The sequence below is a fragment of the Pteropus medius genome, unplaced genomic scaffold (genome assembly GCF_902729225.1).
Source record: "Pteropus medius unplaced genomic scaffold, Ma_sr-lr_union100, whole genome shotgun sequence".
Classification (NCBI taxonomy): Eukaryota; Metazoa; Chordata; class Mammalia; order Chiroptera; family Pteropodidae; genus Pteropus; species Pteropus medius.
Window position 1 is genome coordinate 46,795,989 of NW_024340849.1, and position 65,780 is coordinate 46,861,768.

General features: G+C 38.9%; 1 protein-coding gene and 2 pseudogenes across 1 annotated transcript in view; all 3 read left to right on the forward strand.

The window, feature by feature from the left end:
- Positions 1–23,448: 23,448 nt before the first annotated feature.
- Positions 23,449–23,567, forward strand: LOC120589989 (uncharacterized; annotated as a pseudogene).
- A 7,459-nt stretch (positions 23,568–31,026) lies between these two features.
- On the forward strand, positions 31,027–31,127 carry LOC120590972 (uncharacterized; annotated as a pseudogene).
- Positions 31,128–54,247: 23,120 nt separating this feature from the next.
- RAB12 (RAB12, member RAS oncogene family) overlaps positions 54,248–65,780 on the forward strand; it is a 24,305-nt gene continuing 12,772 nt past the window's right edge. The window contains 2 exon segments of the mRNA XM_039845848.1: positions 54,248–54,428; positions 54,431–54,754. Of these exon segments, the coding sequence (XP_039701782.1) occupies positions 54,263–54,428; positions 54,431–54,754 (490 nt within the window). The 5' untranslated portion in view covers positions 54,248–54,262.

The window sequence follows — 65,780 nt, forward strand, 5'->3', positions numbered from 1 at the left end:
ACAATGGAATATTACTCAGCCATAAGAAGAGATGAAATATCGCCATTTGCAACAACATGGATGGACCTTGAGATGATCATGCTAAGCGAAATAACCCAGACAGAAAAAGTTGAAAATCACATGACATCACTTATATGTGGGATATAAACCTAAAAGCAACAAATAAACATGACAAACAGAGACTCATGGACATGGACAATAGACTAGTGGTTACCAGAAGGTAGGAGGAAGGGGGATGAGGGAGATAGATGGGGTAAAAGGGTCAAATATGTGGTGACAGAAAGAAATCTAAATTACAGGAGGAATATACAGTGTAAACACACACACACACACACACACACACACACACACATATATATATGTTTTACTGTTAAAGTTGTTATCATTAAAACTTATTGGATTTCATTAACCAACGTCACATAAAAAAAAATGAAAAGCTGTGACACAAGTGATTCTGAGAAGGCAGAGCCCTAAATTACCCATTATCTCTTATTCAGAAAGACAGATAAGAAGGTTAGAAAGAATTCTCATGCAAGTTACCATAAAATATAATTTAATCTATATGGATTTTGCATCCTGTCCTCATAAAGTTGTTTTTATTTGTTTACTTAAAAGAGCAAAGAGCATTCCTGTGTCATCAAAAGATATGTTGAAATAGTTCCAAGGACTATTGGCATAGGACCTGAGACTATGGGTATTTGGCTTTAGGAAAGTACACCTGTTTTAAGCCTTTGATAAAGAGGGGTATGTTTGCTTACTGAAAGTTGAATATGCTTAATAGGTTGCAGCTACCCTGCCAGTGATGACCCTACAAATCTCATAATGAGAAGAATGATTGTGCAGATTCTCTTCAACTCAGGAACATATCTGATGCCCCCTCCAAAAAATAAAAAATTATCTTGCAAGTAAAATAAATATACAATTGGCTGTTTAAACTTTAAAAAGTAATCCAGAAATTAAATTTTCTATGACATACTGAATGTGAAAACGTTTTATAAAGTATAAAGTATATAAATGCATGCTGTTATCACTATTTAAAAAGAAACTAGAAAATCAGAATTTTTAAGTAGCAGTGACATATGTTAATGTAGAAAGGCAAATATTTTAAAGATGGCCTTGATGATTTTTACTTGCAACTTACAGCATACCAATATTAATAAACGTCGCTGTTATGTGAGGAGCTTTACTACTCTTAAGGTCCATTGGCCATTTTTCTTCTTATATCTACCTTGCATCTTTTCCCTCAATATCACCCTTTCTCTCTCTTGACTCTTCTCCATTTATCCTTTCTCCAAATACCAGAATCTCCTAACTCCACCCACTAGGAAGAAATTGAAATTTTCTGGTTCTTTATTGTGCAGAGTAATCTAACGCTTCTTTAACTCAATCATCCCCTTCTAGGCAAGATGGACACACATGCAAAAGGCAACCTGTTGTCAATGGGCCCATCTCCTCATAACTGGTGCTACTACAACCCAGCTGGCAGAAACAAGAAGGCACTGAGAAGTGTGTTTGGCCTTTGTGTCTTCTCTAAGCAAACCTTGGTGGCTCATGCTAATGGATAATCTACCAAGGTTTTGTAGGGGTTCAGAATGAGCCACCCCAAGATGTGCCTCAGTGGTATACAGATTATTTTGAGCTAAATGCAACTAAGACTCTGCAAGCTCAAGAGAAACTTCTCCCTACCTCCTTAACTATCAAGAAGAATTTAAATTAGGGGTCTGGCCCATGGTAAGAATTATCACCAGAAACGACTTTTTACCTATCTTTGTGGCAGGACAAATGAATAATTACTGAACATGTGTTCTCTCTACAATTACCTTCTGAAGCCCCAAGGTGCCTTACTCATCTCTTAGCTCAAACTGTCATTTTTACATCAATTTTCCTTTGTGTCTTTGAATTTCTCATGTAAATGGGGTCTCTGACTCTCTCATCTAGGCGGGGTTCCCATACATATGTATGTCATTAAATTTGGTCATTTTCTCTTGCTAATCTGTCTTAGGTCTATTTGATTATTATTAGACCAGATGGAAAAATCTTGAGGATTGAGGAAAGTTTCCTCATCCACCACAGTTTCTTATATTTTGGTCACCCAAATGGCCAGGCTTTGGGAACTGTGGGCGCCAGGACTGACTCACCCAAGGTCTGGCTGTGATCCAAGGTCTGACTGTTATCGAAGGCCTACCTGAATTCAAGACCTGACTGGCCCAAGGCCTGACTGGCCCAAGGTCTGGCTGGTCCAACATCTGGCTGGTCCAAGGTCTGGCTGTGATCCAGGGCCATGGCTAAGAATAAAGCCCCAGACTTAGAAAATATGTAAACATACTTCAGCTTATTGTATCACACATGTGTGGCTGAATGGCACTTTTGTACTCTGCTATGTGAGGAGACATGCAGTTTCCTGGAGAGCAGAGAAGGAGAGCAGAAGGGGAGCACAAGAAACGGGAGCAGAAGAAGTGTGCACAAGACTGCGTGCTCTGTGCAATAGACTGCACTTCCCAACAGAAGTGCGCTCTGCACAATAAAGTTGGTGCCTGCTGTTTCATCCTTGTGTCTGTGTCTTGTGCATTCTTCCAGCTGGGCCTCACACCATTGAACCCTCCTTTCTGGGTCAGCAATACCCCGGCCCTGACAGGAACCCTCCTTGGCTCAGAAATTGATATAGTGCTATACAGCATCTCATCACACGCAGAGGTAGAAGCGGGCAAAGTGCAGCCTGGTCTAAGTGCTATTATCAACTATGTGTCTTTTGATCTGAGTCACCTTAAGGAAAGGAGAAGGCCCTCTTACAATATTTCTTGGTATTGAAGTAGTGACCTTAACAACAGGTCTAACAGGTCTGAGAACTGGTCTCCAACACAACTCTCTCCAGGCTAGGCAGCATGGACATGAGTGAAAGTACAATAAGAATTTGTCTAATGATATCTAGGGCAGGCCCTTTGAGTGGGTATGTCCCAAATCATAGTGTACATCTGAGAACATGTTAGGATGGACCCTGATAGAAGGAATATCAGGGATGTTACATAAGGAAAACTCACACACATGCATACTGAATGCAAGGGCCAGGCCTATCTATAATATCTGATGGATTTGGGGCAAAAATACAAGTATATATCAATATACCATATATCTAAATAGTTGAAAGTTAAAAAATCAAGCTGATAGCTGGAAAATAAAAAATGTTCGATCCCCCTACTTTGACTAATGTTCTTTTCTAACGACCTGGAAGGCCAGTTTCATATTTAGAATGTTCAGCCTCCTCAGAAGGCTGCACCGGAACATGACAACACATGACCCATCCCTCCTTGTTCTACCTTTGGCTTTGTGGGCGCTCAATTGAGACATCCTGGCTGGCCTGTCCAGCCGGTATCCATCCTCTCCAAATAGCTGCCCCTTGTCCATTCTCTGGCTCCGGGGTTTATGCAGTGGAGATGCCATTCACTCTGAACTGCTGAAGAGGCTGGTACAGCCCCAGAGGCAGGCTCGGGGGCTATTTGCTTGGAGAAATACAGGGTCCCAGGCATTCAGAACATGGCAGAGGCGAGGGAAGTATAGGCCCCAAGTGGGCGCTTGCCCTTGGCCCCATGATTTCATCCCCTTATGACGTGGTTATGAGTGAGGAGTATCTTGAAGTGGGGGAGGCTCTGAATTTCAAGAGAAGGAAAATTGTTGCCTGAATCCATGGGCAATGCTGGCAAAGACAGACAGTATAAAGTTGTAATAAGATGAGCCAATTAATCATAGCGTTTTGAACCACAGGTGGTTTCTATTTCTACCAGATAATGTAAGCCATTTTAATTGTCCGATCAAAACTTTACCCTTAATGATCTGGAGTGATCTATAATGCAACAGAAGCAATAGAATTTGTTTCTAGACCATTTGTGGCCAAGTGGCAAGAGAGTTTACATTTTAAATGTACGTGGGGGTTCTTCCTCTTCTCTTCCTTCCCTTTGTGAACAATAAAGTCCAAAGCATATTAGGTCAACCAAGCAAGGTAGGTGTCTGTCTGAAGTGGGGGTGGGTTGCTTTTGTTTTACAGAACATTATTAGGACAACTGGTGAAATTTAAAATGAATTTGAGTATTAGATGATATTAATATATCATATTAATTTCCTGATTTGAATGGTTGGAGTGTGGTTATATAAGAGATATCCTTGTAACGAATACATCTGATGAATTTGGGGGAGATGAGATATCGCGTAGGCAAATTATTCTCAAATGGTTAAGGAAAAAATAGTTATCTACTGTAGTTACGACTTTCCTTTAAGTTTGAAATTGTTTCGAATTTTAAAAAACAGAAATACATTAAGAAAAAGCAATAGAGATATGGCCCATTTAGAACAATGGAATAAATAAGCCAGTAAAAGTTATCTAAGATGGTCAAAAGATAATTTTTCCAGATCCATCAGCTGGCATAGTTAAAAGGGTGTTTCCTTGTTGGAAAAACAATTGGGACAGTTAATATTTTACATAATTTAGAATGAAGAAGTATAAAAGTAGGGGGTAACCATATTTTTCTTATGATGTAGAATAACATAAGGGGAAACTAAAGTAATTATACAAAGGAAGTGAAACAAGGTGAAGAGACAAGGAAAAAATTTTAAATCAGTGGCTTTTCCGGGGGATAAAACCATTTAGAAAGGCACAGAAATATGCGGAGTAGATGTTAATAGGCAATATTGAGGGGAAGGGGGATCTACTGCTAAAGAAAGAAAAAAGTTCTCAGGACTGACAAGTAGAAACAAAAAGAGCTATCTCCCTATACTCAGGAAAGACTATATAGGTCAGCCAGAGGTGGGGGTTGGGGAGGAAGTAGTAGAGGGGAAGGGAAGGCAGGGAGAGTGGGCTGCCGACTGTGGAGTGGTTTTCATTTTTAGTGACCACAGAAGTGAGGTAAGCCAAAAGCAGACACACTGGAGTTTGACCCAATGAAACACAGTGAGTCAGACTCTAAACTGAACCTGTTCCACCCCTGGTTGCCTGGCTGCATATGAGACCCTCTCATGATGTTAGTAAACTATAATGAGGTGAGCCACAGAAATCGAAGTAAACAGTAATTACAGGCAGGGCCACATGGGCTCTGGTTGCTCTGCTGGCAGGGAACATCTGGGGAAGAGTTCAGTAGTAATTTGTCCCAGGCAAAGGAGGAAGGGAGAGACTTTAGCTTACTGAAACTATGTTTGAGAGAGCTACCGGATTCTGCTGATCTGTTCTTTGCAGACTGATGAACTACAGAGTTGAAAATGCATAAGGTCCCATCTGTTCTAATCCCTGGCCTCACCATCTCAGAGGAAGCCTGGTCTGGGATAAGATGGAGGTACACATGCCTGGGGCCCAGGTGACGTTATCCTGGGTTCAAAGCAATGCAGGCAGCCACTGCTAACTGTGGTTCCCTTCCCTGTCATCACCCCAGACAGGTGGGCCCCGCAGAGTGAGTTGGCCCTGGGACATCCCTTTAAACGGTGGAAGCACCTGCAAATTATTTTACTTTTTAAATTATATCCTTTTCTTTTCAGTTACTTGTATAACCTAATCCTTTTTTTTTTTTTTTGTAGCTCTAATTTGATATTCCAGAAATTCTCTGAACTCTGTGTTCTATTATGATGTTTTCAGTCAGGCATCCCAATTACTTTAAGAGTAGGTAAAACTGCTTTCCTCAAGCAGGAAAATTGTCTCATTGTTTTTCCTAAATTAGAAAACTATTTACACCTCATTTATGGTGTGATGGGAGAATCCACAAAGCGAAGCAATTTTCCGCTAAACATTTACCATCTTCTGTGAAATTTCTGACATGTTGGGATAAGCACAATTTAAATTTATTCAGAGATCACATTTTAACACTAAGTGAATCGAAAACATCTGAAAAAGATCTCTTAAATATTCCGCTCTTCTGTCAACATTTTCAACCTGAAATATCAACCATTTACACTTGATTTTTGTGTAACTGACAGATTCAAAGCACACTTGGCAATCATTGTGATCTGCTTTTTCTAACCATACCAACTACAGCACAGAATGGTCAAGGCTTTCTTCATATCTAAATCTGGTATTTGTCGGATGCAAAGAACATTCATGCACAGCCTCCTAACAGAAAGAGTATGATTTTGAAAGCATTCAAAAAGTTATATTTCATTACAAACACATACACACACTCACATGCACACACACACTGCACTCTGCTAGAGCTAGTAAACAAATTCAGCAAAGTTGCAGGTTATAAAATCGACACTCAAAAATCAGTTGCGTCTCTATACATTAGCAATGAACAATCTAAAAAGCAAATTAAGAAAACAATTCCATTTACAATAGCATCAAATAAGAACAAAATACTTAGGAATTAATTTAACCAAGGAGAAGAAAGACTTGTATACTGAAAACTACAAAACGTTGCTAAAAAAAAAAAAATCAAAGAAGATATAAATAAATGGAAAGATATCCTGTGTTCATGGATTGGAAGACTTGATATTGTTAAGATGTTAATACTACCTAAAGAGATTTACGTATTTAATACAATCCTCTCAAAATCCCAATGATGTTCTTTGCAGAAATAGGAAAATCCATCCTAAAATTTATATGGAATCTCAAAGGATTCTAAATAGCCAAAATAATCTTTAAAAAGAAAGAACAAAGCTGATGTCTCACACTACCTGATTTCAAAACTTACTACAAAGCTACAGTAATCAAGAGTGTGGTACTAGAGTAAAGACAGATATATAGACCAATAGAATAGGATAGAGAGTCCAGAAATAAGCCTTCACATAGGGTCAAATGATTTTTAACAAGGGAACCAAGACTATTCAACAGAAAAAAGACAGTCTTTTCAAGAACAGGGAATCCTGTACATCGTTGATGGGAATGTAAACTGATATAGCCACTATAGAAAACAGGTTGGAAGTTTCAGCAATATGATATTAACTACCATGTGATCCAGCAATTCCACTTTTGGGTACTTATCTAAAGAAATAAGATCATTATCCCAAAGAGCTATCTGTAATCCGTGTTCACTGAAGCATTATTCACAATAACCACGTTATAGAAACGACCTAAGTGTCTGTTGATGGATGAATGGATCAAGAAGATGTGAGATACACACACACACACACACACACACACACACACACACAGAAATATTATTCTGTCATAAAAAAAGAAGAAAATCCTATCATTCGCAACATGGATGAAATTGAAGGGCATTATGCTAAGTGAAATAAGCCAGACAGAGAAAGACAAATACTGTATGGTATTACTCATATGTGGAATCTTTAATAAAAAAAAAAAAGTCAGACTCTAGAAACATAATAAAATGGTGATTGCCAGGGGTTGGGTTAGGGGATGGGTGTAGAACTAGGGAGAGGTTGGTAAAAGTTACAAACATCCAGTTATAAGATAAATAAGGTCTGAGGATCTAATATAAAACATGATGGCTATAGTTTATAATACTGTAATGAAATTTGCTGAAAGTAGACTTAAGTATTCTCACCAAAAAAAAAAAAAAAGGTAAATACATGAGTTGAGGCAATGGATGTGTTAATTAACTCAATGGTGGGAATCCTTTTTATGATGTATACATATAACAGATCATCATTTGTACACTTCATATATCTTATAATTTCATTTGTCCATTATACTTCAATAAAGCTTAAAAATTAAAAATAAAAGGGAAAGAAATTCTGCAATATGCTACACCATGAATGAACCTCAAGGCCATTATGCTAAGTGAAATAAACCAGTCACGAAAGGACAAATATTGTGTTATTCCACTTATGTGAGGGGCCTAAAGTCAAATTCAGAGACAGGAAGTAGAATAGTTGTTGTGGGTTAGGGGAAGGAGGAATGGGAACTTGTTATTTAATGAATACAGAGTTGCAGTTTTACAGGAGCAAAGAGTTGTGTAGACGGGTGATGGTGATGGTTGCATAACAATGTGAATTTACTAAATGCCATTGAAATGTACACTTAAAAATGGTTAACTTTTATGTTATGTGCATTTTATCACAGTCAAAAATAAAATAAAAATTTTAAAGTTATATTCTTTCTAAACTAGAGTCCCTTAATGTGATTTTGTCTGTCGTCATGTTAATAATAAAACCAACAAACAATAATGCAACACAATATGCTCTTGTAACACTGTGGATTGAGGAGATCAAGGCCAAGTAACTGGTATTTCTGCTTTTCTACACATTAGAAGCTACAGGGAACTGGATTTTTGACTCAATGTTATCATTAATATGCCCCCCAAAAAAGTCAAAATCAAACACTTAAAGATTAATACTACGAAAGACAAGATATACCAAAATTAAGCACATAAATGAAGTCACTTTAAAATCATAAAATTAGAAAAGTTCAGGACCTGGGGGCTAGATATGGGAGTAAAGCTTGCTCGGGGATGCTGCCAAAGTTCCCATATCACCTGGCCTGTGTCTCCAGAAATTAAAGAAACCCAGATGAACTCCTGACCTAGGAGCATGTTTCTCTGTAGCCCTCAATATGAGACGCAGTGCCGTGCTTCCATCCAACCAAGACGCTAACTGAATACTCATAAAGATAATAGCCATGGGCATCATTTCTTGAACTTCACTGTATTAGGAGCCCTCACGTGTACTACTTATACAGTCCTCTCTACAGTTCAGTGCCTCACAGCATGACTGGCACAGAACAGCTACTCAAAAAATAGTTGTTAAATTGTTTAACAATGCTATGAGGTAAATGGCGTTATTATTATCACCAATTTATGGACAAGAATTCTGGGACTCAGAGTTTAACCTACATGTCAAGATCATCCAGCAGTAGAGCCACTGTTATAGCTCCCAGATCCAGCTTCATCTTTATAAGTTCCCCCCAAAGTCTTTCATATCCCATGTAAGAGTAAGAAAGATCCTGTAAGGATGTACATCAGATCAAGTTAGTCTCCTGCCCTCACTCTGCCAAGGCTTCCCATCCCACTGCCATAAATCAAATGGAAGGTCCTCTCCCTGGCTGGGAGGCCCTCATGTGATATGCTGGTGTCCAGCCTCCTCCCAGTTCCAGCCCTTGACCATCCCCATCACTGCCTGACTCCACACTTCAGCTTTACCCAGCAGTCACCTTCTTCAAGGCCTTTGCACTTCCTGCTCTCTGCCTGCAGTGCTCCTCCTTCAGAAATCCACATGGCTCATGCCTCCACTTAGTTCAAAATTCTTTCCAAACTTTACTTCCTCAGAGAGGCCTCTGCTGCCCATTTTATCTAAAGAGGCATCACAAACACTCTCTATTCCCTCATTCTGTTTTATGCACCTAAAATCATATTATATAATAACTTGTTTATTGTGTATTTCCCCCCCAAATTAGAAGTTCCATGAGTTCTGATAATATTCTTATTTTGGTCATGGCATCTCCAGAGCCCAGTATTCAGTAAATGCTTGCTGAGTGAATGAATGAATAAATGAATGAATAACAAGCCCACTTATTCCACCTTTTGATATTAAGGACAGTAGTTGACTTCAGCCCAGGTCAACTTCCTATAGACACAAAGCTTATACAACTTTTCTCTTGAGCACAGAAAATCGTATCAACAGAATTATTGAGTATGAAATTCCCTCCTCTGCACACATATATACTATACCGTACCATATACCATATACCACCTACCATATACCATACCATATGCCATGTACTGTATACCATATCATACTATAGACTACATCATGTTATACCATACCATATACATCTCATCTCATACACAGTGCTTGTTCTTCTACTTGTGCTGTGCCTATGTCCTTGGTCTTCCTTTCTCATCCTCCTTCACTCCCTAACATCCCAGATTCCTAGGCTTTACACCTTTGGATAGGTGCTAGCTGAGTCACTGAAGATCAGCTAACTGGGCCATCTAAAGAGAAGATCTCACGGTTCAGAAACCCAGCAAATGTCTTCAGGGCAGAGGACAGGATGGGGAAGGAGGAGCTCAAAGGAATGTGGGTCTCTCTTCCTCACCTCACATTTTCTCTGGACTCAGGATTACTCTAAAAATAAAAAAACCTTCCTCATCTGCAATGTTGTTGCTTTTGGCTAAATATATGAGTGTGTCAGTAATCAGAACTCTCTAAGTAGAATGGGTGACCAGGGAAAGCTGGGGTGTGGGGGAGTATCTCTGTCACTGGAAGTCATCAGGCAGCGCAGGACCGCTGAGCATGGTGTCAGAGGCGAGTTAGAGTACATGAGCTCTAGGGGCACTAACACTGCTAAAATTTTCTAATGTTTGCTCTGTTTAATTGGCTGCAGCTGCTTTTTCACAGTTAAGCACTATGCACCAAACATACATCACCATCTCATAACAACCTCACAAAGTACTGAATCTTCTTATTCTTGCCTATATTGGTTAGCTTTTGCTGCATAACAAACCATAACAAAACTTAGTAGCTTAAAATAACCACCGTTTATTTGTTTGCAATTCTGAGGATTAATATTTTGAGCTGAGCTCAGTTGAGACAGTTGGTCTCTGCTGTGCTTACATATGTGTTTGCAAAATTACGTTGCAAATGAGTTTTAACATAAATGGGAAGAATTTGTGGCAAAATTTGTAATCTACCATGCTGCCTCTCTTAGCACAATGCCATATCTACAAGAAACATGTCTAACTGCCAAAGAGAGACCAGCAGCAAAACGTTCTAGAAATCGTTCTTACCCACCCAAATCCCTTGAGTCCCAAACTTCAAAGCAACTTTCAGAGCTTTGTTTCTATCTTACCCCTAGAATTCCAGTTCATGCTGACTCTCTTCAATTCCCCATGTCTCCTCCCCACCTCCAACCTCCCTCCTGCTTTCCAGATCTTTTTTCTATCTTTCCCTTCTTCCCTGTTCATGGTTGCCTTCCACTCAGGAGCCTAATCAGTACCATAAATAACCATGGCAGAGACGTGCAAACACAAAATCCCTAAGAGTAGTCAGGAAAAGTGAATGACTGTACATGTTGGTTTGTCATGTGCAGATGAGAACACTGAGGCCTAGCAAGAACATCCTTTTTCATGATGCTGACTTTCAGGCTCAGAGTCATACTGAGACTGAAGGAAAATGAACCCACTTTGTAGAGCTCTGTGTTGAGTGCCTATGAGCCACTACTGTATCTCAAACCTTTATATAGTGTTACTGGAGACTGTTTAAATACTTCCTCTGCCCTCTCAGATTGCAATTACCAAACTTAAGTTTATTTACTGTGGTGCTTAAATATCTCAGCTTCTGATATCCAAATGCTATGGGGACATATTTTAAAAGATAAAAGATTACAACAACTAATTACCAAATCCTGCTATGTGCCAGTATCTATGTTAGGTACTTTGCATTTGTCATTTCAATTCATTTCTTCCTCCCAAAACTCCTAAAAGGGAGGCATTATTATCTCCATTTTATATGGAGATATGAGAGAATTGATGCTCGGAGAGTTCTAAGTCTCTGAGGGAGTGGAGTCCTCCTGGCTCAGAGTTCATTCTCTTGATCTGGCTGAGATATGGCTTCTTTTGAGAAAATATGTTCTTGCTGGTCAACTGATACTTGGGAGGACTTGTCAAAGCCTTTGAGTGCCTGCTGAAAAGTCTGAATGTGATGACCAAGGGAGCTCCAGGCTTCCCTGCAGAAAGGAATGGGGGAGTCTTAGTGCTGGACAGATTTGTACTTTGATATAGAGCAGCATCTCTCAGCATGTGGTCCTTTGATTGCTGTCAGCCCCAATTACTTCTGGGCAGCTTGACAGTTTTGGAGAACAAAATAGAAGGAATTTGTTTATACACATTGAAGTTTTGAATGTAAAATTAATTATAATTTTCAAAAAAATTCTACATATCCTAAAAACTTACTTGGCTACAAAGACTGTCATTTGGTCATCTCAGCTATCTGTTTATAGTTTGTCTTTGTTAATAGAGTCTGATGTTATTTTGGTCATTTCTGTTCATTAAATTGGCACTTTCTGCTACTTCAATTTTTTTATCTTACATCTATAATTCACAAATGTGAAGCAGTGGTCGAAGAGTGACTCATCAAACATAAAACTAGTATTGAAAACGGTAAAGCTAAAACAGCTCAGAATAATAACTCAAAACAAATTTAAAGTATGACTTCAGTGAGAAGATGAAATGTGAATCTGTATGTGCTAGAACTAAGAGAGTCTCCACCTGCAGTGATTTTGCTTCAGAAGACAACACTGCATGCACATGGGTAGAGCGCTGTCTATCCACTTTGCCAAAGGAAAGCATGAAACTCCTGAAGCTGTCACATCATTTTCAAGGCCCTGTGATCCCTTTGGTAAACTTAGAAAGTTCCCCTAGAAAAAGCTCAAAATAATGATTTTTTAGCAAAAATAAATTCTGGTGTTTATGTAGAGCAAAAAAGACTAAAACAACAGAAACCACATTTAAAGTTGCATCTCCCATAGCAAAAGCAAGTGTGAATCTCAGGACTCCTGAGAAGCTTGGGGAAGGTAGTGCTAAACTTAACGACAAATGTTAAAAAGGAGAAAGAAAAACTACTTGGAATCTCCTTTTGTCAAAGAATGCAGTAGAGGGTAACATGGTGTCAATGATGTATAACATAGAAAAGCAGCTGCTACTCCATGTCCCTGCTGGAAGATACTGTACTTGACAGTTGGACAAACCGTTCACAAGCAGTCTGTGAATCAGTGCTTGGCCATACAGACATGATACTTCTATGAGGAGCAATTTTTTAAAGGCATTTTATTCTGTTTACCATGGAAAACTCATGCAGCAAGATCAGATATCTTTGTTTAGGTAACTATTATAATGTGAGTCATGGTATAGAATGGAAAACATGCATCAAAATCTTAACTAATGCAACACTATCAGGCTATGTTCTGTGGGCAGCAGGCAGCGGGCAGAGCCCTCTGGTAGTCACCATTCCTCAGGGAACACGTTCAAATCTCAGGCATGAAACAGTGTCTACTCTCCCTTGCCTATCTAGCTATACTAGTATTTTAGCTGACCGTTGACAAAAATGAATGAGATTTTCAGAAAAGTTTCTTCATAAACTAACTATCCCAATGGCTAGTTCTATGATTTCAAGCAGTTTACTCAAGTGCTATAGTGCAGCTATATAGACAGAATCTTAAATATTCTGAATCTATCTCTCTAAGACTGGATAGAATGATTTCTAATGTGGAGGGTAAAAAAGAAGGCTCATTAAGACTACATTTAGTATAAATGGCTAGGTCAAAGACATTTTGATATGCCGATATTTAATGCTGTTCTTCAATTATAGGAGAAAAATATTGAAGGTTTATGACTGAGTGGATTTAAAAACCACATTCAAATACTGTAACTGTATGTAAAGAACTAGTTCCCAGAGAGAATCCACTGAATGCTAGTAAAACAAATGAGAAAAGACCCTACCCAACTGTGATGAGTTCAAGGATTTCAGGGCTGATCAAGAAAAAGAAGGAACCATGAGAGGCAGTGACACCAAAACTATAGTATAATTTCACCAAATTTGGTTAGAACATATTAATCAAAAAAAATGTGTGATAAAGAGAGGATGAGGAGAGGGGAAGTAAAGCAGAGAAGGTGTTAGAACACTGAACCCTCACTTCTGTGACTGAGACTTAATAAACAGACACTTGTCTACAGCAGATAAAGCCAGAAATGCTAAATAATAACTCAGTCTCTCTTCTCTCTTTCTGTCTCACTCTATCTTCTCACTTCTTCCTTCCATTTCTCCCTCTCTGAGTAATTAGTTGTCACTCTGAGAATTTGCACCATTAATTAAGAACAATTAAAAACATATTTTGAGTATTTGTTACAATGAATGTGTTACATTGATTAAAAATAATAAAAAGCTACTTAAATGAGAAAGGAAAGAAAGAGAGGTTGAATCCATCCAACTGTAGACCCTGACCTACAGGTGCAGCTGCCTGAGACCCTAAGACCTTGGGAGCTAACGGAGGTCATTGTGTAACAAATTTACCTCTCCTTTTCAAAGGTTTTGCTGGTTCATTTTTCTATTCGTTTGCCTGCTGATGAAGCCTGAAAATGTGCTTCTTAGGGAAAGTATGTCTCTGACCCTTTTATTGCTTTACTTCTAATTTATTTGGCATACTTTTGCTGAAGCCGGGTGCTGGGAACCACATTGGTTGCCATATGATTTGCAGGGTCTCAATTTCCGATGGATTTTATTCTTCCTTAGTCTTGGCACTGCACCAGCTCTGCATGTGGCTTGTGTCAACCACAGGTTCTTAAATGTGTGCAGGTCAGGAGCACAGCTGTCTAGCCACCCACGTATTTATGAAGCTCCTATCATTTTCCCAGCACTGCCTGGGAGGGCCTCAAGCTGGCATTCAAGGAACCATGAGACTTCCCCATCCAAAGCATTAGACCACCTCAAAAGAGTGGGATATTAATAGACTTAAACCTACCATTACAAATCTCTAGATTTTTTTTTTTTTACTGGAATCACCCTTTTAGTTTAGCATCTGTTCAGAAAATATCAGAGAACTCAGCAATTCATCCTGGCCTATAAATAAATCTAAAATATAAAAGCTTCAGGTCATGTTGTCAGTGGGTTGCAGAATTGGCACTGTCCATGTCAGTGCCACGACCAGAGGAAAAGGTTGAAGGAAGGTGGCAGCCCAAAAGCAGGGGGTGTAGTTAATGACTTAATTCTGGTTCAGGCGGAAGTTCATAAATTGGTTTGTAGGAATTGTTTTTACTTTCCCAGAGCATGGCTTCCTTTGGCTTAATTTCTTGTGGGCCTCAAGCCCGCTGCCTTCTGCTAATAAAGGCTGTAAACGGGTCTTCTGATGTCAGAGTGTTTCAATATGTCCTGCAGTATGCCGTTTCATGTTTTGATCATCAAACCACTAAAGATATCAATAGATCTTTCTCTTTTCAGAATTAAGAGGCATGTTGCCAAACTGTTCTTCACTGTATTTCCAAAAACTATTTTGTATTTCCAAAAACACATTCACCATAGAAATTGCTGAAAGCTAGAGGTGTTTGTTCATAATTTATAAGATGATAATTTTTTTATCTTATTTCTAATGTAGAAATAAAAACATTTAAGGATTTAGATCAGTTTATGCCCACGCTTAAAAAAATAAGAGGCTTGAAGTAGCAGGGCATGGGGAAAAGAAAAGAGTTTTCCATGAAAATGAATTAGCGTGTGCAAAGGCTCAGAAGCAAGAGTAGAAGAAAGATGAGGCCTGAGAAGTAAATAGGGGATCAATTCTAAAGGGCTTTAAAACCAAGGACATTAATCTGTAAAGCCACAGCAGAAATTAGTAAATCAATATATATGTAGAGTAGCCCAGGGTGAGGCTGTGGACAGGACAGATGAGTTCATGTGTTTACCAGTGAAAGGGTCAGCAGAGTCCTGCACACTTATGTTCCCTCCTGGGTGAAGCTCTGACTTTTGCAGGATCAGAAGCCTGATTTTATCTGAATACCAAGTTATAGATACACGCTCAAGGACAGGCTCAGATTACCCATGAATAAAACCAAATGCCAGACTGGAGTATAAAACTAAAATGCTATTTATTCACTAGCATGGGAATAATCCCAGGGACCTTATACCTGAAGCTGTTATGAGCAGATCAGCCTTTCCCTGAGGGCATACCCTGCACAGGAAATCTATTGAGGATGGGAAGGGACTGTGATCAGGGTTCCAGAATTGCTCCATGCACCCCAGCAGGAAGAGAATGGTGCAAGACACGTCCCCGTCTACCCCCCACAGACAGCATGCAGCCTTTCATTACACAGTTCTGCTCTTCTTGCTAATTTTACAAATTTCCTTCTAATTGACATAGTTGTGCTCTACAGCTGCACTGTCCAATACAGTAGCCACAGTCATATGCGGCTGCTGAGTCCTTGAAACATGCTTAGTTTGAATTGAGATGTGCAAGTGTAAAAGAATGGATTTCAAAGACTTGTCAGGAAAAATCAAATGTAAAATTGTCATTAATGTTTACATTGATGGCACATTGAAATATGCAACTTTGAATATACTGGGTCAAAGAAAATATATTATTAAAATAAATTCCACCTGTTTCTACTTTTATTTAAGCGGCTATTGGAAAATTGAAAGTTATGGTGCTGCTCAAAATGCGTTATAACTAGAGTTAGACAATAGTCAAGTTTTGTTCTCTAAGATGCATGTATTCGTCCTGGCTCTTTGTGTGTTGTTTTTAAAGGTTTCATTCAGAGGGTGTTCAAAGTGGAGTTCTGAAGCAGACCCTGAAAGACAGATTCATGACAAGCGATGTCTTAGGGACAGGCTTGGGGGACAGCATGCAGTCAGGAAGGCGTGAGCTCAGGCCAAGTACAGAGGGTCAGCCCCACCTGCAGGGAGTTACTCGCAGCCTTGCTCCCATCTGCTGGTCAATGGTCAAGGGCTGTGCAGGAAGAGGGGGTGTAAATTCCCAGGCTCTCTGGGTTCAACCCAAGGCAGTCTGCTGAGGAAAGCAAGGCACACTGGGGTTTAGGAGCAGAACCCTGTAAAAGAGGCAGGAGGTGGCATAAAAGAAACAGCTGGGGTCTGCATGGAGCACGAATGTCATCTCCATGACAGCAGGAACCACCAACCACCCTCTGTTTCTTGAGAAAAAGCCTGTCTGCAGTCCCAGAGTCTGAAAAACACACACTACAGACTGGAGTGGGTTATAGACTGTTATTTGGTGGTTCTCTTCCTTGTGTTTGTCAGGCTCTATGCCCACCATACTAGCATCTGATAGACGCACAAAGCATTTCATCATATCAATGCCTGCTTAGCACCTATTGACAAGCCTAGTAATTCCTACATGCGCCAATTTTATTAAATACCAGAGTGACAATTAAGTCTGGAAATAAAAGTGTGATAGACCAAATAACACTGCCCCCACAAAGATGTCCATGTTCTGACACCCAGAACCTGAGACTATGTTAACTTACATGGCAAAAGCAACTTTGCAGATGTGATTACTTTAAGGATCTTGAAAGAGGGAGATTCTCTTGAATTAACAAATTATCTAGGTGGACCCAAAGTCCTCAGAGGGATTCTAGTCATAAGGAAGCTGGAGGGTCAAAGTCAGAGTAGATGTGACTATGGAAACAGAAGTTAGAGTAGTGCACTCTGAAGATATAGGAAAGGGTCACAAGTCAAGTAATGAAGGTGACCTCTAGAAACTGAAGAACACAAAAGATGACTTCTGCCCGAGAGCCCCCAGAAGAAATGCAGCCCTGCTGTGAACTTGATTTTAGCCCCGTAAGACCCATTTTGGACTTCTGACCTCCAGAACTATAAGAGAATAAATTTGTGTTGTTTTAAGCCACTGTTTTCGGTAACATTTCATAGCAGTAATAGGAAACTAATACAATAGTTGAATACATACTAAATGCTTTATTGATATTAGATTCTATATGATAAAATAATAGTATCTGTGTTTCCAGATTTGATGGACACCTGTGGTTTAAGTTCTTGCAGTTTTCTAGTGAGCAAATTAGAGTAGCCAGTTATAGAAATTCTTTTAAAGCTTATGATAATTTAAATGCAAAATCCAGATGGTCTTGATCAAGAAAATGAAATCAGTCTGCTTTTCACTTTCCAAATAACAGGACATAATTTGTCCTTCAAAGCCATTAAGCGGGAGGAACACTACTCAATGCTCTGTGGTTTTCTTCTGAAGCTGCATCCCACAAATATCTTCCCTTGTCATCACAGCTCTATACAGGAGAGGCAGCTATGGGCCTTTCTAGGCCAGGGGCTAGAAAAGTTCACTGTATTCCTTTAGCTCTCGTTTCAAGGCTTAGTGGCAAGTACTAGAACTTCTCTCATGGTAGGGAAGGAACCTTGTCAGCCCTTAAGTTTTAACAGTTAGAAAAAGCAGGATATGAAGCAGAGGAAATAAGAGAGTGCCCTGCCCTTCTGAACTCATGGTATTGCAGGAAAGAAAGAGAAAGAGAGAGATGGAAAAGGAGGAAAAAGTGGGCATTTGGGTTCTCTGGTTTTATCCTCCTCACCACCTCTTTGAAACCAAGCCTTGGTGAGGGGGTAGTTTTAGAATGTGTGGGAATATATAGGATAACTCAAGTACAGAGAGGCATCTGACTACTTCCTCTCTGTAAACTGCCCATGTCCTAGCTACTAATCTGGAAGGAAATGGTTCCCTGGGCTTCTCCCTTAACTATTATTAAGCAGAAGGAAAACTCAAGTTTCTCCTCAGAGTCACTCTTTAGACAAGAAAGATATCCAGAAAAACCCATATGACTGAACCAAGAAGGTAAGTAAGAGCAGAATGTAGTTGTTCAGTTGTGCACTGCACGAAGACACAACATCCAAGAGGGAGCTGTTTACATGAGAGAAATCTTAACTATTGTAGATTTTTTGTGTGTTTGTATTACATTTTTGTACACTTCAAAGATGGGCAATTTATATAATTATTATGGCAAATTTCCAGGAGATGGGAGTAATGTGTCTAATTTTAGCAAAATCAGTATACATTAATAATTTTTGATGGTAGAAGAAAAAGAGCTTATTCCAAGAATGTAAAATATATATAATTATTCATTAACTTATGAAAAGAGAATTAGTCAGCAACCAAAGACCTGCTGATCTAACCCATCTAAATTAAATCTGTTTAATATAGTGATCTGTGAGCATCTTTAAAATTTTTTTAAATCCCCTATTGGTATTTAGTGCACTGACTAATTTTGCTTTTTCTATTACAATTTAAGTCACCTACTGATTGTTTACTATACCAGAATAGTATGACTGAGTTCCTAATTTACATCTACACTTCCATTAAGATACAAATATCTAAGAAAAAAACCTTTTATTTCCCATTAATAATCCACAAATATTCTGTTTTAATATTTCAATTGTTTAATTTGCTGTTATGAAAATTTTTGTCAGTAAAAATAGATTGTTATTGAAGAGGCTCATCAAAGGTAGGTTATTTTTAAAAGTTAAAAATTCTAAGATAAAATACTAAACTGTTATATTGTTTCCTTCTGAGATAGCAGGAAATTTTTTTTTCAATCATCAGAATCAGAAAACAAAAACACAAGTGATTAAAATTATTCTGATGATTAAGTAAACCTTTGAAAAAGGTAAGATGTGGGAATAAAGTGAAGCAACTCCAAACTATAGCACAGCTGTATCACTGACAAACAGGATGCGATCAAATGCTTTAACTCCATATCAACCCTTACCAATGTATTTCAAGAAAAAGTGCAAGAGAATTTGTTGTAAAAAAAAAAAGGAATGCATTAAATCAAATATATTTTCCGCTCATCCAAGTACATAGCCATATGGTTTAAACATTACATAATGTGGATACTTGTTGGAAACTACCCACCTCAAGGAAGAGACTTTTACCCTTCTAAAAATAATGTAGATAGAATGATTCTTCCCAAATGGAGAAAAGGGAACATCAGATCCTTGTTACTTTAATCTATCTCAAAACAAAGTATATTGTCTATATTATAAACTCGTTATTTAAAAAGTCAACTGAAGGATGAGGATGGATGCAAAGACTGTCAGCAATTATCACATGTGCTTGCTAAACATGAAAAAAAGTGAAATGGCCAACTTCAACAATATTAAGTATTTAAAAGTAAAAACTAATTTGGAAAAAAATTAACTGTCCATGCAACAAGAAAGAAACTATATGAGAATGAAAAAAGTTATAGACACCCTGAGTGAGTAATATACATAAACAGTTTTTCTGTAGAGCAGTGTCTAATGTTCAAAGGGCGATCTAGGAATCTTTTTGAAAATTATGGTGGAAATTTTCTCCACCATAATTTAAATATAACAAAATATAACAACTTTATGACAGAACATGTACACAGAACAGAAGGATCAATGTGAAACAGTAAATATTATTTAGGGAATGAAACACAAAACCGCATAGACAGGCAAGAGGTGTGATGAATTAAATCATTTTGAATAAGGTAAAAAATGTAAAATATTACAAATTTGTTATAGATAAAATCCCATATGGAACCATGTACAGCAGATAATTAATGATTTCTGGATTTCCAAGATGCAAATATTCTGTATTCAAACATTTCATAAGATTTTACCCAACAGATGATGTGACTGATGAGGATTGATGCATATTCTAAAAAGACTAATACCAAAATAAAATTTATCCAGTTTTAGTGGACAGGACATAAGAAAATAGAATAGAATGCAATAGCAGGGCCACAGAAAATTCTAGGGCATTCGATATTCCCTGTTTTGTACATTTTCAAATATGTCAGTGAACATTGCAGCAAACTTTTGACAACACCGAATTTTGTTAATATCTGAGAACTATACAGCTATTTTGCTGCTTCAGTAGACACTGAGTGTATTAAGAACACATTTGCCAAGCATAAATTTGAAACCATTGTTAAATCTCAATGAGAAGGCAGATGAATGCCATCAGACCTCAGAGTAACACACTTTGAAATTGTTGAAAATATAAGGAAAGATATACATTCTAGAATGCAAGCCAAAGTTATAAGATTTAAAATAGCTACTTTCACCTTTATACTCTCAGTACTGATTTGGATCATGTTTAAAGTAAAAGTAATTTTATAAGCAAAGTCATGCAGTAACAAAAATTTACTATCCTAATGCCCATGAAAACATCAAAGGGATTAAGAAATTCTTTGAAGAAAAATGCAGTGATTTTTTTTAAATGTTATTTAGGTGAAATAAATTGCAGTCTCTGACACTGAAATCTTCTCAAATATAAAATATATTAGAAAAAAATAGAACACTCATTTCAATTACAGATCCTATCATCTATGACCCAAAACTAGATTTCAAAATTAACAAATGTGTAATATTTTACATTTTTTACCTTGTTTTTCTATTTTTCATATTAGATACAACGATATCCTTAAAAGAAAGTTTTATAATATTGAAAAATTATAGCCTTTTCATTGTTTGGAAGTCATGTATATTTTGAACAACATAATAGAAATTAATTCCTAAAACTATGTTAAATTTACAGTTAAAATTGACTGGTAAACATGAAAAGGAATGTTAAATTAAAGGGATAGCAATATGTAAAACTAATGAATTTGGGTGATTTTCTAATACCTAATGTGACCCTGTTGAAGAATTGCAATATATTTGCAGCAATAATTTACCAGACACATTACTGAAGCTTCCAAAATATATTTAACTTTCCATTTTCAGTTGCCTGTAGAGAATACAGCTTCTCAAAATTAAATTTTAAAAAATTACTTAAATTAGGATTCTAGTCAAGATGGAGAAGTAGGTAAATGCTGTGCTCGCCTGCTTTCACACTCACATCAAAATTACAACGAAACTACAGAACAGCCATCATTAAGAATCACCTGAAGTCTAGTTAAACAGAAGTCCGACAACTAAGGATATACAGAGGAAGCCACTGGTAGGAGGGGTGAAAATGCAGAATAAGCTTGTATCACAACCGCATATGCTGTTTAAAATCAAGAGGAATATCTCGGCAGTGGCGTTCCCCCTGGAGAAGCAAGGGGTCCCAGGCCCACGCCAGGATCCTCAGCCCAGGGTTCCAATGCTGAGAAGAGATGTCCCCACAACTTCTGGCTATGAAAACCAGATAAATTGTGGATGACTTAGACACAGGACTGTGGGAGTCCCAGGTGTTTCTCTTAAAGGGCCTATGCACTGACTTACTTGCTGACAAACTCACTTGCTTTGAGCTCCAGTGCTAAGGCAGCAGCTCAAAAGGTGCCAGCAAAATATGAGGTAGAACTGAATTGTCTGGCTTCAGGACAGGGCTGAAAGGGCAGCTTTCTCCTAGAGAGAAGTGATAGCAGAAGCCATTTTTCCTTTGTTGAGCCCTCCACCTATCCAGCCTGCAGATGCAGTCAGCTGCCATATCTGAATCTCCATCAACCTGGCTAATACTGTTTGCCTCACCTTGGTGATTCCCTGAGATCCCTCCCCACCCAATTTGTGGCCCATCCGACCCACTTCCAGTGGGTTTTCCATGTAAACAGCCTCTCTTGGTTCATGCTATGGACTTTTCTAAAATTTCTTAAAGGTTTGCAAAACCCAAACAAGCAGCATCTGGCCTCAGCATGCCCTGTACCTCTGGCTAAGCAGCCTCAAGCCCAATACTAGTGGCAGCTGGCCTTGGCATGGGTCCCTGCCTCTTAAGGCACCACAAAAGTGCAGTGCAGGTGGAATTCATCTGCAGTTTGCTTGGTTGCTCATGCTAGGTGCCCACAGGCAGGGTATAGGCTGTGGCTGAACTTGGCCTGTTGCAGGGCCTCTCCCAGGAGGCACTGGCCTACACACTTAGTTCCTGGCTTCAGCCTGAGCCAGAGCACCACCCGGGGCCACACCCAAGGGTGACACACCCAAAGCGCAGGCACCAGAGCCTTGCTAAAATGAATCCTACTCCATAAGGTCAATTCCTGCACTACAGCTCCTCTACTATAGTCACCAGCCAAGTCATCACAATGAATCAGCCTGAGGGTCAGTCACTCCCACCCTCATGCAGATAAGCTCAACTACAACAGGAGGGCACACGCAACCCATATAAGGGACACACCTATGGCTCAGGTGACCAGGAAGACTGTGCCACTGGGTCCCACAGGACACCTACTACATAAAGCCACTCTACCAGGAAACATTGCAGCCCTACGTAATAGATAGAAACAAACACCTGGATGCAGCCAAAATCAGGAGACAAAGAAACATCTCCTAAATGAAAGAATGAAGCTCCAGAAAAAGAACTAAATAAAATGGAGACAAACGATCTACAAGATGCAGAGTTCAAAACACCGGTTATAAGGATGCTCAGTGAACTTAGAGGAAGAGTAAATGAACCCAGCGAGAACTTTAATTTTAAGAAGTAGAAAACACACACAAAAAGTCAGAAATGAAGAAGGCAATAATTGAAATAAAGAATACATTAGAAGGAATCAACAGTAGATTAGATGAAAAAGAGAATCAAATCAGCAATTGGAAGGTAAGGTAACAGAAAACACCCAATCAGAACTGTAACAAGAAAAAAGAATCCAAAACTATGAGGATAGTTAAAGAAGCCTCTGGACAACATCAAGTGTATCAACATTTGCCTCCTCAAAGTACTAAAAGAAGAAGAGAGAGAGCAAGAAATTGAAACCTCTTCAAAGACATAATGACAGAAAACTTCACCAGTCTGTTGGAAAAAGACATGCAAGCCCAAGAAGTGCCGAGAGTCCCAAACACGATGAACCCAAACAGGCCCACACCAAGGCACATCATAATTAAAATGCCAAAAGTTAAGGGTGAAGAGAGAATCTTAAAAGCAGCAAAGGAAAAGCAGTTAACAATGAGGGAGCTCCCATATGACTGTCTCCTGATTTCTCAACAGAACCTTTGCAGGCTAGAAGGGATTGGCAAGAAATATTCAAAGTGATGAAAAACAAGGACCTACAACCAAGGAAAGCTATCATTTAGAATTGAAGGACAGAAAAAGAGCTTCCTAGACAAGAAAAAGCTAGCAGATACTACAGCCATACCACCCTGAACAAGCCCAATCCCGTCTGATCTCAGAAGCTAAGCAGGTTTGGGTCTGGTTAGTACTTGGATGGGAGACCACCTAGGAAGACCAGGTGTTGTAGACATAAAAAAGAAAAAGAAAAAGAAAAAGCTATAGGAGTTCATCAACACCAAACGAGTATTACAAGAAATGTTAGAAGAACATTCTCAAGGACTGACCAAATACTGGGACACAGAGATAGCATCAAGAAATATAAGAGAGTTGAAATCATACCAACCATATTCTCTTATCATAATGCTCTGAAACTAGAGATCGACTGCAAAAAGAAATCAGAAAGAACCACAAATTTATGGAGATTAAACAACATGCTACTGAAGAATAACTGGATCAGGGAAGAAATAAAAAGAGAGATCAAGAGATACATAGATACAAATGATAATGATAGTTCAACATTTCAAACTTTTGAGACATGGCAAAAGCAGTCATTAAAGGAAAGATTATATCATTACAGGCCTACTTCCAAAAATAAGAACAACCCCAAATAAACTACCCAATGCTTCATCTTAAAAAAACTAGAAAAGGAAGAACAAATGAAGCCTAAAGTCAGTAGAAGAAAACAAATAATCAAAATTAGAGCAGAAATAAATGAACTTGAAAACAAAAAAAATAATAATAATAAATGCAACGAAGAGCTGGTTCTTTGAGGTTAATAAAATTGACAAACCCCTGGCTAGACTCACTAAAGAAAAAGAAAAGAACACAAATAAACAAAATTAGGAGTGAAAGATGGGAAATTATGACAGACACCACAGAAATACAAAGATTCATACAAGAATACTATAAAAAAGTATATAACACCAAATATAATAACCTAGAAATATGGACCAGTACTTAAAAAAATACAACCTTCCTAGACTGAATCAAGAAGATCTGGAATATCTAAATAGACCAATTGGCAGTATGGAAATTGAAACTATCATCAAAAACCTACCAAAAAGTAAAAGTCTAGGACCAGATGGCTTCACCAGTGAATTCACAAAACAAAAAGATTTAATACCTATTCTCCTCAAACCCTTCCAAAAAATGAAGAAGAGGCAGTACTTCCCAACTCATTTTATGAAGCCAATATTACTCTGATATCAAACCTGGTAAAGATAACACAAAAAAAGAAAACTACAGACCAATATCTCTCATGAACACAGATGCAAAAATCCTAAATAAGATACTAGCAAACAAAATACAGCAACATATTAAAAAGCGTATACACCACGATCAAGTAGGCTTCATCTCGAGGACCCAGGAATGGTTCAACATAGCAAATACATTAATGCGATATACCACATAAACAAATTAAAAAATAAGAATCATATGATCATATCAATAGGTGCAGAAAAAGCATTTGACACCATCCATTTATGATCACTTAGCAAAATTGGTATAGAAGGAAAGTAACTTAACATAATAAAGGCCATCTATGACAAACCCTCAGCTAACATTATACTTAATGATGAAAAACCAAAAACCTTTCCTCTAAGATCAGGAACAAGGCAAGGCTGTCCACTATCACCACTCTTATTCAATATAACATTGGAGGGCCTAGCGAGTGCAATCAGACAAGAGAAAGATATAAAAGGCATCCAAATAGGAAACGAAGCAGTCAAACTGTCACTATTTGCAGATGACATGATTCTTTATATAGAAAACCCTAAAGACTCCACAAGAACATTACTAGAAACAATAAGCAAATACTGTAAAGTCTCTGGATACAAAATCAACGTTCAAAAATCCATAGCTTCCCTATACCCTAATAATGAAGTGTCAGAAAAAGAAGTGGAAAAAATAATTCCTTTTGCAATTGCAACGAAAAAAGTAAAATACCCAGGAATAAATCTCACAAAACATGTGAAGGTCTTATATAAAGAAAAATGCAAGACCCTATTAAAAGAAATCGAAGAAGATACAAAGAAATAGAAAGATATTCCGTGTTCTTGGATTGGAAAAATCAACATAGTTCCAATGACCATATTACCTAAAGCATTATACAGATTTAATGCAATCCCCATCAAAATCCCATTGGCATTTTTTAAAGAAATAGAACAAAAAAAGTCTTCAGATTTGTATAGAAGCACAAAAGACTTCGAATTGCCAAAGACATCTTGAGAAAAAAGAACGAAGCTGGAGGCATCGCTCTGCCTGACTTCAAATTATATTACAAAGTGACAGTAATCAAAACGGCATGGAATTGGCAGCAAAACAGACACACGAACCAGTAGAACAGAATCGAGAGTCCAGAAGTAAACCCATATTTATATGGGCAAATAATTTTCGACAAAAAAAGCCAAAAACATACAATGGAGAAAGGAAAGCTTCTTCAATAAATGGTGCTGGGAAAACTGGAAGGCCACCTGCAAAAGAATGAAACTAGACTGTTGTCTATCACCATACACCAAAATTAACTCAAAATGGATTAAAGACCTAAGTAAAAGACCTGAAACAATAAAATACATAAAAGAAAACATAGGAACGAAACTCAAGGACCTTGGACTTAAAAAGGACTTTATGAATTTGACCTCAAAGGCAAGGGATGTAAAAGCAAAAATAAATGAATGGGACTACATCAAACTAAAAAGCTACTGCTCAGTAAAAGAAATCATCAACCAGGGAAAGAGACAACCATCTCAGTGGGAAACTATATTTGCAAGCAACGCCTCCGATAAGGGCCTACTATTTAAAATATACAAAGAACTCACATGACTCAATAACAACAGAAAAAACAAATGATCCAATCAAAAAATAGGCAGAGGACCTGAACAGATACTTCTTCCTAGAGGACATACAAATGGCCAACAAATATATGAAAAGATGCTCAACATCGCTAGCTATTAGGGAAATGCAAATCAAAACCACAATGAGATACCATCTCACACCTGTTAGAATAGCTATAATCGACAGGACAAGTAATAACAAATGTTAGAGAGGATGTGGAGAAAAAGGAACCCTCATACACTGCTAGTGGGACTGCAAATTGGTACAGCCTCTATGGAGAACAGTATGGAAGTTTCTCAAAAAACTAAGAATTGAGGAGGACAAAAATAATGGTGTAGGTGATAGAGGCACTGTTCATCCCTCTGGTGACCAAGTCAAAGTTGTGACAGAAACAAGGAGCAGCAGCAAGGAAAAATCAACTGAGATCTAGATGAGCAAGCCATATAACTATGAAGAAACCCAGAAATCGCCCTGCAACCGCAGAAGGTAGGACGGGGCAAGGACCTGAGGCAGCTCAGTCTCCAGCAAGCTGAGTGAGACACAAGCTGCAGCAGCTGCAGATGTCTCTTAAAGGGGCCCTGTCCAGCAGATTTTCATGGTGACGGACCTACTTTCTCTGAGCACCAGTGCCCATTCGGCTGAGTTCAGAGGGCACCAGGGACTTACAGGGAAGCATTGTCGGAATGAGGGCCCAGGTGAGACTCGGTACAGAAGTGCCGGCGATATACATTATCTCCTATTGAGCCCTCCCCACCTCCCAGTGCACAGACACAGCCCTGCCAGAGCCGAGAAGTCATCAAACTGAATAACAGAGGTCGCTCCGCCCAGAGGATTCCTTGAAACTTCGCCTCCCCCAACTCGCGGCCCCACCCAAGCCACATCCAGGTAAATCCTCAGCAAGTCAGGTGCTCCTTGCTGAGCAGCACCTAGACTCACACTGGAGGCAGTTGGCCTCAGTTTCTGGTGTGGCCTTTCGAGGTAACTGTAAGCACAGCATCTGTGGATTGCTTGCTGAATCTTGACAGGTGGCCCAAGAGAGGCAGAGCCTTGGGCTAAACTTGGCCTGCAGCTGAACCCCTCTCAGGACTGTGCCACTGGACACCTACTTCACAAATTCACACTAATAAGACTGCGAGACTTCAGAGCTTTGCTTAGTACATAGAAACAGACACTGAAAGGCAGCCAAAATGGGAAGACAAAGAAGCAGAAGCCGTAGGAGAGAACAGAACAGAGATCTAGATATTATGCAGTCAAGCAATCTAACAGATGTGGAGTTCAAAACACTGGTTATAAAGATGCTCAATGAACTTTTGAGAAGTGTAGATAAATTCAGTGAGAGCTTCAACAAAGAGATAAAAAACATCAAAATGGAAATGGAAATTATAAAAGGGAACCAGTCTGAAATGAAGAACATATTATCTGAGATAACAAGTATATTAAATGGAATAAACAAAGTGAATGAAGAAAAGGATCAAATGCCCTATCTAGAGGATGGGAAAGCCACACACAATCACAATGGCAAGAAAAAAGATGCCAAGGTTATAAAAATAATTTAAGGAGCACATGGGACACTATTAAAGGTCCGAATATCTGTCTGATCGGCATAACTGAAGAAAATCAAGAAGTTGAACAGCTGTTTGAAGAAATAATGATGGAAAACTTCCCTAACCCAATGAAGGAAATAGACATAAAACCCCAGGAAGCTCAGAGAATCCAAAAATCAGGGATCCAAAGAGGCTCACACCAAGACACATTATAATTAAAATGTCAAAGGTTAAATACAAAGAGAGAATCTTAAAAGCACCAAGAGAAAAAGCAGATAGTTACCTACAAGGGAACACCCATACGACTGGCAGCTGATTTCTCAAAAGAAACTATGCAGGGCAGAAGAGCTTGACAAAAAATATTAGATAGGAGGAAGACCCAGGATCTATAACCAGGCATAATTTATCCAGCAAAGCTATCATTTAGAGTTGAAGGACAGATAAAGAGCTTTCCAGACAAAAATAAGCTAAAGGAATTTATTACTGCCAAGCCAGTATTACAGGAAATGTTGGAGGGACTTCTTTAAGAAGAAAAAATATGTATCAAAAAACAGAAATATATAATGGTAACAACTACATTCCTATCAATAAGAACCTCAAAGGGAAAAGAATTAAGTGCTCCAACCAAAAGATGGGGTGGATGAATGGAAAGGAAAAGAAGACCCCTACCTGTTGCCTAAAAGAGACTCACTTCAGATTAAAAGACACACACAGACTAAAAGGAAGGGGATGGAAAAAGATATTGCTTTGATGGACCTAGAGGTTATTTAAGTCAGAGAAAGATGAACACTACGTGATTTCACTTATTGCAGAATCTAAGGAATAAAAAGAACAAATTAATCATAAGCAGACTCACAAATATAGTGGACTATTTGGTGACAGACAAAGAGGAGGAGGGTTTGGGGGACTGGGAGAATGGGGTGAAGGGTTAAACAAGTACAAATTAGTAGCTGATGGATGGTCACAGGGATGGGGAGCATGGCGTAAGGAATGCAATTAGCATTAATACATTGGCTAGATGGAGGCTAAGGGGAGGAAGAGAGAAATGGGGGGATCGTTTTATGAACTATATAGATGTCTAACCAATGTACAGTATACTTGAAATTAATTAAAATAAATACATTTAGAAAAAAATGAAAAAAATAAATAAAACTTAAAAAAAAAAACCTAAGAAATGATCTACCACATGATCCAACAATCCCTCTACTGGGTATTTAACCCAAAGACTTGAAAACTCATATCTGAAAAGATATTTGCACACCAATGTTCATAGCAGCATTATTCACAGTGACCAGGACATGGAAACAACCGGAGTGTCCTACGACAGATGATTGGCTAAAGAAGCTGTGGCACATATATACAATGGAATATTACTCAGCCATAAGAAGAGATGAAATACTTCCATTTGGAACAATATGGATGGACCTCGAGATAATAATGCTAAGCGAAATAATCTAGACAGAAAAAGTTGAAAATCACGTGATATCACTTATACGTGGGATATAAACCTAAAAGCAACAAATGAACAGGACCAACAAACAGAGACTCATGGACATGGACAACAGACTAGTGGTTACCAGAGGGTAGAGGAGGTGGCGGGGGGGATAGATGTGGTAAAGGGGGTCAAATATGTGGTGACAGAAAGAAATCTGACTATGAGAGGTGAACACAAAATGTAAATACACATGTGCTTTACTGTTAAAGTGTACAGCTGAAACTTATTGGATTTCGTTAACCAATGTCACCAGAAAAAAATAAATAATTAATTATTTTTAAAAAAGAAATGTTATAGGGACTTCTTGAAGAAGTATAAGAAGAATTAAAAATATGAATAATAAAATGGCAATAAGTACATATGTATCAACAATTACTTTAAATATAAGTGAATTAAATGCTCCAATCAAAAGACAGTGTGGCTGAATGGATAATAAAATAAAACTTTTACATATGCTGCCTATAAGAGACTCACTTCAGATCAAAAGACACACACAAACTGAAAGTAAAGGGATGGAAAAAGATATCTCATGAAAATTAAAAAAAAAAAAAATGAGCCAGGGTAGGAATACTTATACCAGACAAAATAGACTTTAAAACAAAGGCTATAACAAGAAACAAAGAAGGACCCAGGAAACCCACTTCTGGGTAATTGTCCAAAGAAACCCAAAACACTACTTCAAAGGGATATATGAATCCATATGTTTATAGCAGCATTTTTTGCAGTGGCCAAGATATGGAGGTAACCTGGGTGGCCCTCAATGGATCAATGGATAAAGAAGAGGTGGTACATATGTACAATGAAACATTAATCAGCCTTAAGAAAAAATGAAATCTTGCCATCTGCAACAACGTGGATGGACCTAAAGGATATTTTGCTGAGTGGAGTAGGTTAGTCAGAGAAAGACAAATTCCATATAATTTCACTTACATGTGAAATCTAAAGAACATAATAAATAACAATTAAAAAATAAAAACAGAAACAAACTCATAGATACAGAGAACATAGATACCATGCAGGGGATGAGTTGGGGACGTGAAAAAGGGAAAGGAATTAAGAAGTACAAATTGGTAGTTACAAAACAGTCATGGGGCTGTAAAATATAGCATAGAGAATGTAGTCAATAATAATGTAATAACTATGCATGATGTCAGATGGGTACTTGATTTATTGGAGTGATCACTGTGTACGTTGTATGAATGCCTAATCACTGTTTTATACCTGAAATTACTATAATATTAAATGCCAACTGCAAGTGAAAAATAAAAAAAAATTATTTTAAAAAATTACTCAGGGTCTACCCAGATTTCATTAATCATTGAGAAGCAAGATAGGGCCTGGCCAGCCAAAAGGAGATGGTTTGACGCCTTTTGGAAGCATCATGTAGACCTAAAGAATGATCCAGAGCTCCTCACCATGAATTTCCACATGAGAGACCTCAGGAAATCCAAGGCTCCCTATCAGCAGAGAAGTCACTGTAAGTCCCTCCACTAACCAGATACTCTGGAGATGAGGGAGGAAAAGCTAGAGCTAGAGAAGTCTGCCTAGACAGAATATATTGTGAGGAATAACTAAACATTTCCAAAGTTAACTAGACGGAACTGAATAAAGTTTGGCTCCTTCCCCTATGCAGAAAGTCCAGGTCATCAAAAATAAATAAATTGCCTATAGCCATGCCACCCTGAATACGCCCAAGCTAAGCTGGGTCAGGCCTGGTTAGTATTTGGATGGGAGACCACCTAGGAATACCAGGTGCTGTAGGCTTCAAAATAAAATAAGCCTATGGCCATGCCACCCTGAACACGCCCAAGCTAAGCAGGGTCAGGCCTGGTTAGTACTTGGATGGGAGACCACCTAGGAATACCAGGTGCTGTAGGCTTCAAAATAAAATAAAATATTAAAATAAAATAAAATAAACTACATTTGTATTATAAACATCCAAGTTATAGTTTGAACAAATGTATAACCATCCTACACTTCCATGTAAAGAGAAATTTCACTTTCTCTGAATTAGCCTACAGAGATGGTGCCCCTGAGACTGATCACAGTCTGCCTTAAGGTCGGAAAATTTGGTTGATTCTTGTGTGGTTCTTCTGACACAAAACTTGGACACTCATCAAGGCTTTCTGCTATGTGTAGGCTGAAATGGGAAACTAAGAAAATAGTAATGACTGAAAATTAGATTTAAATGGATAATAAAATAATTTATTCTTGTGCAGTTTTTTGTTATTCTGTTGACAATGAGAAACTGAGTCAGAGGCACCATATTTTGATTCTTTCTTGACTTAGTTTAAAAACATATGTCTAAAGATTTATTCAGAGATAGGAAATTAATTTGTAGACATTCTTTTCCTTCTGAAATCCCACTAAGATGATAATAAAAAGTTGGGATTTTTTTAAAGAAATAATCCCTCAAGTATGAAAAAAGTGACAACAAAATTTGGATGGTAAAAGCAAATGGAAGAGTGATAAGTGACTTAGTAAACCCAAGGAAATCGAATCGTATATCAGCAATGGAAAAAGCTGGGGAGAAATATCATATACAGTCATCCCTCAGTATCCATGGGGAGACTGGTTTCAAGACCCCCTTGGATACCAAAACTTGAAGATGCTCAAGTCCCTTATATAAAATGGCATAGTATTTTGCCATAACCTACATACATCCTCCCATATACTTTAAATCATGTCTAGATTACTTATAATAACTAATACCATATGAATAGTTGTTATACTGTATTGTTTAGGGAATAAGACAAGAAGAAAGGTTTAATGCATACTCAGTCATCATTGGCCTAACTACATAGTACACATCAGCAACAAATGTAATTTTTTTTAAATATTTTGATCTTAGGTTGGTTGAATCCACTCGTGCACTGATGCAGGCTAACTGTATACCAAAGGATTTCCAAAGGACTCGGGAATTACAGCATTAGTGAGGAATAAATGAGAATGGTTGCATGTTTAGTGAAAAAAATTCCCCACCTTCTTCTTAATTCTGTGCAGTGGAAACTCCCACTCTCTCATCCCAGCAGAAGACAGAAGACGTATTCTCTGGGCAGATAAAACAGAGGGTCTCTGGAATAAAGTGTCCAGAAAAAGGGACATGTGTATTTGAATTTATGACAGAGGGAGCATTGCAAGTTCACTGTTGCCCGTCTGATCATGTGCAGTGGTATTTCATCATGGTTTTAATTTCTATTTTACTGATTATCGGGGAGGTTGAGTGCCTTTTCATGCGATAGTTAACATTTGGAATACCTTTTATAAAATGTCTGTTCAAGTCTTTTGCCCATTTTTTATACTGGTAGTCTCTTTTTCTTATTGATTTACAATAGTTTTTTTTAGATATTCTGTATGTACAGAAATTTCTCATTTTAAATTTAGTCAAAGTATCAATCTTTTTCTATATGCATAGAGCTTTTTGTGTTTTGTATAAAAAATCTTTCCTGTCTGAGGTCATGAGGATTTTCTCCCAAATGAACTTGTAAAGCCATTTATAGTTTTATCTTTCCATTTAAGTATAATCCTCCTGAAATTTATTTTTATGGATGGTATGAGTTGAGGGTATAATTTCATTTTATGGTCATGTGGATACCCAACTGTCTTAGGTCTGTTTTTTGAAAATACAGTCCTTTTGTCACTGTCCCATTGTATACTTCTGTCACAAATCAGATGACCATATGTATGCTTCTATGTTTCTGGGATCTTTTTTCTGCTCTATTTGTTTGTCTATCCTTGTATCAGTCCTACACTGTTTTAATTACTTTTATTTTCTAGTAATAAATTTGGAATTTGTTCAGATCTTGACTAATAATTTTAATAAACCCCAGTTTTCCTGGATACTTTGGATTCATCAAGTTTTTCTAACAGCCCCACCCACTTTCCCCTTGGCCATTTCAAGCCCAGGATCCAAATCCTTGCCCAGTTACTTATGTTGCAAACTTCTTAAGTTAATATGGTCATACAGGACACTTGTTGCTTTTTAGTATATAATATAACCACCAAAACATTTAAGTTGGGTGAAGGTTACCTACAACATTGCTGCTAGATTATAATGAAAGTATATCTCAAAACAGATTCTGTCACACATAGAAATATTGAACAAATAAACATTTATTTGTGAGCAGGCACATAGTTCATAAGACCTCTTTTGTAAGGTCTATGAAACCCAAAATCAACTACTACCCTACAGGAAAAAGTCCCCCTGAGGCAGATGCAATAATTTTTCAGTGGCAGGAATCTGTTACCCTGACTACATATTAGGCAGCCAAATTTCCTGCTAATAGGAAGTTATGATACAGGACTATTCATAGCTCACGCTCTGGATCTCAGCTCTAAGTATACAGGTCATAGACCTTTCTAGTTCTTATACCTGTCGATGCAAAAATAGTGTCTCTACAATATTTTAGCCCATCTTTATAACTCAAAGACCTTTAATTTCTCTAGTTCACATAAAGTCCAAGTCTTGTTCTCCCTGGCCAAGCCATTTGCCACTGCAGAGGAATCTGTGTGTACCCATACCTCTGATGATGTCTTCACACAAGAGAATAACAAAGAACGTCTCTTGCAGCTATGCCCACTGGAAGGATTTCTTATCCTACTGCCCTAGAAGCTGCTCCTAAGCAAGGCTGTAGTGTAGCAGCAATCGTTTATGCCTAACACCAAAATTGCATGATAAACCATCTGTAAACCAGACCTGAAGATTCTCTCCTTCTGCCACCTAATGATAGGAACACCTCACCCCTATTAAGCCACAGGTTTGAGTTGGAGCACAAGCATTGCTGTCACAGAGGTTATTACCATGAGATTCTGGGCCACCTGTTTATATAATACATGAGTTTTCCGAGCCCGCTTGAGCTGACCTGGAATGCAGCATTACCTTCTTAGTTTATAATGTGGCAGATCTGATAATATCAGTTCATGATGGTCAGCTCTGGACCTGTAGGTATGTCTGGTTAGGAAGTCTCTACTGGGGCGTGGTAGCACACCAGGAGTTGTATTTCAAATGCCAAGTAGTTCTCTTCTGCAGACTGGTATTACTTCAGAATTGTAAGAATTTCCCATGGAAATATTCTGCTGAGTAAAATAGTCTGATGGAAGGGTAGCCTGGACCTTCCATAGAGCCTTCTCTTGCTCTGAACCCCACTTAAGACTAGTAGTCTTCTGAGTTACCCAATAAATAGGTCAAAGTAGTATTCCCAAGTATGGGATGTGCTGTATCTCCACAATCCAAAGAGTCTCACTAAGTGCCTTTTTTTTTTTTTTTTTAACTGGTAGAAGATGTGAGGAGCAGCCACTTCCCCTTTTCCTTAGAGGGGATTTCCCTTCTTTCACCAAACCATCAGAGCCCTAAAATCTTCACCAAAGTGTCAGATTCTTGCATCTTTTTTGACATTTATCTCTCATCCTTAGCCACACTTGTATTTCACTAGGGCATCTAAAGTTCTTGCCAGTTTATACTCACCAGGTCCAATTTGCCGGATATTATCAATAGAGTAGACCAGCATGATGGTTTGTAGAATGTCAAGATAGTCAGTGTTCCCATGGATTACATTATGACAGAGAATAGAATAGCTTAAGAAATTACTGGTATACTTTTCTATAAAAGTAAACTGCTTTTTATCTTTCCTGTTGATGGTCATTGAGAGAAATCCATTTGCCAGATCAATGTCTGCATGCTGAGTGCCAAAATAGGAGCTAATCTGCTCCAAGAAAAGTATGTATGTATGTATGTATGTATGTATGTATCTATGTATGTATGTATTTACAACCATTGCAATTGGCTAGCCTTTGTGTAATTTACAGTAACCTACTGGCATCTGCTATGATACATCTAAGTTGTACAGGAACCAAACAGGGAATTTGACAGGATATGATGGGGCTCAAACCCCTGCATCTTTTGTCTTTGATGGCAGTGCTAGTTGCCATTAAGGTTCTCAAAATGTGGTATTGCTAGTTCCCAAGATGTGGTATTGCTTCCGGTTTCCTTCCTTGGCTAAGCAATGAAAAGGGAAGCTCCTGTAACCCATTGGCTGAGAGTACCCCACTGGGGTTAACTCCTGCATGTCCAGGTTACACATGCATAGGTTCCAAGGAGGAGGTGCCCATGGAGGAGCCCCAAGCTGTCATCCTAGAAGCCCTGGGATAGAAATTGAGAGGCTGTTGACATGATCTTGTTAAGATGCAAGACACTGTCAGGTCGCTCCTCCACAAAGCTGTTCAGAGCCTCTATCATGCGAGTGGCTGCAGCTGTAGTTAGAACATGGTATGGGGCCAGGAAATTTGAAGTTGCTCCAGAAGTATTCAATACACTGAATACTTAGCATGCTAGGAGGCAGATACAGAAAGAGACATATTCTCTTCTGAACTGTGAGTTCTTTAAAGGCAGGAATCCTTCTCTGGACTTCCTTTAATAGCTAACACAGGAGGGTCAGGAAGACTTATTCAATAACATTTGTTGGTTGCATAACTAATAAATTAATTAAATGAGAAAACAACATTGGGTGAAAAGATCCAGATCACGTTAAAAAGTATGGTAAGTGTGATGGCCTGCTGAAATGTGAAAGGGTTAAAGAATAATTAAAACCTGAAACTGGACAAAGGAAGTCTATAACTTAGGCCTAGTTTCTGGAACCCCTAACCACATTCTGTTAATCATGAAACTTGTAACAATGAGCTCATACGCTAACTGCCAATTTTAGCCTGTGTAACCCTGCTTGCTTGCGTGGCATGAAAAATAATCAATTGTATATAAGCTGAAAATTACTGTTTGGCCATCGCCCATGGGAACACTGGCTATTGTCCATGGGAACATAGGCAATCACCCATAGGAACATAACATTCTAACACAAGCTTTCTGCTTCTGTACTTCCCGCTTGCACACCTGACCAGTGGGTTGACAGGTAGTGAATAGGAGAAAGATGGACCTTTGTGTTTAAGACAGAATGAGGAATAGGATTTAGGGCTTAAAAACCTTGTATCTTGGCATTTCGGGGCTGCTCCTTTGCAAGGACAGCCGCCGGCTAATAAACTGTCTCCTGGTTAAGAGCACTCAAGTTGGGTCTGGTTATTCTGGACACAACAGTAAGGTTGGATTTTTCCATACCTAACAAGCCTGAAATAAAAAGTACTGCTGAGTCAGGTTTGCTAGAGTGGTCCTGGGTGCAGATTAGAGGAGGTGACAGGCGACGGTGATATGTTCTGACACAGACTAAAGAATACAGCACAGCCTGGCTCCCAGGACCAAGGCCAATGGCCAATGGCTCCCAGGACCAAGAGGTTTTAGATAGGCCCCATATTACTGATAGAGAGACCCATTTTCTTGCATCAAATTTCTTAAATATATAGTCAGAGCTAAGAAATTGAAGAAATCATCAGGAGATAAATGCAAATATTAGCCCACTTCTTCAAAAAGGCTGGGTGGCTTCCTGTGGCAAGGGACCATATCTGGAATGTCTGGTGGGACTGCAGGGGACTTTCTGTGTTTCCTGCCCAGGCACAAGGAGGAAGGGCAATTGGAAGAGGAGGCACACTTTAGTTTGTGACCATCAAAGTTTTGAGCCAAAGCTTTAAGCCTCTTTTCTCCCCAATGGGGAAAAAAATAGAGGTTCAGTCACCAGACAAATGATAAGATAGACATCTTTAGCTGGGCCAAAGTTAAAGTGGCTGGTTTATGTAGAAAACAGAATAGAATGAGAGAAAGAGAGGGATGGAGAGAAAAGAAGAAAGAAAAAAAGAATAAGATGAGAGAGATTTTTTTTAATTGGCTATTTGGAGGCAGAAAGCCACAGTTCCATCATTACCAAACTATTATTCCAGATAAAATGATTAGTCCCAGTGGGGAGCAGTAACTTCGGACTTTGGAAATGAAATTAAGGCAGTGGTAAAAGCAATGTGTATTGCCTGGGTAAGAAGTGGCTTGTGCCCCTGCCATTCTTGCAAACACCCTGCCTGGGGCAGCCACGCTTGGTCTTATGGCACGTGTGTGAAACACTCCTTGAAAGACAGTATCACCAGGAGAGCAGTCATTTCACTCCATTAACACTAGCAAACTTGTTCAATATTGAAATACAGCATCATTAAGTTTAACTCGAAAGTATGAATGCCTCCTTTCAAGGAAGAATAAGAAAAGTTTGACTTTTTTAACAGTATGACCATCAATGAGTAAATTCAGAAGAATATTTGAAACAAACAATAAAACCATAATCTCAATTGAGTTACAAACCCTCTACGTGCCTGCTCACTTGCTCACTTGCTTGAGGTGGACACAAAGGGATACATTATTCATAGCTCCATCTTTTTTCTAACATTTCTTTTACATCTCCTACTTCTGAACAATTGAGTATAGAAATAAGCAATTTGGAAGCACTCTTTTTTAAACTCTAAAGTGTCATATAAATGAAAAGTATTATCATTTCCAGTTTTAACTCTAAACCAGAGTGTGATGTAACTCCTCAGATATCTAAAGTTTAAGAATGGATGGACTGAGAACACAGTATAGTTACATTTTTAAAATGTCCAAGTGAAAAAAACAGCTTTGAAGGGTGAATCAATAGTTATTTATTTATTTAATTAGTTAGTTAGTTAAATTAAAGAAAAGGGGTCAAGTAGTAGTATATAATAGAATACCAAAATGTAAGTTTTGGCTGAGACCCTAAGATGAGGAAGATCATAGACCAAACAAAGATTCCAAATAAGAATGCTAACTTTTAGGGTAGGTGGTGAGAAATTTTAACCCTCACCTATATGAAAGGTCAGAATGTGTGGAGACTGGAGAAATGTGTTCTAGGACTTTTAGGGAGCTGTTAATGGGCTTCAAGTCCCAGTCCCTGGAGGGAGGAACGGGGGATGCTGCCCTCAACTGAGGCTACTGAGAGAAGCATGAGAGGGACCACATGGAGAGCTTGGTTTGTGTTTCATGTGGTGGGGGTCCAGGAAACTGGAGTCTTATTCCCATGTGAGAAATATAATGGGTGAGAGATGCAGTAACTATGTCAATAGCCGAGCAGAGGGAGAGGTGGCTGTGTGGGGAGCCTGCATGCCTGAGAAAAGGGGCATGAATGCTTCCTGTGGAACAGACATGAGCCCCACCTGTGAGAAAGCCATTGCAGGCTAGGTCTTGTCCAAGAGGGCCACCTGGAGGGACAAAGAGCCTAGGTACTGCTGGACTCCCATGGCTTTGAGTGAAACACGATGAGCCAGAAGGAAATTATATCCCCCAATTAGAGAACCGCAAGTGGGAAATGCCCACCCTCATGGATGGCTGGAGAAAGACTTCTGAGGGCCCTCTACAAATGCTTTTGCAACAAGGACTCAGCCTTAAACATCTGCCAGCACCAGAGAGCAAGCAGCCAACTCATGACAGTGTCAATTTAATCTTGATCATTCCTTCTCTTACCTCCTCATTCTCCCCATGGAACGCCCAACCCTACAGGTGTCAAGAGCCATAGTTAGCAAACTGAAGAGGTTTGGGAAGAAATAAAACATTCGATGGGGAAAGAGAGAAGCACTCCCTTCCCAAACTATAGGCTTTCTACCTAGTAGAGGAAAATCCCCTCAATTAAATCAAATTTGAGTTTAGAAAATTTCAGGGGACTGGAAATGCTCATTTCTGTATTGAGAGGATTTGCGTTACTTAAGAGCAACCTACAAAGCTATAGTGCTGCCAGAATTTTTATCCAGGTACAGAGAAAAACTAGTCCCACTGAATAGATTTAAAAGAACAGTGGCAGATACCACAAAATTATTTTATAATGATACCCCATGGATCATGTCTGTTCAAAATACAGGTTACAAATATTCAGAAGACAGAAATAAAACTTTGAAAAACTTGATATCTTCCCAAATACCTCTGTTATTACTTTTAAATATAGGTTGTTTTTTCAAATGATAAAAGTCGACTCGTGAGAATTTAGAAATTACATAAGAATATTAGAAGAAAACGTAAAACTCCCACACTATCCTACCACTATTTCTATCTTAAAGTGTGAATAGAAAGTATTCTCTTTGAGTGAGAAAAAAAACGTACTCAAATGTTCCTATTATTATCCTTAAATGGTGTGATTATAAGTCTTTCCTCTCTTTTTGCCTGTTTGTGGAAGTGGACAGATGTAATTGTCTCCCCAGCTCACTGCCCACGCCATCCCAACCACTTGTCTGCACTTGGCTGGAATTGGCCTCCCCGTCTGTGAATCTGGGTACATCAGAGCTGCCGTGTTCTCAGGCGATGCCACTTTTGTTGCCATTCTCCACCGGTCTAAAGACGGAACGCAGGTGCCCGGCTAGCTCAGTTGGTAGAGCACAAGACTATTAAAAATGGAACACGGATCCACACCAGGACAATCAGAGGCCTTCCCTGGGAATTTGGCAGTAGAACAAAGATGTGTATGTTTATATTCATTCTTTCTGGGTGTTGCAGATAACAGCTTTTTCCTCCTCTTTGAAATGGGAAACAGAGAGAACAAGAGATAACCAATGAAATTGACACCAGAGAGAGGCATAGCTGAAAGGTGAGAGAAGATCTTGGCTGCATTTGAGTCTCTGGTTCTGATTCATCCCTGTGGTCCATTTGCATTTCTCTCTGTGGTTTTTATGTGATGTGCCCAGATCCTAAAAATAAATTTCCCCGTTTTGTTAAAGCTTGTTCCTGTTAAATTTCTGTAATCTAAAAACTAATTACAGTAATGAATATCTTTACATTTTCTAATTTTGCTTTTTTGAAAAAAAAGCATGTATACTTGCTTAACTAGCATTTTCCAAGGACATAGGACTACCTTTATTCAAATGTGGGATCTGGGTCCACTCTTAGGAGACACGAGAGGAAAAAAGCACACTGGCTATATCCTTTTCATTCTATCTCCATATTTGTGCATTTTGTTTGCATTTCAATTAAAAAGAAAAATCACAAACAACAGCTGAGAGTATGTGTGTACATGTATGTGTCCATGCATGCATGTGCGTGTGCATGTGTGTATATGTGTATGTGGCTCACTTGTGCTCTTTCTCTGGTTTCGGTTAAAAGTCAACACTGACTTCTTATATATCTAATGGTCTCCAGGCTTTTTGGCATAAGCTGCTGGAGCTAAGACCTCCCTCCATTACTTTTTACTGTCCATTTACCCGCTAAGAGGAGGGTAATACAAAAGAAGTTTGGTCCAGCCCCAAAGGGTTATACTGTGCTGGCTTTGTCTGATAGTTATACTTTAGCCTCTAAGGTTTGCTTAGAATAACTAGAGTAGCTCACTCCTTGGGATGCCTGCTGCCCCCAGCCCCATATCAGTACTTATTACCGACATCAAGTGAATGGGGAGGGCCAGATTTCCACACTGGCACATGTGACTCTCCTCTCCCTACAGCCACAGGTCTTGTTATACCAGGAGGAACATTTGACCCAACTGAGTTAGTCAGGTTCTCTTTTGTGGAGACTCCAGATTGTTGGTTCGAGGCAACAGAGCTGAGAGTGATCACCTAGAATCAAGGCTGGTAAGACCATCTTTGTTGTACATACGCCATGTCAGAGAAAGCCATCTGTAGATGCAGATAAATGAGGCAATGGAGCTGAGAGGAGCAGAAAAGAGATTATGGGCTCCACAGAGGAGGGGCTCATAAACATGTAACCTCTGTGTATGGATTTTCTAGGGCTGCCATAATGAAGTATCCCCATTGCGGGGCTTAAACAACAGAAACATACTGCCACAGTTCTGGAAGCCAGCAATCAAGGTGTCAGCAGGCTAGTTTCTTCTGAGGCCTCTCTCATTGGCTTGTACATGGTTGTTGCCTCACTGTGTGTCCTCATGTGGTCTTCCTGCCGTGTGCATCTGTGTATCTTAATCCTCTCACAATGACACCAGTCATAGGATTAGGGCCCACTGACATGACTTCATTATACCTTAATTAACTCCATAAGGCCTTATCTCTAAATACAACCACATTCTGAAGTACGGAGGGTTAGGACTCCACCACATGACTCTTCAGTTCCTGAGTGTAGCCCCACATGGGGTCTGGTTGTACCTCCCATTCTAGAGGTACAAGATAATGAATTCTAATGTTTGACTTGTGATGATATGAGCAGATTTGTGCTCCTTTCAACCAAATAATTCCTAACAAACATAATTACTCTTCTATAACAAAAACGGCTTATATGATTCTCCACGATGTGAGGACCAGAATTGCTAATTCTGCCTTTATACACAAATTTTAAATAGCAACAATTTGCAGGTAACTCTCGGGATTTTTATTTTAACTGAGCTCAACCTTCCCGAAACCTCTTCTCTTCCAATTGAAAGCTATCTTCTGGCTTCTGCGAATCCGAAATGCTGTCACTAGCATTTCTGCTATCACTAAGGCCATCTTTCACAGATGTTTAGAAGTTACCCTGTGGTTACCACTTTCTGAATTTTGTGATGTTAGATGAATTGTCCTGTTTACATACTTTAATTTCTCAAGGACATAGAGAATAGCTTTTGGATAGAGGAGTAGAGCGGGTTCAAGAATTTCAGAGTTCGTTAAGGAAGAAGACATAACCAAGGGTGATAGTAGCACACACAAGTTTTATCTGGTGCTACTTTGACAGGATTTCATGCGGGGAAGTTCCTCATGGCATGAGACCATCTGAAGGCTACTGCGCAAGAAACCACCACTCATAACAGGAGGAAGGCAGGGGAACTCCCCAGGGAATAAGGGAATCATAGCAGGGGCTTACATGTGTAAGTCATGCTGTTCAACAGCATGGCAGGTGTCTCTGGGTCAGAGCTTGAAGGTCAGCAGCAGCCAGGGTCTTCACAACCCCAGGTTTATCTTATCTATGCCCAGCAGACGTTACACACAGTTTCTCAGGGTATGCCTTACCTACACTGAGTTGCCTTTAGAGAGATGCATTTTTCCAGGACTCTGTGCAACTATTATATATGGTCTTGTGGGCTGATTGCTTTATACGTGAGAATAAATCTGTTTCTTTCACACATACACATACACACACACACACACACACACACACACACACACACACAAGCTGGCTTTAAATGGCTAAAAATCTGCTTGTTTGGGTTATGTCTAAAACTATCATATGTAGAAAGATTTGAGTTTGGTACCAACAGGCTTTTATACTCATGGGTCTCAGTCTGTGGTGAAAAAACAAACAACCTAGCGGCCAGCATACCAAGGCCATCATTGGCTCATTTATATAACAAGGAGGCAGGAGAGGTTGGAAAGAAGAAAGAGAAGGTAGGTAATACACATTTAATTCTTTTAAAAAGAAAAACCACTTTTGGGCAGAAACATGGCGGAGTGAGAGACATCCTCAGATCTCTCCCCTTGAAACAACAATAAGCTGACCATCTAAAACTCAACAAAAAACACCCAAACTGCACATCAGCATGTCTTAGCGTGGGATCTGTGCATAAGAGCTACCACAGGTCAGAATCTCTGGTGTCGGTCAGTGGACTGGGAGAAACAAAGAAGCTGACTCTCGGAGCTCCTTGCAGGAGGAGGGGTAGGGGTGAAGGTACAATGATTTCCCTGATCGGCCCTGCCTGGGACTGCTGTGAGCCTCTCGCACTGGGCGGAAGAGCCCAGTCATCAGGGCAGAAGACACAGAAGGACCCAGAAAACAACAGTTGAATTTAACCGGCCCTGGTTACAAAACCGAAGCTGAGCTGCAGCCCCCAACTCCCTACCCAGAGGACCCCTCCCCCCATATCCTCCGAGACTGGTCACCACAGAACTCAAGGGGAATCTGAGCAAACGCTGCTGAGACTGTCGCTGACACTGACAGGGACTGAAACTGAGAGTAGCGAGCGTGATAAAACATCTACAAGAAAAAATTGTTTAAAGGTTTTATATAAGCAGGGATCCAAGAGGCTTAGACGCCACCTACTGGAAACCAAAAGAAAAGCACCTTCTCTGCAACGGGCTAAAGAGAGACCTTTATATTATAATCCTTCTTTCTGAAAGAAAAAAAGAAGAAGAAGAATACAATTCCATCAATGCCCAGGCAGAGAAATAGTCCATTTTAAGCATGGTGTCCATGTCACCATGAACAACCAAGGTGACAAGGCATCTCAGAAAGAAAGAGAAAAATCTCCAGAAAATAAGCTTACAGACATAGAAATATGCAACTTAAATAACAGAGAATTCAGGATGGTACTTCTGAAAAAACTCAATGAGTTCTGAAACGAGTCATATCAACAATTACAGGAATTAAAAAAACAACTAGATGAGCAGAGCAAGGAGATTGAAACCCTCGAAAAGAACAGAATAAATCTTCTGGACATAAATATTGAAAAATAAATAAATAAAAAATTTAAAAAACACACTGCAAGAGTTGAAAAATGAAATAGCAAGTTTAGGAAATAGAGTTGACCAAATGGAGGAAAGGATCAGTGATATCGAAGACAGAAATCTATAAATAAATCAAAAGGAAGAAGAGATAAACCAAAGAATGAAAAATAATGAAAGAGAAATTCAAGAACTAGCTGATACCACAAGGAGAGGAAACATAAGAATAATGTGCATTATCGAAGGCGAAGAAAAGGAGCAGGGACCAGAAAGCATTTTCAGACAAATAGTTGACGAGAATTTCCCAAATCTGAGGAATGAGCTGGAACTTGGAATTCAAGATGTCAACAGAACACCCAATTATCTCAACTCAAAAAGACCTTCACCAAGACATAGCATATTAAAGTTATCAAAAATCAATGACAAAAATAGAATTCTCAGGGCAGCCAGAAAGAAAAAACTGGTTACTTATAAAGGTAAACACATTAGATTATCATTGGACTTCTCAGTGCAAACCTTACAAGCCAGAAAGGAATGGAATCGAAAATCTGAACTACTAAGTGAAAGGAACTACCAGCCTAGAATAATGTATTCAGCTAAACTCTCCTTTAGATATGAAGGAAAAATTAAGACTTTTCCAGACACACAAAAACTGAGGGAATTCTCCACTACAAGGCCTGTATTACAGGAAATACTGAAAGGGGTCAGTTCACTAAAACAAAATGACAAAAAAAAAATACACAATTAAGAGTAAAGTGACTATCGGGCAAATAGAAGCATAGGAGTGCAACCCTTACTAAGAACAGGGCATTATAAGCTTAAATAATAAGAAGAGAATTGTTATAACAAGATAGTAATGAACATTCAGCATACATAGGCACAAATTGAGATAACAATGACTGAAAAGGGGAGGAATCAAAGATCCAAATTCACAAAGCGAATGGAGATAAGGCACGCGCAGAAGAAAATGGACGACTATATTAATGTAACTATCCTTTACATATTCATAAGGGTAACCACATACATGCCAAAGATTCAGAACCCAAGTATATAACATAAAACAAAAAGGACCAGAGGGAAAACCCACAAAAGCCAACCTAAATTAAACAAACAAATAAATAAATAAATAAATAAATAAATAAATAAATAAATAAATAAATAATACAGAAACACAAGGACAAGGAAGCAATAGAAACACCGAGCGACCAGAAAGCAAAAGATAAAATGGCTATAAGATCTCATATTTCAATAGTTACCCTAAATGTAAATGGACTGAACTCACCAATAAAAAGGTACAGAGTTGCAGAATGGATCAAAAAACAAAACTCAACCATAGGCTGCCTCCAGGAGACACATCTCAGCTCCAAAAACAAATACAGACTCAAAGAGAAAAGGTGGAAAATGATATTTCAAGAAAATGGCATTCAGAGAAAAGCGGGAATAGCGGTACTAATATGAGACGAAATAGACTTCGAAATAAAAAAGGTAAAGAAAGATACTGAGGGACACTTCATAATGATAAAGGGAATCATGCACCAAGAAGACATAACACTTATTAATATCTATTCTCCCAATCAGGGAATCCCGAAATATGTAAAGCAATTAGTAACAGAACTAAAGGGAAAAACAGACCAAAACACTATCGTAGTAGATGACCTAAATACCCCACTGTTGGATATGGACGAATCATCCAAAATGAAAAGCAATAAGGAAATAATATCCTTAAATGACACATTAGTCCAACAGGACATAATTGACATTTACAGAGCCTTCCATCCCAAAACAGCTGCTTATACAGTCTTCTCTAGGGCACATGGAACATTCTCAGGAATCGACCACATGCTGAGACACAGAGATAGCATCAACAAATATAAGAGGGTTGAAATCATACTAACCTTATTCTCTGATCATGATGCTCTGAACTAGAGATCAAATGCAAAAAGAAAGCAGGAAGAACCACAAATACACAGAGATTAAACAACATGCTACTGAAGAATAACTGCATCAGAAAAGAAATAAAAAGAAAGATTGAGAGATAAATAGAAACGAATGATAACGATAGTACAACATATCAAAACTTTTGGGACATGGCCACAGAGGTCATGAGAGGAAAGTTCATATCATTACAGGCCTATCTCCAAAAACAAGAATGAGCCCAAATAAACAACCTACCGCTTCAACTTAAAAAACTAGAAAAGGAAGGACAAATGAAGCCTAAAGTCAGTAGAAAAAGAGAAATAATCAAAATTAGAGCGGAAATAAATGAAATTGAAAATAAAAAAAATAATAATAATAAATGCAACAAAGAGCTGGTTCTTTGAGGTTAATAAATTTGACAAACTCTTGGCTAGACTCACTAAAGAAAAAAGAGAAAGGACACAAATAGACAAAATCAGGAATGAAAGAGGGGAAATTATGACCAATATCTCAGAAATACAAAAGATCACTCAAGAATATTATGAAAAAGTATATAACACCAAATATAATAACCTAGAAGAAATGGACCAGTACTTAGAAAGATACAACCTTCCTAGACTGAATCAAGAAGATCTGGAATATCTAAATAGACCAATTAGCAGTATGGAAATTGAAACAATCATCAAAAACCTACCAAAAAGTAAGAGTCCAGGACCAGATGGCTTCACCAAACACTCAAAGATTTAATATCTATTCTCAAACTCTTCCAAAAAATGAAGAGGAGGCAATATTTCCCAACTTATTTCATGAGGCCGATATTACTCTGATACTAAAAACTGGTAAAGATAACACACAAAAAAGAAAAGTACAGACTAATATCTCTCATGAACACAGATGCAAAAATCCTAAATAAGATACCGAATACAGCAACATATGAAAAAGATTATACACCACGATCAAGTAGGCCTCATCTCAGGGGCACAGGAATGGTTCAACATATGCAAATCAATTAATGCGATATATCACATAAACAACTTAAAAAATAAGAATCTTATGATCATATCAATAGGTGCAGAAAAAGCCTTTGAAGAGGTACAGCATTCATTCATGATCAAAACACTTAACAAAATCAGTAAATAAGGAAAGTAACTTAACATAATAAAGGCCATCTATGACAAACCCTCAGCCAACATTATACTTAATGATGAAAAACCAAAAACCTTTCCTCTAAGATCAGGAAAAAGGCAAGGCTGTCCACTATCACCACTCTTATTCAATATATCATTGGAGGGCCTAGCAAATGCAATCAGACAAGAGAAAGATATAAAAGGCATCCAAATAGGAAACGAAGCAGTCAAACTGTCACTATTTGCAGATGACATGATTCTCTATATAGAAAACCCTAAAGACTCCACAAGAACATCACTAGAAACAATAAGCAAATACTGTAAAGTCTCTGGATACAAAATCAACGTTCAAAAATCCATAGCTTTCCTATACCCTAATAATGAAGTGTCAGAAAAAGAAGTGGAAAAAATAATTCTTTTTGCAATTGCAACGAAAAAAGTAAAATACCTAGGAATAAATCTCACAAAACATGGGAAGTTTCTATATAATGAAAACTGCAAGACCCTATTAAAAGAAATCGAAGAAGATACAAAGAAATAGAAAGATATTCCGTATTCTTGGATTGGAAGAATCAACGTAGTTCCAATGACCATATTACCTAAAGCATTATACAGATTTAATGCAATCCCCATCAAAATCCCATTGGCATTTTTTAAAGAAATAGAACAAAAAAAGTCTTCAGATTTGTATAGAAGCACAAAAGACCTCGAATTGCCAAAGACATCTTGAGAAAAAAGAACGAAGCTGGAGGCATCGCTCTGCCTGACTTCAAATTATATTACAAAGTGACAGTAATCAAAACGGCATGGAATTGGCAGCAAAACAGACACACGAACCAGTAGAACAGAATCAAGAGTCCAGAAGTAAACCCATATTTATGTGGGCAAATAATTTTCGACAAAAAAAGCCAAAAACATACAATGGAGAAAGGAAAGCTTCTTCAATAAATGGTGCTGGGAAAACTGAAAGGCCACCTGCAAAAGAATGAAACTAGACTGTTGTCTATCACCATACACCAAAATTAACTCAAAATGGATTAAGGACCTGAATATAAGACCTGAAACAATAAAATGCATAAAAGAAAACATAGGAACGAAACTCAAGGACCTTGGACTTAAAGAGATCTTTATGAATTTGACCTCAAAAGCAAGGGATGTAAAAGCAAAAATAAATGAATGGGACTACATCAAACTAAAAAGCTTCTGCTCAGCAAAAGAAGTCATCAACAAGGTAAAGAGACAACCATCCGAATGGGAAACCATATTTGCAAGCAACGCCTCTGATAAGGACCTCATATCCAAAATATACAATAAACTCATACAACTGAACACAACAACAACAACAACAAAAATGATCCAATCAAAAAATGGGCCTAGGACCTGAATAGATACTTCTTCTGAGAGGACATACAAATGGCCAACAAATATGTGAAAAGATGCTCGACATCACTAGCTATTAGGGAAATGCAAATAAAAACCACAGTGAGATTCCATCTCACACCTGTTAGAACAGCTATAATCAACAGGACAAGTAATTACAGATGTTGGAGAGGATGCGGAGAAAAAGGAATCCTCATACACACTGCTGGTGGGACTGCAAATTGGTACAGCCACTATGGAAAACAGTATGGAGATTCCTCAAAAAACTAAGAATTGATCTACCTTATGATCCAGCAATCCATCTACTGGGTATTTACCCTAAAGACTTGAAAACTCATATCCAACGTTCGTAGCAGCATTATTCACAGTGGCCAAGACATGCAAGCAACCAAAGTGTCCTACGATAGATGATTGGCTAAAGAAGCTGTGGTACATATATACAATGGAATATTACTCAGCCGTAGGAAGAGATGAAATACTGCCATTTGCGACAACATGATGGACCTCAAGATAATCATGCTAAGAGAAATAAGCTGACAGAAAAGTTGAAAATCACATGATATCACTTATATGTGGGATATAAGTGATAAACCTAAAAGCAACGAATGAACAAGACAAACAAACAGACTCATGGACATGGAATATAGACTAGTGGTTACCAGAGGACTATAGAGTAGTGGTTACTAGTGGGGTAGGGGAGGAGGGGAGAGGTAGACGGGGTAAAAGGGGTCAAATATAGGGGGTTAGGGGAGGGTGAAGTAGGTAAAGGGGATCGAATATATGTTCGCTAAAGGAAACTGGACTTTGAGTGGTAAACACACAGTAGAATATACAGATGTCAAATGATAATATACACCTGAAAATTATATAATTGTATTAACCAATGTTGCCCCAATAAACTTAAAAAAAATAAAATAAAATAAAGAAAAAAAAGAAAAACAGCAAATTAATGAAAAACAATAGGCTGTTACAGAACTTCTGATTAAATAAAGGAATTAACTCTGATCTAATAAACTCCATAGGTAGCTTTAGTCAACAAACTTTGAATATCATTCATGTTAGTTTTCTTGAACAAAAAGTTTCACATATAAAACATCTTGACCAAAAGATGGTTCTTTTGAAAGTACCCACTTGTGTTTTTTTTTTTAAATCATCTTGTATGTGTGTACATTTTTTTTCATAATTCAGAGTGCAAGATTTTGATGTAGGCTGCATTATATGAGCTACTACCAGGATTTCTAGATTTCCCATCATTTTGATAGAGAAGAATATATGACATCCCCACACACATTCATTCATTCTAAGGGTCACTGTATTAAGCAGTATAACTTACAATGATATGTTATTAGATAAAATGAAGACAAGCATATTGTTCAGTTGAGCCATTTCATGCAGATAAAAATATTCAGCTCAAATGAAAAAGAATATACAAAAATTTCAACTGAAAATACCTTCATGTTGAAAAAATTAGCATACTAATAAAGCATAACAAAATATGTAAATCACATGTCATTAAGAGGAGATGGAAGTGACCTGCAATGATCCAGCAGCGAGGGAACTTGGAGAATAAAAATGTACCCTCACTGTGTGTTCACATGACTAAGTGGCTATAAAACTTGTAAGAGAGTAATTTTACTGCCTCTTCTCTGCCTTTGCTCACTCGATTACAGTTTGAGTGGCCTCACCTATGGAAAATTGAAAGGGGCATACTTTTAATTTGGGCTTAATGGAACATAATATGTACTTTGTAGTCATTTGTATATATAGTCAATTACTGTTAATAATTCTAGGTAGGAATAAGCTTTCTGCCAACTGTGTCAACTAACTCAGGGTTGTAACACAAAGGTTTTTACTCAGAGGTCATATTGCAAATAGAACACATCCTAAGGCCAGGACCAAAAATATGTGGGCAATGGAAGTGCAGCCAGGAGCTCACCAGCACAACATTCCTCCAACCATCAGAAACATAAATTTGTAAGTGGAGAATTCAGTCCTCATCAATGCCTGAGTGAAGTGGGATTCTCTCCAGTAAGTGAAGAGTAAAACATAGACAATAATAAATATACACTACATTTTGTTTTCTGTTTGGATGAAATTGGTGTGTAAAAGAATCAGTCAGAATTCCTCTGTTTGTAAGACATGAGCTGACAGCAGAACTATAAACAGAGACTATGTCTGACATGGTCACGTGTTTTACATATTTCAACTATCAATAACAAAAACTTAAAATTCCAATCGACTATGCTAAAAGAGAGACTGCATTTCAATTTCTTTGTAAAAGATATTACAAAATCATTGTCATATAATCAAATGTATACAGCCAACAAATGTGGTAAAAAAAAAATTACAGAAGTGATCCAGGAAATAAATTAATAAAAATCAAGTTTTAAGGTTATATTTGGCACTTATCAGTCTTTTAATTTTATGAATTGTCATTTATTTTATCCTTTGAAATAAACATCCACTCTCTACCTAATTTTTGTTGGGAGACATTCTCCATGAATCTCTCATATTTCTGCTCTTCTTGTGAGTAGGGGCACTGACAGCTTTTGTTCTGGACAATCTGTTCAGAAATGTTTGTATAGTGAACAACTTTAGAAGAAGAGATCTGTCTCCCTTCAGGGCAGAGGGAGATTTGTCTGCTGATCAGTGTAGTAACGACCATGACCTCCTTTTGGCAAAGGTTAGGCAGGTTTGCTGGCAGTCCTATTAAAGTCTGAGGTTTCCAAGCTTGAGGTTCCTCAGCTGTGATGCAAACCCAACTGTATGCATCATCCGTTTGATCTCAGCCCCACAGTACCTGTAGGACTTGGGGACAAAAGAACTGAGGTGAATATGAAGCTCATGTTGCCCACTGTGCTATGGATAGTAAGTAATAAACTAATAATATGTGTCCCATTGTTGGTGAGAATGGAAATTGGTGCAGCCTCTATGGAAAAAAGTATGGAGGTTTCTCATACAATTAGGACTGCCATCTGATCCAACAATTCCACTTTGGGGTATTTATCCAAAAGAAACAAAATCACAATCTAGAAAAGATATCTGCACACCCATGTTCATTGAAGCATTATTTATAACAGCTAAAACATGGACACAGCCTAAGTGTCCATCAATGGATAAATTAAGAAAATGCGATACACACACACACACACACACACACACACACACACACACACACACATACATACATAGTGGAATATTATTCAGCCTTAAAAAAAGAAAGAAATCCTGCCACTAGGAACAACATGAATGGACCTTGAGGGCACTCAAAAATGGCTTCAGGGCAAAGGGAAGGAGACTGGCTGCAGGGAGGAGGGACGGGTGTTATTGTGCTCAGGGGGTGGGCTAGGGTGAGAGCTCCTGTACGCAGGGAGGAGCTTGCAAGGTTTGAATCTCCCACCAGCACCAAAGGAGGGGCACCCAGGCTTTCTTATCAGCTTGCTCAGATGTGGGACACAGGGCAGGAGGAAGGGATGAGGCTTAAAAGATGTCAGCAGTCAAACATCAAGAATGGAGTCAGATTCTTCATTATAACATCACTTCTTTCAAAGTCTGTTGGTGACTGGTCACTGTGTGTTATTCAGTTTCCACACAGACAGCAAAGTGTATCACTGTGTCACCTCCTCATCTCCCAGTGCTAAACCCACCTGACATTTTACAAAAATAGAAAGTCAAAAGAGGAAACTGGCCAACAAAGATGAAGTACAACAAAGAAACAAAAAGTGATAATTCTGGAAGTAAAATTCTAACCTACATAAATGGAATTACAGAAGAAATGGCTGATGATGGTACAGGTGACTCTGCTATCTTTCAGACTTAGAAAGGAATATAACAATTCACCATGGCATAGAAAAGATGTCCACTCCTTATTGTAAGTTATATGACAAGAAGACAAGCACTGCTCAAGCAATTCTTGATAGGTTTTCTATAAAGACTGAAAATACATTAATTCTCAATGTTTCTGACATTTTAAGTTAATGTCCTAAACAAATACTAGTTTTTCTATTTTTTTTTTATTTCTTTATACACGTATGTTAAATACACTTGGGTTTCCAATAAAAATTTGTAGAAGTCATGGAACGATTATATTTTTCCCACTGATTACGAAGATCATTTTGTACTCCTTGAGCTCACATGATCATTTTCATGGTCTCTCAATGCCATGCAAAGTGAGAAGTGCCTGTGCTTATTTTACTTGACTGCTATGTAATATTTGCCTCTTTTGCTCATTCTCACCTTTGTAAACCACAATCCTTCCTTGTTTCTCCATAACCCCATTATCTCCAGATTCCTCCCTCACTTCCTGGAAAGAAGCCTCTCTTCCTTTGTCTATCTGATACTGGCGATCTCCAGATTCTGTCCTTGATTCTTTTTTTAACTCTACATCCTTTTCTGGTTCTGGTATTTTCTAAAAGTTGCAACTTCTCTGTCTTAGGTGGCAATGATGGTGTTAAGGTGATAGTGAAGAAAGGGGGCCTTGCAAAATGGTAGGAAAGAATTCAGGGGGTAAAAGGTAGGATGATGGGGTGTCCCGTTTATTTCACAATCTGGATTTAGGACAGAGCCCAAGAAGCCAACTAACTTTATCAATATGAATATGACAATGTCATTCATTATTTCACAAATATTTCCTGAATTGTACTATATGCTGGAACACTAGGTAGTGACAGATACTTAGTATAAAGCCACACATGTGGATTTTAACTGTGTCCTGTGGAGGTAGTACCTGAACCTCTGCCATTTAATCCATTAATTATTCCAGTGGAGGAAATAACTGAGCTGCTTTATGGGAAAGATATTTTATTATAGGCAAGAAGGTCTTCAGTCCCACAAGCCATGCCACATTCATCTGTCTATTAAGATAGGCAGTGCTATAAATCAGAATGGAACTAATTAAAAATCTTGAGATTACGTCTGAAGAAGTGTCTTGCTTTGTGAATCGTGGTATTCCCAAAAAGTCATGCATAAATCTGTTTCTTTAATTCCTTACATTTACACAGTGAGTTATGGTTTACAGTAGACTTTCCATAGATTGTTAGTTTTTGTTTTTGTTTTTGTTTTTCTCTCTGACAATACTAAATGGCAAGAGGGGGCCCTACTCCCATTCCTGTAAAAGAGCAGAGAAATCCACAACTCAGAGTGGTTCACCCTGATTGTAAGTGGTGGAGCTGTGTTTAAAATAATAGAGATCCGGCCATATTTTAAATATCCCAAGAACTGAAAAGACTTCTATTGTGATTACCTTTGGAAAGCTAAGAAGTCTCTTATAAATGTAAACTTCCAATTTACTTCGTGGGCACTGCTAGTTTTGCAAATCAGTTTTGTAGAGTAACGTCCATACGTAGTATGCATTACTACACCCAGTTCTAAATAAAGCTGAAATTTGGTGGGTTATGTGATCATTCTTGGCAAATGTGCCAGCTCCTATCATATTTAGAACCCTGTGTCCTAAGGTTCACACTGAAGAATTTGCTAAACAAATCCTTGGCAAGGAATCAAAGCAGTGATTTTCTGTATCCTTAAGTCCTTTCAAATAGAAATGGCAAAACATACTACCTGAGTTCATAATTCCTAAATTTTTAGAGTTTCGATCTTGGAGCTTCTTACTACTGTTTGAGTTCTCACTTGCTTCCCCAAAGGAGCAGGCCATTAATTTACTTTTAAACTGAATAGACACTTCCTAACTTTGAATAAGGCAGCAACCAGGGCTAAACATAACTGATATCGTGTTTCCTGTGGAAAATGGAAGACACACAAGATAGGAAAGCACAAAGCAGTCTACCACCCGATCCGGGGTGCTTCTACCAATAAGTGATAGTGGTGTGCGCGAGAGCGGGTCTGGGCAGGAACCCCGAGTTAGCCAGGTGTGACGGCGGAGGCCTGACTCGGGGACTTACGAGCGTCTTGGCAACATGGTGAGTTACAGCAGTAATTTGGGAGACATTCCTTGAGAGTGTAACAGGCTTGGGGAAGCGATGGCTAATAACGGGCACGGCGTTTTGGGACTGAGTTCAGTGAAAGCAGGGAAAGGTCAAGTGAAAAAAGAAAAATTAAGTATATGGAAGAGAAAGGGAAGACAAAAGTTCCGACAAAAAGAAGAGAGAGAGAAGAGACAGCTGGCAAGTTCAGCGGAAGTAGAGCACAAGGGGTACGAGAAAGGAACGGAGGTGAAAAGTCGGCAGCAGCGGAGGCGCGCGGGACCGGCGGTCCTCCTGCCGGCAGGGGACGCGAGTGCGCCCGGCCTCCCTCCCCGCGCGGGTCCTGCCGCCCCGCCCACTCGCCCTGCGCCTGCGCTTCCTGCCCCTCCTCGTCCGGGATGCTGCTGCCGCTGCTGCGGAGTAGCTGCTTCCCTTCCTCCTCTCCCGGCGGCGGCGGCGGCGTGGACGCGGGCGCGGGGAGCGGACCAGCGGCGCGGCTGCAGCGCGAAGCCCACGGGTCCCCGGGGCCGCTCGAGAGGGCGGACGCCGAGCCCGGGGACGACCCCGGCGCGCGGCGGAGGCCGAGGGGGCGCCGGGGCCCGGGGCGCACGGCCGGGGGGCGGGCGGCGGCGGGCGGTGGGCCGAGCGGGAGCCGTATGCGTGCATGGATCCGGGCGCCGCTCTGCAGAGGCGGGCCGGGGGTGGTGGCGGCCTGGGCGCGGGCTCCCCGGCGCTGTCAGGCGGCCAGGCCCGCCGGAGGAAGCAGCCCCCCAGGCCAGCCGACTTCAAGCTGCAGGTCATCATCATCGGCTCCCGCGGCGTGGGCAAGACCAGCCTGATGGAGCGCTTCACCGACGACACTTTTTGCGAGGCCTGCAAGTCCACCGTGGGTAAGGGTTGGGGGCTGGGCCGGACCCCGGGCTGGAACCTCTTGCAGCCGGCGCTGCCCTCCCTCGGTCCCCAGGGCTAGTGCCTTTAGCTCTGTCGGCCTCATTTTCGTCGCGTCTGTGAGCCTTTCTCCAACTGTATGGCCCTGAGTGGCCTTGCATTTGGTGAATGGGCCTCTCGGTGAAATCTAGAGGGAGGGGGAAGCCCCGTAGAAGCCCCTCGATCCTTTTCCCGAAGCCAGACAGAAATTTCGTTGTAGTCTGCACACAGACTTACCCTTGGAGCCTCCTGGCCCTCCATCCTCTGCTGCCACAAACCCCTCGCGCCCCACTCACGGCCCGGGTCGGAGCGGGTTATTGAGCACAGGCGTCTCAGCGTCCCCTCCCGCAACCTCCAAGTGCGGTCATGAGGCCATGGTGATACATTAGTCCCGTTCAGCTCTCAGACACAATGTGAGCATCTCTTCGCGGAAACTCCTGGCCCTTAACATCAGTCACCCAAGAAAAAGGTGGTGTGAGGTGGACAGCGGACAGGCAGTGTAGTGAAGTCGAAAGCTATGCCCCTGGCTAGAAGCCCAAGTGGGTCGTCTATAGCTAATTTTGGTGCCTTAGCTTTGCCTCTCACGAGGAGCATTTCACCGTAAACTGAGGGCTTATTTTCTAATTCTGAACTCACTTTTATGATGCGCTAAAAAAATGAAGTTTAAAATTCTCTGTGGAAGATCTATAAAGAATATTAAGACTAAAACCACACTAAATTTCTTGCCTTAACTGTAAGAGCAGGGCAGAGGGGATTCAGCTGTACTTGTCCATGACCTCAACCCAGGACTCGCAAAAATGGAGACAAGTCCTCCAGTACCACCCAGCGGGGTGAAGTATAACAAAGAAGTAAATAGAATAACACTCCAGGTCAGGAAATACGATGTCTTCGGTACCTAAAAGTGAAACTGGAGGGGAAATTTTTTGATGGAGTCAAATATACAGGATTTGGCATAGGTATGTCAGGTGGATGTGGATAGCAGTTGTTTCTGTGGAAAACCCTTTAAAAGGTGTCTGTCAAAGCTGGGGGAACCTGGTAGATGAGGTGGTTCTTCAAAATTAAGGGCAGTCACCTAAAGTGATAGGCAATGAGGGGCTTTCTTAGGGGAGGTCCAGGAATCATTGGGTAGTATTTAAGTTTGAAATTCAGAATTAAGAGCATCATTCTATATTCTTGTACATATATTTAGTATTGTTAACTAGTGGTGGTCCCAAGGCCGTGCGATTTGGGGATGAATTGATTTTAAGTTGGCATGTAACAAAAAAAAATACTACATTTAAAATGTCTTAATGAAAAATTAACTCCTCAAATTTCATATTGTTGTTTTGTTTTATTTGTGAGAATTCGTTTCCTTTAATTCTTTTTTTTTTTTTAATAGAACATTTTGGAAATATGTGTGTTCTCTGTACCCGGTTTTTAAAATGTTGACCTTGGAATCATGATAGTAAAATTCAGTAGCATAACTATACCTGTTTCACATATCCAATCTTGGGTCATATAAAGTTCAGGGAGTTGTTAAACCATCAGATGAGAGTGTTTATGCTGTTACTTTAGTACTTGACATAAATAACTTAAAAGCAATTCAGAATTATCAATATTTATGGCTCCACACTTTAAAGTACATAAAAATAGAGAATAATATAGTTTTACTGTGTGATGAAGAGAAACCAGCACAGGCACTAAGGAGCGGATAATAGGGATTGGGTGGATGGTAGTATGATAGGAGATGGATGAGCAAAGGTGTGCTTTAGAGTGGGGCAGAGGAGAGACGACAAAGGGTTTTCTAAGCCGAGACCACAGTGAAACAGCACCCCTACATTCTGGGAAAGACTCATTAAATCAGGAATGAATGTTTCAGGACCTTGACTGCCATGCCAAGGAGTGTGGACCTTAGAACTGGAGCTGTAAAGCCTCTGAGTACGGCTTGGGCATGGAGTCGGTGAAACTAATTGGGCAGGATTTCATAGGATATTTGGGAATGAAGAAGAAAGTGGGAGGCAAGGAGATCAGGCATTTTGTTCCTCTGTCCCCTTAACAAACAAACATAAATACATACACTTATACATGCACGTATGTCCCCCGCCACTACCACTGTGGGATTCCTTGTGTGGTTGGATTCTTGTCTTGCTCATTTTTGTTTCCTCCATACTTAGCCTGTGGTACTTGGCTTGATAAGTGTTTATTAACTGTAGGAAGTTCAGACAAAGATGGTAGCTTCTGGTCTGTTCCAGAATGTGAAGACACTTTAAGAAAGCTAATTAACCCTCCTTCAAGCTCTGCCTCTGAGTTGCTTTTTCCTTCTACTTATCAGATCACTTACTGAGCACTTACTGTGTGTTGGGTCCTTTGCTACCCACTGGAGACTGTGGTGAATAGGATGTAGTCTTTCCAAATGTGGCCCAGAGTCCTGGGGAACAAGATGATCCAGGTTGACAAGAGCAGTGGTAGAGATGTGTACAGAATATTTGGGGAGCACAGTGGAAGTCCCTCCAACCAAGGGTAGAATGAGGAGCAGTCGGGAGGCTTTCTCCCCATTGGAATGCTGTAAACAAATTCATTCTTCAAGTTCCTTTAGAAAAATGCTATTTAAATATGGTATTGGGTGTGGTGTAGAATTGCTGTTGCCTCACCTGAATACCTGCCATCCGAGCAATTAGCCCATAGGTCTTTCTAAGGCCAGTTTGTCAAGTTTCATCTCTCTGTAGTACAGTCAGCTTTCACATAGAGAAAGATTCTCTTCCACCATAGCACTTACTCTTAACCCTGTCCGGGCTTGCAGTGTGGTCTACTCATGACAGCAGAGTCTAGAAAAGACCATGCACTCTGTAGCTCAAAGAGTCTGAGTATGTGTAGACCAAGGTGCCTCACTAAATTGATGGCCTTGGTAATTCAGAGACTAGAAGAGAGTACCTCTGAAGTGCCTTTTTAAAATGAATCAGATTCATCTGGACTTTTTATGAAAGAACATAGTGGAAATCCCCAGGGATTTGAGATAATGAACCTATTTTGTAAAATGAGCAAATTTGATTTTTTTTTAAAATTGTTAAGTTGATTTGGATCTAAAAGACAAAATTCACCAGGGTATAAAAGCTAAAAAGGCTGTTTTTAATTGACTAATGAAAATTGTCTAGATGGAGTATTATTTTCAAATGGTATCTTGTATTCATGGAATTGAGTTACTCAGCTATAGCTAGCATAATTGAAAGTTTCTTTAAAAAATACAGAAGCAGCTTTTTGAAGTTTGAGAAATGGAAAACTAGTTGGCTGTAGAAATTCACAACTAACATGCAAAAAACAAACCCATGAAAATATCAACTTTTGTTTTATTTCTGTGTAACTATTAGAAGCTAGCTGCTGTTTTGTTTGTATTGAAATGGTTTTACCAGCCAGCACCCACCCCTACTCCAGCATCACTGCATTCTGGAAAAAACACTAGAGTTATGTTGAGGACTCAAGGCTCTTGACTCAGGCTCTGCCACTCAGTAGTTTGTGATTTTAGATAAGTAATTTAGTTGTCTGCACATATAAAATATAATATTCTATTAGTTGTAGCTATAATTTGTTGAACATTTACTATACACCAACAAAAGTACACTCTTTCTAATACTCAACAGCAATCCTGAAAGTTAATCCCCATTTTACACATGAGAAAGCAAAGGCCCAGGGAGTCAAATAACTTAGCCACTGTGGCACAGCTGGTCACCAAGTGGTCAGGGGCAGGGCTACAGTGAGTTCTTTCTAACTATCTGTTCTTTAGCTTACTTTGAGATTTATACTTTGTGTTGTGACATTTCTGATGGATCAGAATTATGAAGCCCTAATTTTATCCTTCCTACAGCCCTACAAAGATAACAATGTCATCGATTTCTGGTATCAGTGAAGTTGACTCTCTAATTATGCCCTCATCATCACTTATCACTTACCTTCTGGATATTAAAACAATGCTCTAAGAATTGCATTTCTTAGCTAAATATCGAGTCACATACCTTAAGTCTTTTTCAGATTTGTAAGAATTTTCTCAAACTTGGCATTTTAAATATAGTAAAAGTAGGAGTAAGGTGGTATAGACCAGAATTCTGATTTTTCTGGACAGTAAAATTTCCTGCAAAGTGCTAGAGGCCAACATAGGATTGCTAATTCTTTTATTTTGCCAAGTAAGAACATTAAAAAAACAAACATCATTGCTAGCTTTTCCAAACAAATGAAAAAGAACCCCCACCTTCACCCACCCCCACCCCCCCCCCAAAAAAGAAGAAGAAAGACAATATCAGAATTAGTTCTGAGACACTCTCTACCCTGGTCTTTGTTTTCCTCATTTTGCAGCAGTGTGTTAAACTTCACAGGCTGGCTCCTGAGAGCATCTGGTCTTAGAAGATGATAGTGCTTTACTGAAGCCCTGTTTTCACTGTTGTTGGCCATAGCTCTTGTATTCTCTTTGAGAACACATCCCTTTTGGGTCCTGTGTTGAGATGGTGCACTCAGGATGCCTGTTCCAAAGGTAGGGAAACTTCATGATGCATTTTATCAGGACTAGCAGTTGAGTTGGAAGCAGAGTCAAGGGGTCCAAGAAACAGGTGAATGTAAATCCCCAGCAGAAATGGCTTTCTTTGGGTCTAGCCTTGAATGTTAGGTGACATGACTGATGAAATGCAGTCCACGAGTGTCTAGTTCGCTTTATCTAGAATTACTGGGACATTGACTACTTGTATTTTATTCTGGAAACTTAAGACAGATTTGTGTTAGACAACCCAGAATGAGTGTCTAATATTGGATTCAAATTCTAAACTGTATTTTATTTTGCTCTTCTGAAGTTAAATGTAGTCTTTCAAGCCATGGCCAGCCAGTCTGCCTAAGTATTTCACTTAAAAGGGAATTAGAGAAAGTTGTCCAGAATTCCCACTCCAAAAGCCCAACACCGTAGCGCTCCAGTGTTGTTTCACTCCCCTGCCAAAATGATGTAACACGATGACTCAGGGAGATGTGGATATGAGAGGAACTGATACGTCTCGGTTAACAGCTTTTATACCAGCATATGCTGTGCATTGCATGATTAGGTTTATTTAATGAACTTAATGCAAATGGATTGGCTTGTGGAGAGTGTGTCGTTTTTTGTGAAATAAAGTAGCTTATCTTTCAAAGAAAGTATGGAAGTGTGGTTGCAGTGGGGTTGTTTAGGTTGAATAAAAATCTATTTAAAGACCTTGCTTAAGTGCCTTCAGCCTTTCTTTCACTGTTCTGCACTGGCACTGAAGAAGAAAGGTTTCATTATTCATGATAAAGATCCAGATTCTTAGAGGTTGCTTCTCTCCCTCCAGTCTGTGGCGTCTGCCAGGAGCACTCTGTTAACAGATCTTGGAACTGGCTTGAGAAGGCGGAGTTGATTCCTTTGAGAACTGATAGGTCCGAATTATTCTCCAGCCTTGGGTGCCAGATACATTGTTCTAATTAAGTATTTGAATTTGTAAAGAAAACATAGCTTTATCCAGTAGTCAGCAGATATTTTTGAGAAGCTGTTCATATCTGTGTAAGACACCATTCTGCTAACCATTTTATAGGACACAAAGCTAACACCTGCTCACCTGGTCGTCCTTTTCAGAAGGAGAAGTAAGTTATGGAGATAGCCATAATAAATGTTAGAAAAGAAGTAAAATGCTTTGCTGTTGTACTTCAACAGAGGAAATATTTATTATTTTCCTTTTGTCTTTTTGTTGCACCTTTGACATTTGGAAAATATTTGGAAAACTAAAACTAGAGACCTAAAATAATGCCCTTAATTAAATGTAATTATGGTGTTTTTTTTTTTTAAAAAAAAAAAATCCTTTTCCTTTAAAATCAGAAAACAACACAGGATTAACAGAATACTGTATTCCACGGAAAACCTTTACCCCCCAAATCTGACAGCCTCCACTGTTTAGTTTCTGATGCCTACAAAATGCCTTCTTGGTTTAAAAAACAAAACAGCAACCCGAAATTCCACCCCAGACAAGCTTGTGATGGAAGTAGCTGATGAATAAAACTCTCCTGGTTTTCCCCAGCTTAATTTAATGCAGAAGGTTTAGGACCCCCTAAGCCAGGACTAAGGTGAAGGAACAGGCCCCTTCTAGATGAGGAGCTTCGTTATTCTTAAGTGCTGTCTCCCCTCCTCAGGCCTGTTAACTCAGCTCTTGTTGACTGCTAAAGAGTCACACATGTACCATCAAATTTTCACTTTTAATTTTTCACTTAAAAACACTCGCCCTTCTCCTTGGACACTACTCTCATCTAGGTGTTCCCCCAGGTGAGGGAATAGTGTGGGAAGTGTGACTTTCAGAGGTAGGCTCACAGAGCTGAATTTCAGTGCCAGCTCTACCATAGGCTGTCAGTGTTTCTTTAAGTGAGTGACTTAACTTTATTTTCTTCATCCATAAAAAGAAAAAAAAATAAGTAGGACTTATTTCCTATCTACTGGTACAGGAATAAGTGGGGATGAAATACGTACCTGGCCTAGAAAAGGCAATTATAAATGTCAGTTATGTTCCCTTCTCTTCCTAATTCATATCACTGATGCAAAGCCCTGAAACACTGTAAAAAAAAAATAAAAAAATCCCTTATCCTTTGGAAATACATAGTGAAATATATGCAGGTGAATACGAAATATCAAAATGTAAACACATGACCTGGGTTAAGTACAAAATCCATTAAACAGTTCCTGCATTTTTATGGACCCAATCTGAGTAGTAAAGTGTATATTTTTTGCATAAGAAGAAAATATTACTGATCCACCATTTGCTCATCTGGGTTTTTTTTGTCCCCCTCCACCCCCCCTACTTCCTCCTCCTCCCGTCATTATTCTTCTCTTGTGATCAGAGGTCACAATGACTCTGCCTTTTCAGATAAGGGTCTGTGCAACCAGGGAGCAGAGGAAGGCCTGCACATGCAGGAACAGTCTGTCCAAGCCAGCCAGCATCTGTCCCTCACTTTTCCAGTATTTCCCTAGCAATGCAAAATTCTTTTTCAACATTAAATAAATGTTTATAGCTCCCTTCCAGTTATTCCTTTCTTGCTCATCAGATATGGTTGTGCAGGGAGGAGCATAGCCTGGAGCTGTTCAACTCACGTTCAAATCTGTGCTCTTAATACTTAAGAGCTTGGTGACCTTGGGCAAGTTGCTAACCTCTCTGACTTCAGTTTTTTCGCCTAGAGGACAATAATAGTATCTGCCTCAAAAAATTAAGAGAGTATACTGCAGCGAGTTAATATACACTTTTAAAGCCTTTAGACTAGTACCTGAAGCATAGTAAATACCACAAAAGAGTTAGTTCTTCATCTTTTTACTAGAAGAAGGGAATAAATCCCTTTCTGTGAAATTCTTTCATGCACATATACTTCACGGAAATGGAACTGCCTGCCTGTACTGATGGGCTCCGAAGTGGTGCACATACTCAGCTCCTTAAGCCTCTCCTTTGGTAATCTCTCCCTACCTGATGTAGTTCATGGTGTCTCTGTGTGTTTGTTCCAGTCAAGTACAAGGCTATCTCCTTGTTCCTGCTTATGTCAGGGACACAGAGACACAAGGTGGTCTTTATGTGCTGGAGTGAAGACATGTCCAACCTAGAATGAAAGTGAGGCAGACCTTATTAAACTTAGGATAGACATTTGATATTCTCAGGCTCGATAAGCATGTTTTAATGTCATAGTTATTTTGCTATTTTAATGGTACCTATTTCTGAGACAATGAGAATATTTTACAATTATAGTAGTTTCTATTTCATAGAATACTCAAAGTGTATGTAGAAATCGGGTAATATTAAATAATAGGATTTCACAGTTTCAGATGCCTTCAGTTCAAGAACTTAAAAAGATGGGCTACTGACAGCCAGTTTTCATTACCTTTTTTTTCTTTAATATGGTGCTTTCTGGTGGGAATTTCTGTTGCACTTTGCTTTGGTAGATAGTATTTAGTCAGAGGACTGGCCTTACATTCAGGTAACTTGTTTGCTAAAGTTAAATTTATCTTTATGTAACCTTGACACATTTCTTAATTTCTCACTCTCAGTGGAAATGCTGGAAATCCTCTCCCTTAGTAAACATATCCAAAATTGGATGACACTGTATAAGGTATATATCCTTGAAAGAAAAACCAGTGTAAAAATTTAAGATAGTTATTATAAAGTGTCAGTAACTTCACAACCTAAAACTTAATTGAGACTTAGTTCAAAGTCTGAAATCTTTCAACTTCCTGAAAGTGTTAAGCAAAATAAAAGCTGAAATTTGGTGGTAGAATAGGACAGAAGGAAAAAGGGAGGATGTCCGTTCAGCTGTAATCATAGGCATGGGCCATGGTGTTATTTTTGCTTTTATTTAGCTTTTGCTGGAAAAGACTATGCAGAAAGATACTTCTATTTATTTTTGCTATTTTCATTTTCATAACTTTTTATGGCCCAGCAAAAAGAAATACAGTAACGTTTTGGAAATAGTTTGCCTTAAGGGGAACTTACAAATTTAACAACACCTAAGTACGCCAATTCTTTATGCTATTGCTAAGATTTATGAAAGACAAATACAAAGAAAAAAGACAAATTGCAAAGTTAAGCTTTGTTATTTAACAGCTTGATTGTGGTAATTCTGGGTCATTTGCAGAACATTTCACTTTTCCTTTTTTTCACACATCTGACTTTCATTATAACAACTTTTCATTGTGAGCAATGTTATAAATTTGAATCTGGGTTCTGCCATTCAGCTGGCATGTGCTGTGACCTTAAAGCAAATCACTTTGTCCTCTTTTCACTCTGGAGTTTCCCTCTGTAAAATGAGGATAATAGTGCACTCCTCATTGGCTTGCTGCAGGGATCCATATATTGGATGTCAGGCACAGCATGTTTGACAAATGCCCACTATCGTTACTGTTAAAGATAATTAAGATCAAGAAGACAGTGATACAGGGTTTATAGCCTTGTGACCTGTGTCTTTTCTGATTAAAATATTTCTAGAAAGACTTGCATAACATTGGTAAGCTTAAAGACAGGTAAGCTCCTGTTGACAGAATAATTCACTTCGTGGCCCACTCCGCATCTAAGTGGCCGAGTAAACTGTTGCGGTAATAATCCCCTGGGAAGAGCATATTAAGACTGCCCCATCCGCTAAGGATTTGCCATCAATGATAGGAATTGTAGGAGAAGTGAAAAATTCCGTTTCTGGGGTAATGTATGTGTGCTGAGCACCCCTGCTTTCACTGCTCCCCTTCTAATGCTCTGCCCACCAAACACAGAACATCTGCCCTTCCTTTTAAGTGTTGGGGCTTTTTTAAAACACTGGGTTCTGGATTTTCCTAATTTTTTCTCGTTACATATCCAGCATTTGGTGGAGAAGATGGGGCAGGTTTTCATTCATCAGATTTATTGAGTTGTTCTTGTGTGCCAGGCAGTGTCCTAGGCTTTCAGGAGTCAAGAGTGACTGTGTCCTCACAAGGTACACCAACAACAACAACAAAAAAGGAGCAACAGTATAGTAAGGGCTAGGAGAGAGTTCAGGCTCAAAAACTGGGAACACAGATGAGGAATGAGGGTAAGGGGTAGAGCCAGAAGGGTTCAGTTAGGAAATCAGTAAGGACTTAAAAGGCTTCTGGGCAGACAAGGAGGTTCTTTAAGAAGAGAGAACAGCAGAGAAAAGTATTTCTTTGCTAAATGCACGGGGTGTTAATTTAGGTCAGTATTGACAGCTCTTTGAGGGCAAGGACTATCCCCATCAACTGATGGAGCGGTAGGAGTGATCGCTTCTCCTGTTAGTCAAGAGACCTATAGGAAACTGGGTTTTCAACAAGGGTTATAGATGGAAATTAAGTTGCCACCCTTTTTGTCCCTATTTGTTTATAAACATTGGTCCTAGACATTCCTCCTTGGGAACTTCTCTGTGCTTACTTTTCCCAAAATAAACTGAATATTTAAGGCTATTAATGACTTGTTACCTTTTATTAAGGATCATTATTATTTCTATGACATGGAAATATTAAAATAGACAACATTAGGAGATACCTTTGACTTGATGTAAGAAGGTTTTTAAGAATGTTTGGTTGTATACTTTTATACAGGGTACGTTTTAAGCCTTAATTTGAAGTAAGTTTCCAGTCATTATAAGCCACTTAGCATCTGTTAGATTTGGTAAAGGATATTTCATTTAAGAGAGAAGACTATTTTAATAAGCTGTTTTCTTTTATGGAGTTTTAGATTTAGCCACTGGACATTTCTCTGTTGTTAGTTACTTTGTCATTGATCTACTCACTAAAACTAGATAATCTTCATTTTGGCTAAATTATTAATCCTATTCACTGTCATCTTTGCTTTGTTTTCCTATTAAAATTAGTAATGTATATATAATCATATGATGATAACATTACCACTTATTTCCTGATTTTGAATGTTAATGTCCTCTTATTTTTATTCATTAAACTTTGTGTTTACAAAATAGTCCTAGTATAGGATTGCTAAAGTTAGTTGAAAAACTAAGCCTGACATGTTCAGGCTCAGAACAATTCTTAGAAGAGACAACAGCCTGATCAAAACAAAAATTATTTGCTCTGGCTGTTTCAAAGGATTCTTTTAGTTGATTTGAATCAGAGCTCACAAAAGAAATATTATCTGCGAATTCTTTTCATTAAAGTAGCAGCCACAGTGATACATTTTACAAAAGTTACAGCTCCCTTAAGTAAAACCTTAAAAAAAAAAAAAGTAACTAGAAACAAAAGTAAAATAGAGTAGTAGTCATGACAATTCAATTTGTAAATCGCCTTCACAGAGTAACATGGTGAGGTCCCAACTTGTTGCTAATACAAGGAAGACAGTATTTTGTCATTGAGCTGTTATGTATCTTTTAAAATCAGAATATGGGAAGTATCTCTAGACTGCAGTTTGTGCCTTGTAGGCTATCACTTTAAGCTGTGTTCTTTCCTTGTGGTTGAGTCATTAAGGAACTCTGTTTGAGGATATTGGTGGTACACAAACATGCTTCCTGTTT